At 43.1% G+C, this 70,100-nt stretch overlaps 3 protein-coding genes across 15 annotated transcripts in view; 2 read left to right on the top strand and 1 right to left on the bottom strand.

The window, feature by feature from the left end:
* Positions 1–4,535: 4,535 nt before the first annotated feature.
* Positions 4,536–7,877, bottom strand: neurod6a (neuronal differentiation 6a). Its single transcript, XM_046290778.1, has 2 exons — positions 7,724–7,877; positions 4,536–7,255 (listed from the first exon to the last, which is right to left on the bottom strand). Exon 2 carries the CDS (start codon positions 7,249–7,251, stop codon positions 6,187–6,189), a length of 1,065 nt encoding a protein of 354 aa, XP_046146734.1. The 5' UTR covers positions 7,252–7,255; positions 7,724–7,877; the 3' UTR covers positions 4,536–6,186.
* A 32,477-nt stretch (positions 7,878–40,354) lies between these two features.
* Positions 40,355–61,139, top strand: itprid1 (ITPR interacting domain containing 1). 13 transcript variants are annotated; one of them, XR_006830762.1, is made up of 17 exons: positions 40,355–40,499; positions 40,595–40,772; positions 44,499–44,544; positions 44,822–44,862; positions 47,020–47,073; positions 48,825–48,873; positions 49,915–49,992; positions 50,261–50,463; positions 50,892–51,400; positions 51,592–51,652; positions 55,122–55,234; positions 55,460–57,211; positions 58,080–58,207; positions 58,487–58,598; positions 58,883–59,185; positions 59,342–59,517; positions 59,691–61,139. XR_006830762.1 is itself a non-coding variant. In XM_046292471.1 (17 exons), the coding sequence occupies exons 2-16, from the start codon at positions 40,652–40,654 to the stop codon at positions 59,374–59,376; spliced, it is 3,501 nt and encodes a 1,166-aa protein (XP_046148427.1). In that variant the 5' UTR covers positions 40,355–40,499; positions 40,595–40,651; the 3' UTR covers positions 59,377–59,396; positions 59,691–61,139. The 13 variants fall into 13 exon arrangements, 12 of the variants coding, with proteins under 12 accessions (XP_046148427.1, XP_046148425.1, XP_046148421.1 ...); XM_046292471.1 differs by having other exon boundaries at positions 58,987–59,185; positions 59,342–59,396; XM_046292469.1 differs by having other exon boundaries at positions 58,987–59,206; positions 59,342–59,396.
* Positions 61,140–66,405: 5,266 nt separating this feature from the next.
* ppp1r17 (protein phosphatase 1 regulatory subunit 17) overlaps positions 66,406–70,100 on the top strand; it is a 5,543-nt gene continuing 1,848 nt past the window's right edge. The window contains exons 1-3 of the mRNA XM_046292461.1: positions 66,406–69,027; positions 69,417–69,571; positions 69,977–70,100. The exon at positions 69,977–70,100 is cut by the window's right edge and continues 53 nt beyond it. Coding sequence (XP_046148417.1) covers positions 69,493–69,571; positions 69,977–70,100 — 203 coding nt within the window. The 5' untranslated portion in view covers positions 66,406–69,027; positions 69,417–69,492. The remainder of the gene's footprint in view (positions 69,028–69,416; positions 69,572–69,976) is intronic.

The following is a 70,100-nucleotide window of genomic DNA, read 5'->3' as shown; positions in this document are numbered from 1 at the left end:
ACCATGCAGTGAGCTAACCTAACCGCTGGACCATGCAGTGAGCTAACCTAACCGCTGGACCATGCAGTGAGCTAACCTAACCGCTGGACCATGCAGTGAGCTAACCTAACCGCTGGACCATGCAGTGAGCTAACCTAACCGCTGGACCATGCAGTGAGCTAACCTAACCGCTGGACCATTTCAGTGAGCTAACCTAACCGCTGGACCATGCAGTGAGCTAACCTAACCGCTGGACCATGCAGTGAGCTAACCTAACCGCTGGACCATGCAGTGAGCTAACCTAACCGCTGGACCATGCAGTGAGCTAACCTAACCGCTGGACCATTTCAGTGAGCTAACCTAACCGCTGGACCATGCAGTGAGCTAACCTAACCGCTGGACCATGCAGTGAGCTAACCTAACCGCTGGACCATGCAGTGAGCTAACCTTACCGCTGGACCATGCAGTGAGCTAACCTAACCGCTGGACCATTTCAGTGAGCTAACCTAACCGCTGGACCATGCAGTGAGCTAACCTAACCGCTGGACCATGCAGTGAGTGACCATACTGTTCAGAAGTAGATGCATCTAGCAGCAGTCTACTCCTATATTGCACTAGATGTGTCTTTGTGTGCTAAATTAGCGCAGAATGAAACTGATGACATTCTTCAGGGACTTTAGTTCATTAGCATTTTTGTGCTTAGCATTAGCAGATAATATAAATGGCTTTAAGTGTCTGACAACCCCTTTCCAAATGACTGTTAATGTGGCCCTGATTAGCCTGTGTCTAGTGCAGACAAACTTCATGCAATTTGTCCAGATAGGAAGAGTTCTTACATATTTAATCTCTGGTTCTCTTGTTCTACTAATGGTCCTGTAGATGGATGAGGTCAATGGTTGGGCTATATTCTCTCATTCCACTAGACTGAACTGTAACTAGTTTCAACTGTAACTTTTTGGCAGTTGAAAGGGATGTTGCACACAAAAGTGACAGCCCCAGATACAGAAGTTCAGATAATATACTGAAGAAGTCTAAAGTTAGAATATTTGTTTTATACCAAAGGTGTTGTCGCTTTCTGTTTTCATACACCATGCCGAACATCCCAACATGTCATATAGATCATTCCATAACATTTCAGCCAATACAACAATTGTAGGTCTACCATACCGCATTATCGTATAATTCTGTTCCATTTTATGTGCAGACATTACTAGTTAGGCCTACCTCTCAGTAGTATTAGAACCTAAGAACCCCTGATTTAATTTCCCTGATGCCAAGACAAAATGTGAGAATGTGCCAAGTGTAGAAATAGGGGGGGTTCTTTTACGGACCAGGACCAGGAAGGGTGCCAAGCCGACACCAATCTAATATTTAAACGAGTTATTGGCTGCCGATGTGGTGCAACTTCTGTTAGGAGGATCACCTGCACCCACCACCTCTCCAAGGGCACACACACACACTCACAAACACACACACACACACACCACCTCTCGGAGGACCTGCTTTTCTGAAGGGCTTAGCTCCTTAAACCTTCTAATTAAAACAAGAAATCTCTTCGCCAAGACCCCCACTGCAACCCACCCAAAAAGATTATTAGGAATTTAATGGGGGACATTTTGCCTCGCACACCATCTGAGACCCTGGACTTGTGGCAAAATTGTGGGAACGGTGACAAAAAAAAGAGAGAGAGAGAGAGAGAGAGAGAGAGAGAGAGAGAGAGCATGAGAGAGAGCATGAGAGAGAGCATGAGAGAGAGAGAGAGAGAGAGAGAGAGAGAGAGAGAGAGAGAGAGAGAGAGAGAGAGAGAGAGAGAGAGAGAGAGAGAGAGAGAGAGAGAGAGAGAGAGAGAGAGAGAGAGAGAGAGAGAGAGAGAGAGAGAGAGAGAGAGAGAGCGTGAGAGAGAGCGTGAGAGAGAGCGTGAGAGAGAGCGTGAGAGAGAGAGTGAGAGAGAGAGAGAGAGCGTGAGAGAGAGTGAGTGAGAGAGAGAGTGAGAGAGTGAGTGAGTGAGTGAGAGAGTGAGAGAGAGAGAGAGTGAGAGAGAGAGAGAGAGAGAGAGAGAGAGAGAGAGAGAGAGAGAGATGGGGATAGAGTGAGAGTGTGTGAGGGGTGAGAGAAAGAGAGGGGGACATCTCTGAGCCAAGTAGGAGTAGAGGTGGAGAGTGGGCCACCGTCATGGAGCCCCACACAGATAAATCAACATCACAGGAGCACAACATGTTTCACTTGTAATTACAGGGACGGTATTATTAACAGGCTATTCATTCAGGAGGATGTTTCTCTATAGAGGTACTCAGGTGTCTGTTAACCCCCAACACACACACACACACACACACACACACACACACACACACACACACACACACACACACACACACACACACACACACACACACACACACACACACACACACACACACACACACACACACACACACACACACACACACACACACACACACACACACACACACACACACACACACACACACACACACACACACACACACACACACACACACACACACACACACACACACACACACACACACACACACAGAGAGAGCTGTCCGTACTAAGGGCATCGATGAAAGGCTGGTATCGGTTAGCTGGCTTTAGGTCAATAAACCACTCTTCTACAGATCCTAGGTCAGCCCTAAAATGTGATAAGTGAAAACTGTCCCAGTTACCATTGGCAAATAATGAAAGTGAAGTGGATGCGGATATGGTAGGCTTTTCTCAGCCACATTTTACAGTTCATTCTTATAACACCTTTTATATAGCATAACACACATCAATCTTGAAGTTGTTAATACAGTAACTAAGTGACAAAAAGGCTTGGATAGATGTAGTACACATTGAGGTTTTTCTGCTCCTTTGTGGGCCTCTGTCAGGAGACAGTTTTGTCTCCTGAAATAGGAACATATGCTGTCTGCTAGGCTCTTTCTCTCTTCATCATGTGAAATATCACCACTCTGGGTTATATGACACTTACATATGCAGCCCAAGAATTACAAGCTCATCAAAAGCACTTGTTAATTCACAGGTATCATTTTTGCACCAGTCTGTCAAAAGCTAGAGGTGTTCCTATTTCATTAGTACTAGATATTAGCAGGTAATGGCTGGTACTCTGTATTTCATTTGTACTAGATATTAGTAGGCAATGGCTAGTACTCTGTATTTCATTAGTACTAGATAATAGCAGGTAATGCCTCATATTCTGTATTTCGTTTTACAGCCTTTGTAGCTAGTCTATATTAGTTCTTAATTGTTCTTCTTTGGAAAATGTTTGTTAATAAACTTAATTATCTTCAAATATGCATTGGTTTTCAATTGAACGTTACAATATTTGACCCAGCGATAGGCCTACTACACATCTTGCCCCAGAGCAGAACTATCAGGGAATGCGCCATTCACAAGCAGGCTAAACTAAAATGTAGCGATCACGTTGTGACTGATTGGACATTGTTTTACTGTAGTTTTATAGATCTTTAAGGCAAGTGAATTCAATTAGCCTATCCATGATATCTGAGTGGATACGGAACATGTATTTTCAACAGAGCTCTTTGAAGGTAACCTGTCAAATCATGTTCTGTATTTGCATGGTCTCGTGTATTTGCATGGTCTCGTGTATTTGCATGGTCTCGTGTATTTGCATGGTCTCGTGTATTTGCATGGTCTCGTGTATTTGCATGGTCTCTTGTATTTGCATGGTCTCGTGTATATGCATGGTCTCGTGTATTTGCATGGTCTCGTGTATTTGCATGGTCTCGTGTATTTGCATGGTCTCGTGTATTTGCATGGTCTCGTGCATCCGCGGACTAATTTCTCAGGATGACAATGCACATTCGCCCGGGGATTAGCGCGACCTATAGCCTACGACGCTTCCCAGCGAGCTTCTGATCTGCAGTCTGTCGCTATCTGGCTGAAGTCCACGCAGTTATAGCGCCCAGTTTGGCGCCATTTATGGCACAGGCTTACAATGGACGCATGCCCACCTCTCCCTCTCTCCCTCTCTTTCCCTCTCTCTTTCTCCCTCTCTCCCTCTCTTTCCCTCTCTCTCTCGCTCTCTAACACACACATTTAGATGTTGTCTTTCTCTAACTGAGTTATTAATTAAGTAGAGATACATTTTCTGCCCCCAAGAAATACAAACTATTTTCGGGTGAATAAAATGTATCAATTTCTGTGTGATTTTTGGACATAGGCTATTTGAGGTTGCCATCCTATAATCGAAAGGTCAAATGGGTAGTGTGGACAGTATAATGAATTAATTCAATTACATTTGCAACTAAATATTGCTTCGTAATATCATGATTACATTGATATTGGTGTGACTAACAATAAATTCAGGTAGGTTCGTTTCATAAGCTCTGAAATATAATATTATTACAAAACCCATCAGTCATTCATCTTCAATAATGTCTTGGAACGTCACATTATCACTGAAAAACCTTATGCATTGATTTCTATATTCGGCAAACACGGAAAACAATGGAGGCTCTTTAATTCCATTTTATTCAACGTTATGTCGTTTATAAAACAATCCCATTACCAGATACAAATTTGAAAGAAGGTGAAAAAAACAGAAGCGCACTATACCCCCACGAATACTTCATTGAATAATACAATAATTACATAATTGGTGTGTGCCAAATATACATTTCAAATTAAGGCAGCCTGTTCATATAAACGAAATTATTACGTGAGAATTTTCCATAAAGAGATGTTAATAATTTGCCTAACATTATTGTTATAAAAGTATTCGATTTCTAAAGAGCTAAAATAAGCTTTATGCCAATAGGCCAATATTTTAAAGATGAGAATTCAGGAAATAAAGTAGACTAAAATTCTCTCCATAGTTGCATATGAATAGACAAAATATTAACATGTAAACAATAGTCCTCGGTAACAAATCGAATGTGCCCACTATATACAAAAATGTGCATTGATTTGTTGCAAGAAATAAGAAAGATAGCGTGTTCAGTTCCAATATCAGTAATGTGTGTAGGCCTACATTGATTTATTTGTCACAAGGCATAGGCTATAACTTGAACAACGAGATAGGCTATAACCTGAATAACGAGATTCATTCCAATGTAATTTTCAGATGAATTTTAAACATGTTATAAATACAAAAGGGTTAATGTTCCCCCTTTCAAACATCTATTCAGTGACACGTGTATTTCATATTTTATAAATAGGATAACTGTACATTCTTCGATTCATATTTCACTTGATAATTAACACAACGTTTGACACTGTAGAAAACACACAATATGTGAACATTTATTTACATATGTCTACCATCCATAGACAAATGATATCTAGATAAATAAATCCAGATTAAATAACTTACAAATAAATACAAGCCTGGCTTGGAACAATTTATGCAACACTTGAGGCAATGAAAACGTATAGGAATTGTCTGAAGCGTCTTCTAATAGCTCATTTGTTCCAGTTGACTGGTGCCCTACTGACCTGCACGTTTAGTGGGTCATAATAGAGTTGTCTCAGACTGCATGGAGTTCTTTATTGCATACTGTAGTTCCCTTCGCCTTTTATTGCTGTCTTATTTAAGACGTTGCATCACTAGGCCGAACTCCACCATGTCACATTACCCTTTGGATTAATACAATTAGGAATAGAGCATATTCAGCATAAGTATAGTTTGGTATACTACTTTAATGTGTAAGGGCATCAACAAATTATTTCCAAAAAGAATGTTCTTGCATAACAATTTGTGAATAAACATAGCCTATCCATGTGTGTCACTTATCCTACTTCTTGACTCTTACAGGAGATGTAGTGGGCCTATTAACTGAACGCTATTTGACAATCTCTCAGACCTCTGTTTGTTTCCGTTGTTTCCGTTGCCTGCATGGTGTGTTTTCTCTAAAATGATCCCACTACAAAACGTATTTACCCTCAGGACAATTAACATTCAATTACAATGAATAAGTGACTATACATCAGATGGCCCACACCACAACCAACCCCCTGGGCACAGACGTCAATTCAACTTCTAATCCACGTTGGTTCAACGTAATTTCGTTGAAATGACATGGACACAACGTTGATTCAACCAGTGTTTGCCCAGTGGGAAGTGCACAAAATGGGCCAAGTTGTCAATTATACATGTGTGGGTTCTGTATTTTAGCCTAATTAGGCTACTCCACTATAAGCTGGTCACATTTCACTTTTCTCTTATCAATTATGAAAGGGCGTGTTTAGTTCCTCCTGCATTGGGTAGAACTGGCTGCGGAGGTGGATGTCATAGGGGACATGGATATCCCGGATGTCAGAGGACCCCCGTGACATTGAGTTCTGACCGAGGGAGTTGCGACCCGCCACCGCTGCGCAGTACCGCATACCGTAATGACAGCTCTTTCCATAGTCCGCTGGCTCCTCGTGCTTTAGGGAGAATATCCCGTTAAAGTTGATTGGAGGGCTCAGAGCACCACTGTCGAATTGAGGGCTCGAACATTCTGGGGACGTGCTCTCGTAGAAGGACTCGTAGGCACTGCAGTAGGAGCTAAATGGTCTGAAAGGTTTGGCGCTGTCCATGGTGCTGCTGCCGTGGCCTGAAGACGCTACAGCCTCGGTGGAACTGTGATAAGGCGCAGGGTACATAGCGTCGAACGGGGACCTACCAGTGAAAGATGTCTCTCCGTTGTGGTCCGTGATGACATTTCTGGCATTGAGCTGGAGACAGCCCGCCACTAAGTTGGTGGTTGGCTGAGACAGTCCCTTGCAGAGCGCCTGGACAAATGCCAATAGGTCTGGTCTCTTGCCGGTGCTGAGGATCTCCGACAGCGCCCAGATGTAGTTCTTGGCCAGTCGGAGAGTCTCAATCTTGGACAGCTTCTGCGTCTTGGAGTAGCAGGGCACGACTTTGCGCAGGCAGTCCAGCGCGTCGTTCAGCCCGTGCATCCTGCTCCGCTCGCGCGCGTTGGCCTCCTGGCGCCGAATTTTCACCCTGTCCACGCGCCCCTTGGTCATCTTCTTTTTACGTGGGCCTCTCCTCCTTCCTGGTAAACCGTCCACGTCCTCGTCTTCTTGGCCTAGCTCCTCTCTCTCGTCCTCATCCCTTTCCGACTCTAACTCATCCTCCGTGGTTTTGATGTGGCTCTGGGAGATGGTATCGGCTGCTTTTAGGAAAGGTTCTTGTTTACTGACCTTGATCTCGCGCACGCAGTCTAGAGGGAAGTTGGCCCCAAACTGGGTCCCGGTCCCTGGCCTCATTGCTGGCTCATCAAACGGTAAGGTCAACATCGTTCTTCAGCGTGACAGAGGGAAGATACGGCAGATTAGTCCGATGTTATCCGTGATTTTATCATTAGACATTTATTAACATTCTTAGCATTATATTTTACCCATGGCCTTATCTGGACAAATTGACATCCAACCGAATTGAATATTATAGGCTAAAATCATTCAATTTTCTTGAAATATATCTATAAAGGTCTATGTCATATAGATGGTATGCATGTGTATGACTTTAGTAAACATCTTTACATGATTAGCCTATTACTGATAATAATCCAATGATAAGGACAGTAGCCTAGACACCATACCATTAATTCATTAATTAATTCATTCATTCAACTGAGCATCCTTTTAAACCCCAATTATAAACTATCATTTTGTTAGATACTTTGATTTCAATTCAATTTCCATCCCACAACATGACACCACTGCATTATTTTTTTCCCCACACTCAGTCTACATGCATGTTTTCCCTCACCTGGATCCTGTGTCAAACAGTGCACATCTTCTCAATAGCCTTCCAGGTAGCTTTACGCGCCAGCACCTTTTTGTTATCGCGATGGGAGATAGCACCAGAGTGGTCCTACTCTCCTTCTTCTCCTTGTCTTTTTTTCTCTCTCTCTGTCTGTCTGTCTCTCTCTCTCTCTCTTCCCCTCTCTCTCTCTCTCTCTCTCTCCCCCTCTCTCTCTCTCTCTTTGAGAAATGACACCGATGCCAACCGCCAGAGCTGGTACCCATGCCATCTGCTGATGACGTCACCTGGCAGCGTTGGCCACGTGGTGTGGTCTCGAGGGACTGTTGAATTTCTCCCTGATCATCTGGCATGCTTCTTGCTTCTGGGAAACATCGCAAAGCTTCCCTATAGCTGCTTTAGGAACGGGAGGAAACCAGTAGGGACCTCACACAAAGAACAGATAATACAACAGATGCATGTAAATTCCAAAGAATAGATGTATTCAATGTGAATATCCATGTTCTGTCTCTGGGCATGGTAATGTGTGGATTACAAATGATAAAAGCAAGGCAATTACGGGGGAAATTAAGGATGTAGTTTTAAGCAATTGTATTGAATTCAATGTTGATGACATGCTATGTTGAAGGTGCATAAAACATTACATGAAATGCATACAAGCCAGAAATACCCACTTCAGAAGTTGCTTAGGTTACACAAATGAGTGACAGCTAGAGTGACGTGATTGATAGCTCCTGTCTTTTGGGTCATGTTGTCAAGGGCGTTTGCCAATTGGCTGAGTTTGCACCGATCAGGAGATTCCCAAGGCCTCTCCTAAATGTAGACTTTTTGGGAGAGGAGTGTCATAAAAATAATAACCTGCGATTAGCTAGCATTAATATGCACTAACAGCGGTTATGGATGTGTTGAGTAATGCAGCTTCATAGCAATAGGCCCCCAGAGGCCAATCATACTAGTGTGCCTCATTCCATAGTTGCACACAACATCTTTCAATATGAACCGTTTATTGTTACCGTAGAGTAAACTCAATTTGTTATACGATAACTGAGAATGGAGGGTTGATTGAGATCAAAGGTTTTTTGAGTTTAGTTTAGTTTATTCATTTCGTCCGTTTAACAAAAACAAGCACACATAACACTTGAAGTAGCCATACATGAGTAAAATCGTCGAGGATAATCCACAGTAACGTCTTGAACTGATTTCCACTGTGGTCCTCGAGACAAGTGTTTACATTCACTAGTATTTACATTCTGGATTTAGGGGAAACATGAACATTTGAGTGGTGGCATGTGTGCATCTCTGGTTGGTGGTTAAATGTGGTTGACTAGATGTTTCATGCTTGATTGGTATATATCAGTCCATGCTCATGTATATGAGTTGACAATATGAATAGAATGTCTTTATTGAACCAGATGACCAAGCATTAACACTTTTGTTCCTTGTCTGGTGATTTGGGGTTAATCTGGGAGGTGGCTTGTATATCTGCTTGTATTCTTCTGTTAATTTGAAGGACATGACTCCCATGCATTCAAATACCAGTTAGGGGACTGGGCTGCCTCCATAGCTGCTTTAGTCCTATCAGATATGATGAACAAGCCACTCATTCGCTAATCTCTTGTGAAAGATGAAAACATTAAACTGATACGTCTGTTGGTGGTCTGTGGAAAATGAGGGTTATGAGGACAAATTTCACTGGTGCCAATCAACTCAGAGACAGCAAGGAAGCCACATGCTTCTACCTAATAACATTTTTATACTCGTTAAAGAGCATCGCAGATTCACTAGTATTTACATTCGGGATTTAGGGGAAAAAACTAACATTTGAGTGGGTGGCATCTCTGGTTGGTGGTTGACTAGATGTTTCATGCTTGATTGGTATGTATCAGCCCATGCTCATGTTTATGAGTCTGCACGCACACACACACGCACACACACACACACACACGCACACACACACACCTCCATCTCAGCCTGCCCACCTCGCCCCCCTCTATAGATGCCTCAGCTGGCGACAAGCTTTCCGGTCCAGTACACACACCAACATCTGATGAGTCAAACTTCCCATTTCAGACTAATCACTTGACTGCACTAATTGCAAATGCAAATATGCAAATTTATATTAATTAATTACTCTGTTAATTAGTTCTCTGGTCTTTTTGGGCCATAAATCATTGTGCAGGAGAAGGGAGAGAGACTAGACCCATCCCATTTCACATAAAACATTTAATACACACCCCAGCTCCGAAATAGTGCACGTGCTTACTTACATTTAAAAAATATATATATATATAAAAAGACGCTTGCTCACTACTGTTGTAAAGAAGAAGAATTAAATTAAGGGGTTGTGATTAAAAAACATTTTATAAAAAGGGAACATATCATCCTTTGTATTTATACCATGCTTGGTGTAGAATGTCATCCTGCGTTTTAATTATTACATATTTAAGACAGACAGGGTGCAAACAAAGAATGTCATTGAGGTCTCTAATAGCATCAAAGGTATTATTGGTGTCTCTCTTACTGACTGTCTGTTTTATGTTGATATCAATACTTTAAATATTTAAATGATCAATTGCAATCTAATACAAAAAGCTTGGATACCAAATGTAAAAGGCCCAGCCCTGGAAAAGGGAAGACTTTTCACACTTTCATTTCAGAGCTTTAGTTCGCTTAAAGAGTTTGTTTCTATATCCCCTGTGTGAAAATATTAATTTACTTCTGTCTCAGGTTGAAAACTTGGATAAAAAATAAACAGAAGTGTTGACATACAAAGGTACCCAGGTGTAAGACACATAGCCTGTTAATGGTATGTAAATATGGAGCTGTGAATAATTCATTAATGTTTTAGAAATCAGAATGCTAATTGGTTACCTTGGTGGGAAGCTCTGGTGCAATGGGAACTGTTTCAAAGAAATGTGTGTTTTACTCTATTTGACCAACATTTTTAACATTGTAACCTAATAGTTTGCTGATTATTTGTTGTTAATCTTAATAGTAAGGGGTGGAATTGGTGAAGTACTACGATCATAATCTAACATTCTACTTTAGGCTTTTATAGAATGAGCTAATTTCCTGTCTACTGAGGTATTTTCATAAATTCATACTCTATTTGACCCCATGTCATTTAGAGTGCAAACAACTTTTGATGCATATAACATTTATTTTTCTTCATAACCTTTCTGTGTTATGCCAGATATTAGGAGGGATTCAGAGGTTTGACTTCCAATAATTTATGAAAATGAAGTATTGTTCAGTTCCAGCAGGGTTGATGTGTCAAATTATTTTACATTTTGTTGTTGAATTCAGCCAACGATGTCACCAAGGGATTGAGACCGGGGAGGAGCAGAGGGTGAGTGGATGCCAGCTATGTTGATTTGAGTGTTGTTAATATCTTTGCCGTGCCAGAATTGGAGATCAGGCCAGGGTTTTCTTCGCTCCAGCCCTTTGGCTGTTAGTTCACCTGAATTCCTGCAGGATGCATGTTGTGTGAACATCCCTGAGCCACCCTACATCTTACCTCTGGTGGTTATTGCTGTGGGGAGACTGGTTGGCAGAGACTGAGTCTGGGGACCCGGGGAGGGGGAGGGGGGTTTGGCAAGGGATCTGGCTACCTCCATTGCCTCCTACAGTCTCCATACCACTTAACTCCCCTGTCTCCCCCCGTCTCCTCTTGCCTCCCCTGCCCCCCTCTATTTCCTCCTGTCTCCCCCTGCCTCCAGTACCTTCCCCTTTTATAACTCTATAATGAAATTCTACACTGTTTGCCATGGGGCAGGGATGTTTTTTTTGCTGTTTTATAGCTAATTTCCTGAAATTCTACAAATGTTGCTATCTAGAGCCTTCCAGACTTCCAGGGGGGCCCCAACCCTGGAGTTCGGGGGGCCCAGGACACATGCGCTGCGTGCCTGTTCGGTAATCCGGTCCTGCCTACATGCAGCCCCCTGCCACTCCCTGTCTCCCCCTGCCACCCTTCCCATCTCCATCTACCCCAGTTTACCTCCCCTTGTCACCCTACCCACCTCCCCCTGTCTCCCCTGCCTCCTCCAGGTCTCTCTTGACTAACCTGGTAAAATGAAGTTTAAATAAATAATCTCTCCACCTGCCTGAGGCAGCTCTCTAGCCAATTGTTCCCTGCAGGCGATGCCCAGTCCAGATTAGGGAACCTTGCCTCCTCAGGCTCTGGCTCTGGCTCTGGAGCTTGGAAGGTTTGTTCTTAGTTAAGCTGCTTGACTATTCATGAAGACAGGACAGCTTCTGAATATGAGTCTATCACTGGCACAGGTATACCAGTGGACTTTCTCACAACAAATAAACAACAATAGATGGATAGACTTGGTTCTTGGTGCCAAGATTAGATAGACTAATACTTTATTGATCCCTAAAGGAAAATCCATATTCATAAGTGGAGGTATAGACAGGTTTATATTATTGACGAACACAGCATCCTCAGAGGTGAGTCACATCACCTGCCATTATTATTCATAATATGAGGTGGGTGGTTGGTTGGTGGAAAGGGCATCACAATGAAGGTTGTTATTTTGTGGCGTGAAACTTGGACTTCTGCCCAGTTTCTCAGATGATGAAAATCACCTTCATGTGTCCCCGCTGGCAGGTGTAAACAAATGAACAAATTGCAACCTTTGAAATAGAAAGTGAATATAGTTTGAGCCTAGTGATTACCTCTCCAACGGAGGTGTTGGCTTCCTCTGTGTAAGACATGTGCCAGGATTCAGGAATGACACTTCCTATTTCACAAATCTGTCACTCACCGTGCAACACCTTTGACATTTGAAATGTAATTTCTATTCATTTAATGAGTGTTAAGTACATGTTCTGTCACTGACAATTAGATACAAGTTTGATTGGAGGAGAAGAAGCATTTCAATTGTACTCAAAGTAAGCATAGATATTACCAGATATGGACTATTTCAGCACATTTAGTTTAATAAATCAAATAGAACACTGACAGTACTTGTTATGCAGGTGAATGAGGACCCAAAAACGACTTTACAGAAACAGAGTTTATTCCAAGTCAAACCAGGAATACAGAAACCCTCTAGACAGTAGAGGGGAACAAACTGAAGATGCGACCACAGACTGCAGGTCGCTTCGGGAAGGCGCAGGCCGTAGCTGATCAAGACACCTGCTCACACGCAGCATCTGAAGAAGGCAAAAAACATGACAGGACGGAACGAGGACAAGAACAGCGAACATCAAACGAGGATCCGACAAGGACAGAAGCGGAAAACAGAGGGAGAAATAGGGACTCTAATCAGAGGGCAAAATAGGGGACAGGTGTGAAAAGAGTAAATGAGGTAGTTAGGAGAATGAGGAACAGCTGGGAGCAGGAACGGAACGATAGAGAGAGAGAGCGAGAGAGGGAGAGAGGGAGGGGGAGAGAGGGATAGAAAGAGGGAAAGAACCTAATAAGACCAGCAGAGGGAAACGAATAGAAGGGAAGCACAGAGACAAGACATGATAACCAATGACAAAACATGACAGTACCCCCCCACTCACCGAGCGCCTCCTGGCACACTCGAGGAGGAACCCTGGCGGCAACGGAGGAAATCATCAATCAACGAACGGTCCAGCACGTCCCGAGATGGAACCCAACTCCTCTCCTCAGGACCGTAACCCTCCCAATCCACTAAGTACTGGTGACCACGTCCCCGAGAACGCATGTCCATGATCTTCCGTACCTTGTAAATAGGTGCGCCCTCGACAAGGACGGACGGGGGGGGGGGAAGACGAACGGGGCGCGAAGAAAAGGCTTGACACAGGAGACAGACATGGAAGACAGGGTGGACGCGACGAAGATGTCGCGGAAGAAGCAGTCGCACAGCGACAGGATTGACGACCTGCGAGACACGGAACGGACCAATGAACCACGGAGTCAACTTGCGAGAAGCTGTCGTAAGGGGAAGGTTACGAGTGGAAAGCCACACTCTCTGACCGCGACAATACCTAGGACTCTTAATCCTACGTTTATTGGCGGCTCTCACAGTCTGCGCCCTGTAACGGCAAAGTGCAGACCTGACCCTCCTCCAGGTGCGCTCACAACGTTGGACAAAAGCCTGAGCGGAGGGAACGCTGGACTCGGCGAGCTGGGACGAGAACAGAGGAGGCTGGTACCCAAGACTACTCTGAAACGGAGATAGCCCGGTAGCAGACGAAGGAAGCGAGTTGTGAGCGTATTCTGCCCAGGGGAGCTGTTCTGCCCAAGACGCAGGGTTTCGAAAAGAAAGGCTGCATAATATGCGACCAATCGTCTGATTGGCCCTTTCTGCTTGACCGTTAGACTGGGGATGAAAACCGGAAGAGAGACTGACGGAAGCACCAATCAAACGACAGAACTCCCTCCAAAACTGTGACGTGAATTGCGGGCCTCTGTCTGAAACGGCGTCTAACGGGAGGCCATGAATTCTGAACACATTCTCAATGATGATTTGTGCCGTCTCCTTAGCGGAAGGAAGCTTAGCGAGGGGAATGAAATGTGCCGCCTTAGAGAACCTATCGACAACCGTAAGAATCACAGTCTTCCCCGCAGACGAAGGCAGACCGGTAATAAAGTCTAAGGCGATGTGAGACCATGGTCGAGAAGGAATGGGAAGCGGTCTGAGACGACCGGCAGGAGGAGAGTTACCTGACTTAGTCTGCGCGCAGTCCGAACAAGCAGCCACGAAACGGCGCGTGTCACGCTCCTGAGTAGGCCACCAAAACCGCTGGCGAATAGAAGCAAGCGTACCCCGAACGCCGGGGTGGCCCGCTAACTTGGCAGAGCGGGGTTTCTTTTTGTTAAGAAGAAGGACGGTACTCTGCGCCCTGCGTGGATTATCGAGGGCTGAATGACATAACGGGGTTATCTTTGTCATCAGCCGAGATTCTGCAGGGAGCCAGGTCTTTACTAAGTTGGACCTTGGACCTGCATGATCTCGCCAATGCGCAGCTGTTTTCAGGCATTAGTTAATGAGGGACATGCTGAACTGTCTATCTTGACGAAGTGCCCACTGAAGAACAGCCAGACGAGTAGAGACAGGAACGAAAAGAAGGTTACTAGGACAAGCGCGCGGCGACGCAGTGTGAGTGAGTGCTTGCTTTACCTGTCTCTCAATTCCCCAGACAGTCAACCCGACAACACGCCCTTCAGGGAGAATCCCCTCGGGGTCGGTAGAAGCCACAGAAGAACTAAAGATACGGGATAAGGCATCAGGCTTGGTGTTCTTATTACCCGTGCGATAAGAAATCATGAACTCGAAACGAGCGAAAAACAACGCCCAACGAGCTTGACGTGCATTAAGTCGTTTGGCAGAACGGATGTACTCAAGGTTCTTATGGTCAGTCCAAACGACAAAGGAACGGTTTCGCTGTTCCCCCTCCAACCACTGTCGCCATTCGCCTAGGGCTAAGCGGATGGTGAGCAGTTCGCGGTTACCCACATCATAGTTGCGTTCCGATGGCGACAGGCGATGAGAAAAATAAGCGCAAGGATGGACCTTATCGTCAGAATGGACGGGTCCTCTGGACAGTTCAAGGGAGTTCGTCTCGTCACCGTTGCCGATTTCCTGTGCCGCCAGAGATAGAATGGCTCCCACGCCCACCTCTGAAGCGTCAACCTCGACAATGAATTGTTTAGTGACGTCAGGAGTAACAAGGATAGGAGCGGATGTATTATCAAAACGCTTCTTGAGGAGATCAAAAGCTTCCTGGGCGGAACCGGACCACTTAAAGCACGTCTTGACAGAAGTAAGAGCTTCCTTTGTGAGAGGGGCAGCAACTTGACCGAAATTACGAATGAAACGCCGATAGAAATTAGCGAAACCTAGAAAGCGCTGCAACTCGACACGTGACCTTGGAACGGGCCAATCACTGACAGCCTGGACCTTAGCGGGATCCATCTGAATGCCTTCAGCGGAAATAACAGAACCGAGAAATGTGACAGAGGAGACATGAAAGGCGCACTTCTCAGCCTTCACGTAGAGACAATTCTCTAAAAGGCGCTGGAGTACACGTCGAACATGCTGAACATGAATCTCGAGTGACGGTGAAAAAATCAGGATATCGTCAAGGTAGACGAAAACAAAGATGTTCAGCATGTCTCTCAGTACATCATTAACTAATGCCTGAAAGACAGCTGGAGCATTAGCGAGACCGAACGGCAGAACCTGGTATTCAAAATGCCCTAACGGAGTGTTAAACGCCGTTTTCCACTCGTCCCCCTCTCTGATGCGCACGAGATGGTAAGCGTTACGAAGGTCCAACTTAGTAAAGAACCTGGCTCCCTGCAGAATTTCGAAGGCTGACGACATAAGGGGAAGCGGATAACGATTCTTAACCGTTATGTCATTCAGCCCTCGATAATCCACGCAGGGGCGCAGAGTACCGTCCTTCTTCTTAACAAAAAAACCACGCTCCGGCTTTTTGGTGGGGAGAGGAAGAAGGCACCACGGTACCGGCGTCGAGAGAAACAGACAAATAATCCTCGAGAGCCTTACGTTCGGGAGCCGACAGAGAGTATAGTCTACCCCGAGGGGGAGTGGTCCCCGGAAGGAGATCAATACAACAATCATACGACCGGTGAGGAGGAAGGGAGTTGGCTCTGGACCGACTGAAGACCGTGCGCAGATCATGATATTCCTCCGGCACTCCTGTCAAATCACCAGGTTCCTCCTGAGAAGAGGGGACAGAAGAAACAGGAGGGATAGCAGACATTAAACACTTCACATGACAAGAAACGTTCCAGGATAGGATAGAATTACTAGACCAATTAATAGAAGGATTATGACATACTAGCCAGGGATGACCCAAAACAACAGGTGTAAAAGGTGAACGAAAAATCAAAAAGGAAATGGTCTCACTGTGGTTACCAGATACTGTGAGGGTTAAAGGTAATGTCTCACATCTGATACTGGGGAGAAGACTACCATCTAAGGCGAACATGGGCGTGGGCTCCCCTAACTGTCTGAGAGGAATGTCATGTTTCCGAGCCCATGCTTCGTCCATAAAACAACCCTCAGCCCCAGAGTCTATCAAGGCACTGCAGGAAGCTGCCGAACCGGTCCAGCGTAGATGGACCGACAAAGTAGTACAGGATCTTGATGGAGAGACCTGAGTAGTAGCGCTCACCAGTAGCCCTCTGCTTACTGATGAGCTCTGGCCTTTAACTGGACATGAAATGACAAAATGTCCAGCAGAACCGCAATAGAGGCAAAGGTGGTTGGTGATTCTCCGTTCCCTTTCCTTAGTCGAGATGCGAATACCTCCCAGCTGCATGGGCTCAGTCACTGAACCGGTGGGAGGAGATGGTTGAGATGCGGAGAGGGGGAACACCGTTAACGCGAGCTCTCTTCCACGAGCTCGGTGACGAAGATCTACCCGTCATTCTATGCGGATGGCGAGTGCAATCAAAGAGTCCACGCTGGAAGGAACCTCCCGGGAGAGAATCTCATCTTTAATCTCAGCGTGGAGTCCCTCCAGAAAATGAGCGAGCAACGCCGGCTCGTTCCAGTCACTGGAGGCAGCAAGAGTGCGAAACTCTATAGAGTAATCCGTTATGGATCGATCACCTTGACATAGGGAAGCCAGGGCCCTGGAAGCCTCCTTCCCAAAAACTGAACGATCAAAAACCCGTATCATCTCCTCTTTAAAGTTCTGATAAACGTTAGTAAACTCCTCCCTTGCCTCCCAGATAGCTGTGCCCCACTCCCGAGCCCGACCAGTAAGGAGTGAAATGACGTAGGCGATCCGAGCTCTCTCTCTAGAGTATGTGTTGGGCTGGAGAGAGAACACAATATCACACTGGGTGAGAAAGGAGCGGCACTCAGTGGGCTGCCCAGAGTAACATGGTGGGTTATTAACCCTAGGTTCCGGAGACTCTGAAGACCAGGAAGTAGCTGGTGGCACGAGACGAAGACTCTGAAACTGTCCTGAGAGGTCGGAGACCTGAGCGGCCAGGGTCTCAACGGCATGACGAGCAGCTGACAATTCCTGCTCGTGTCTGCCGAGCATAGTTCCCTGGATCTCGACGGCAGTGTTGCGAGAATCCGTAGTCGCTGGGTCCATTCTTGGTCGGATCCTTCTGTTATGCAGGTGAATGAGGACCCAAAAACGACTTTACAGAAACAGAGTTTATTCCAAGTCAAACCAGGAATACAGAAACCCTCTAGACAGTAGAGGGGAACAAACTGAAGATGCGACCACAGACTGCAGGTCGCTTCGGGAAGGCGCAGGCCGTAGCTGATCAAGACACCTGCTCACACGCAGCATCTGAAGAAGGCAAAAACATGACAGGACGGAACGAGGACAAGAACAGCGAACATCAAACGAGGATCCGACAAGGACAGAAGCGGAAAACAGAGGGAGAAATAGGGACTCTAATCAGAGGGCAAAATAGGGGACAGGTGTGAAAAGAGTAAATGAGGTAGTTAGGAGAATGAGGAACAGCTGGGAGCAGGAACGGAACGATAGAGAGAGAGAGCGAGAGAGGGAGAGAGGGAGGGGGAGAGAGGGATAGAAAGAGGGAAAGAACCTAATAAGACCAGCAGAGGGAAACGAATAGAAGGGAAGCACAGAGACAAGACATGATAACCAATGACAAAACATGACAGTACTAGGTTACTTGTACAGTTTCGGGTGGTATCAGGCCAAGTCCAATATTTAGTGGATACTATAGTTAAAATACAGTAATATGACCTACATGTTATTGTTGCATTTCAGTAATGTTAGAGGAAGGTTATGGCTTAGTTAGTGGGGCCCCAGCTGGTTGTGGGAATGTCATTTTTATAACGTGCCATCAAACCTCTGTTCCAAAGCCAATCTAATTGTCTAAACTGGAATGGAACGGCACCCTATTGTACAGTGAGGCACTAAGGCAAATATTGTTTTGGACGCTTTCCTGGAAATCCTTTACAAAAAAATCACATCAAGATCACATTAATACATGAATGGATGGATGGACATGATAGTTGATGGATATGGATGGAAATGCATAGGCACATGCATACGAACCACTTCTGCCATTTCTATAACCCGAACAGAAACCATCTCGGTGACATCTGCATGTGTTCTTCAATGGAAGTGTATAATATCGCTGAACACTTCAACACTAATAGAACTCTCACATTCTAATAGGGGTTGCTAATGACCCGTGTGAAAACAGAGGAGCTTCGGCAGAGAAGAGAGAGATCAGATGCAAATGACACAGCTTGCTACGACGCCGATGGCCGTCGAGACGTTGCACTGAACGCACACATACTGTTCACTCACGTTGCTCTTCCTGTAAAGAAGGATTGGTGTGCCATGGGAAAAGGAGAAATGGAGTTGGGTTGTAAAATGTACACATACATATACGCGCAGAGATATGTACGTAGCTATGTATAGTATGTCATGAACACAAGCAAACAGTGAAACATGCTCAAACACATAACTCATAATAACACCAACACACCTTTCAACGTTACAGAAAGTTAATGCACATGTCAAATAAAAGCACAAATACCATCTGGTTGGTTTGTACTAATGAGTTGCTTGATTTAACTCATTTCACCTCTGTTGAATGGTACCAGTGCTGGGAGACTTGATGCTTGGAGTGGGGTTGGTTAGAGAGGCGTGCTGGTCTAGTTGGGTCTCTGGACCCTCAGGACATGGTTAAATGTCCTTGGTTTCAACAGACAGCTGTCCCTACTTAGACTCTAATTTCATATTCTCCTCCCTCCCCTCCTCTCCCTCCAGTCTGGTGGATAAGATGCATTCATAGACTGGAAACAAGGGCCTGGCACCACGTCCACTCCCCCGCCTGGTTGACTAAACTAATCTACCCAGCCACAGTGCTGCCACCGAGGGAACTCGGACCACTACTTGACTCTGTGATCTGGGATGGTTGTGGAGATTAATTTCCTGAGCCATTAAAGGATGGGCCGTGTGTTAGAGACTGGGGAAGAGAAATATGTACAGTGCATTCGTAAAATATTCAGACCCCTTGACTTTTTCCACATTTTGTTACATTACAACCTTATTCTAAAATGGAATCAATGTTTTTTTTTCCAACCACCAACCCAATCTACACACAATATCCCATAATGACAAAGCAAAACCAGATTTCTATATATTTTTTTTACAAATGTATTACAAATAAAATGAAAATGTAACATTTACATGAGTATTCAGACTGTTTGCTTAGTACTTTGTTGAAGCACCTTAGTCAGCGATTACAACCTTGATTCTTCTTGGGTATGATGCTATACGTTTGGCACACCTGTATTTGGGGAGTTTCTCCCATTCTTCTCTGCAGATCCTCTCAAGCACTGTCAGGTTGGATGGAGAGTGTTGCTGCAGAGAGCTTTCCAGAGATGTTGATTGTGTTCAAGTCCGGGCTCTGGCTGGGCCACTCAGTGACATTCAGAGACTTGTCCCAAAGACACTCCTGCATTGTCTTGGCTGTGTGCTTAGGATCGTTGTCCTGTTGGAAGGTGAACCTTCGCCCCCAGACTGAGGTCCTGAGCTCTCTGGAGCAGGTTTTCATCAAGGTTATCTTTGTACTTTGCTCCGTTCATCTTTCCCTCGATCCTGACTAGTCTCCCAGTCTCTGAAAAACATCCCCACAGCATGATGCTGCCACCACCATGCTTCACCATAGGGATGGTACCAGGTTTCCTCCAGACGTGACGTTTGGCAATCAGACAAAAGAGTTCAATCTTGGTTTCATCAGACCAGAGAATCTTGTTTCTCGTGGTCTGAGAGTCTTAAGGTGCCTTTCGGCAAACAAGTGGGCTGTCATGTGACTTTTACTGAGGAGTGGCTTCCGTCTGGCCACTCTACCAAAAAGCCCTGATTGGTAGAGTGTTGCAGAGATGGTTGTCCTTCTGGAAGGTTCTCCCATCTCCACAGAGGAACTCTGGAGCTCTGTCAGATTGTCCACCGGGTTCTTGGTCACCTCCCTGACAATTGCCCTTCTCCCCCAATTGCTCAGTTTGGCCGACAGGTCAGCTCTAGGAAGAGTCTTGGTGGTTCCAAACTTGGGGACCTTCAATGCTGCAGACATTTTTTGGTACCTTTCCCCAGTTCTGTGCCTCGACACAATCCTGTCTCACAGCTCTAATTTCTTCAACCTTATGGCTTGGATTTTGCTCTGACATGCACTGTCAACTATGGGACCTTATATAGACAGGTGTGTGCCTTTTCAAATCATGTCCAATCAAGTGAATTTGCCACAAGTTGACTACAATCAAGTTGTAGAAACATGTCAAGGATGATCAATGGAAACATGATGAACCTGAGCTCAATTTTGAATATCATAGCAAAGGGTCTGAATAATTATGTAAATAAGGTATTTTTTGTGTGTAGATTGGTGCGGGAAATAGTTTATTTCTCCCATTTTAGAATAAGGCTGTAACTAAACAAAATATGGAAAAAGTAAAGTGTTCTGAACACTTTCTGAATGCACTATTTATCTCAGTGATGGTCTGTGCTGTTAAAGATGAGGGAGGACGATACATTTTTTTATGAGCATGGCCTTATTTCTATTACAGGATATTGGATGACTGTCATTGATATTCCATTCACCCAGCTCAATGTAACATTGATAGATTTAGGCTACTACAGGCTACCGTCTTGCACACACTTGCCTGCATCTAGCTGATCTAGGGTGTAATCATTAGTCCAGCAGTTGCAAACGAGAGTTTCTATTGGACAAATTCAGGTGAGTTTATACCCATTTCGCTCCGTTTGCCTCCATTTAAGAAGATGTTTTTCAACAGAATTGACGGAACTAACACAACCCTGCTCATACACAAACACATGTTCATTTTCATAGCAGCCACATACAAACAGCATGATCACTTTTCTCTGTGTAAATCCTTCGCACATCTACCAGCTCTCCTCCTCTCTCACCTTTTCCCTTCGCTTGTGGTCTTCAGTGCACAACACATCAGCTGTCTATGACCAGCCCAAAAAAACTTTCTAAGCCAAACCTTCATATCATAACCACTAACCGCTACACACAGCCTACATTATTGTAACTATATTATTGTAACCATACAGTGTACAGTCATTAAGCAGTTTAGCAGTTACACCGGTGGGCCCCTCTGGCAATAAATTAATAAAACCAAAAGCTTACCTTGACTTGGAAGAGATACCCACAGCCTGCTAGCTAACATAACATCCCTCTCTGTTTGAGTCGGGTGTTTGAGTAGGCTAAACTAGCAAGCTAGCTAAGTAAATGAAAGTAAAAAAATACTACAAAATATAGATCGCTCTCCCTCTCTCTCTTGCTTCTTCCTTTTTGAAGAAATGTATTTGTTTAAGAACTGTTCAACTATTGTCTTTCTCTCTCTTTGAGTCAACTAATCACCACGTTTTATACACTGCAGTGATAGCTAGCTGTAGCTTATGCTTTCAATACGAGATTCATTCTCTGATCCTTTGATTCTGTGGACAAATTGTCCTCCGGAAGTTGCCATAATTAATGTGTAAGTCTATGGAAGGGGGTGAGAACCATGAGCCTCCGAGGTTTTGTATTGAAATCAATGTATCCAGAGGAGGAAGGAAACTAACTGTGCTGCAAAACAGTGTGTTTTAATCAATATTTAGTGAGATTTGAATATATATTTGAATATATTTAATAATACTATTTTAATTTTTATGAAATTCACTGAGGAGGATGGTCCTCCCCTTCCTCCTCTGAGGAGCCTCCACTGGTATAACTACACTACGCATCTGAAAAGCAACAGCATAGTTTTAAAAGTTACAGGTTCATCTACTTATCTACACATTGTCTCAAAATAAAAACACCATGAATTAAAGCTGTATAATTTCAGAGTATCCCTTCATCGTTATCACAGATGCTTCCTGGTGGCAAAATGCTAATATAGTCTCCATTAATCGCCTAATAAATGCTGCTCACTTTGTGAGTAAATACATGATGTAACACTAAGCAGCCAGTGAACTGCATGGGTTTGTTATTGTCGTGCCCATTGGAACGTTATCTCTCTCTCTCTCTTCTCTCTGTTCACAGCCGATCTGATATCTGATAGGCCCATCTGGTCATCCTGCTCTGGGGCTGCTGCTGCGTTAGTCATGGCCTGGCCTGGCCGTGTCCACTTCTGCCCACTGCCCACCCTCCAGCCTGTCTCTCTGGGGTCTGTCCAGTGGGCAGTGTTCATGCCACCCACAGACAGGCTGCTGTGCCCACTGCCCGGCCTTTTCCAGTTGAGCTAGGCCTGAGCGGCCGGACGGATGGTGGGATGCACTGTGTGGCTGTTAAGGAACACCGTGAACCGCCATGGAATATGGAATAACAGCAAGAAGTTGAACAACAATAAGTCACATATGGCCCTTCACTATTAAAAGCTCTGGATAAGAGCGTCTGCTAAATGACTTAAATGTAAATGTAAAAGCATTCAGTGCCATAAGGCTAATGAATATGGATGGAAGAATGGTGTTGAAGGAGATGAACTACCCTATGAGCTATAGAACGCTGTTTGGGTCTTTGCATGCAAAAAAAGATACAAGTCAAATACACTATTAGATTTGCACAAGCAAGCCAGGTGTCACCACTACGATCAATAGCACTGTCAAAGATGTACAAAAAAAACAAGTCCGCAAACAAGCACACACACCGTCTGTGTGAACATTTTAAATAAGAGCAAGATCAAACGAGCAGGATAAAAACTTGTGCAAATATCTATGTTATTAGATATAATAATATGTTATTAGAAACTTTGGGGTAGCTAGCTAGCTTTAGCTTGGTACCGTCCTAGCTAGCACCAATGCAACCAGCCTGAAAACAATGACCAGCAGAAACTGCAGTCATTTTTAATATTCTCAGAAATTATTTAGGGATCCATGTGAGTAAGTATTAGCTAGGTAGCTACTTGTTGTACTCCTATTAAACTCGAACTTCAGTTCTTGAAAATATCTAGCTAGCCTGCTACGTAACCCTGTTGCTCAAAGTAACATTATAAGCATCCAGCTAGCTTCATCTGGCGAGTGAGTCTTGACTGGACCGGGTTATGTGTTGTGAAGCTAGCCAAAATAAGGATTAACCACCATAGTGGAATTAGCGTTTGGCCTTCAAAATAAGTCCCCCTTTGAAAGTGATGCAAATGGTTACAATTGGTGGAATAATGCCATATTTAGACTAGATAATGGTCATCTCTACGGGATGGTCATCCCCCCGCAAGACAGTTGAGATAACTTGCGCTAATGTGATTAGCATGAGGCAGTAAGTAACAAGAAAATTTCCCAGGACAGAAAGCCTAAATTCTTGTTAATCTAACTGCACTGTCCAATTTACAGTAGCTATTACAGTGAAATAATACCATGATATTGTTTGAGGAGAGTGCACAGTTATGAACTTGAAAATGTATTAATAAACCAATTAGGCCATTTGGGCAGACTTGATAAAATATTTTGAACAGAAATGCAATGGTTCATTGGATCAGTCTAAACCGTTGCACATACACTACTGCCATCTAGTGGCCAAAATATAAATTGTGCCTAAACTGGATTAATACATTGTGGCCTTTCTCTAGCATTTCAAAGATGATGGAACCAAAAAAAAAAAAAAAACCACATTTATTCTTGTATTATCTTGTACCAGATCTAATGTGTTATATTCTCCTACATTCATTTTGCATTTCCACAAACGTTAAAGTGTTTCAGTCAGCCTATTGTGTATATATTGACATTCATATTGCACTGTACACCCTTACTTAAGGATTTGTGATCAATGAAATATGGCATCAGTCTACTCAGTACCCAAGTGCTTTTTTACCAAAGTCCTCCTCGGAGTTATCAGACTCCAAAACACCACGTTGTATTGTGTTCAAATCAAATGTTATTTTATTTGTCACAAGTGCTGTATACAACCTTACCGTGAAATGCTTACTTTCAAGCCAACAATACAGATTTAAGAAATACAGTTAAGAACATTTTTAATGAATAAAATAAAGTAAAAAATAAATAAGTAACACAATAAAATAACGATAGTGAGGCTATATACAGAGGGTGCAGGTACCAAGTCAATGTGCAAGGGTACAGGTTAGTCGAGGTAATTTGTACATGTAGGTAGGGGTAAAGTGACTGTGCATAGATAATAAACAGTGAGTAGCAGCAGTGCAAAAACAAAGGGGGGGGGGGTCAATGCAAATTGTCCAGGTGGCCATTTGATTAATTGTTCAGCTTATGGCTTGTGGATGGCAGGAAACTTGCCCCTGTGATGTACTGGGCCGTACTCACTACCCTCTGTAGCGCCTTACGGTCAGATGCCGAGCAGTTGCCATACCAGGCGGTGATGCAGCTGGTCAGGATGCTCTCGATGGTGCAGCTGTAGAACTTTTGGAGGATGAATACACATAAACTCAGCAAAAAAGAAATGTCCTCTCACTGGCAACTGTGTTTATTTTCAGCAAACTTAACATGTGTAAATATTTGTATGAACATAACAAGATTCAACAACTGAGACATAAACTGAACAAGTTCCACAGACATGTGACTAACAGAAATGGAATAATGTGTCCCTCAAAATCAAAAATAACAGTCAGTATCTGGTGTTGCCACCAGCTGCATTAAGTACTATAGTGTTTCTCCTCCTCATGGACTGCACCAGATTTGCGAGTTCTTGCTGTGAGGTGTTATCTCACTCTTCCACCAAGACACCTGCAAGTTCCTGGACATTTCTGGGGGGAATGGCCCTAGCCCTCACCCTCCGATCCAACAGGTCTTAGACATGCTCAATGGGATTGAGATCCGGGCTCTTCCCTGGCCATTGCAGAACACTGACATTCCTGTCTTGCAGGAAATCACACACAGATCAAGCAGTGTGGCTGGTGGCATTGTCATGCTGGAGGGTCATGTCAGGATGAGCCTGCAGGAAGGGTACCACATGAAGGAGGCGGATGTCTTCCCTGTAACGCACAGCGTTGAGATTGCCTGCAATGACAACAAGCTCAGTCCGATGATGCTGTGACACACCGTCTCAGACCATGACGGACCCTCCAGAGTGCAGGCCTCGGTGTAAAGCTCATTCCTTCGATGATAAACGCGAATCCGACCGCCACCCCTGGTGAGACAAAACCATGACTCGTCAATGAAGAGCACTTTTTGCCAGTCCTGTCTGGTCCAGCGCTGGTGGTTTTGTGCCTAAAGGCGACATTGTTGCCGGTGATGTCTGCTGAGGACCTGCCTTACAACAGGCCTACAAGCCCTCAGTCCAACCTCTCTCAGCCTATTGCGGGCAGTCTGAGCACTGATGGAGGGATTGTGCTTTCCTGGTGTAACTTGGGCATTTGTTGTTGCCATCCTGTACCTGTTCCGCAGGTGTGATGTTCGGATGTACCGATCCTGTGCAGGATTTGTTACACCTGGTCTGCCACTGCGAGGATGATCAGCTGTCCATCCTGTCTCCCTGTAGCACTGTCTTAGGCATCTCACTGAACGGGCATTGCAATTTATTGCTTTGGCCACTGTAGTCTTCATGCCTCCTTGCAGCATGCCTAAGTCATGTTCACGCAAATGAGCAGGGACCCTGTGCATCTTTCATTTGGTGTTTTTCAGAGTCAATAGAAAGGCCTCTTTAGTGTCCAAAGTTTTCATAACTGTGACCTTAATTGCCTACCGTTTGTAAGCTGTTGGTGTCTTAACGACCGTTCCACAGGTGCATGTTCAGTAATTGTTTATGGTTCATTGAACAAGCATGGGAAACAGTGTTTAAACCCTTTACAATGAAGATCTGTGAAGTTATTTTAATTTTTACTAATTATCTTTGAATGACCGGGTCCTGCAAAAAAGGGGCGTTTCTTTTTTTGCTGAGTTTAGTAGGTTGATTGGTACAATACATGTGGCTCATTTCACAGTGGTTTCATAGTACCGCAATGAGAGCTAATGTTCTGTGGGTGTCACTGAGTAGACTGACACCCCATGTCATTGATCCATAATCCATAGGTAAGGCTGTAGACTTAGATAAGTATGCCCCCAATGCAATTCTAAATTCTAATACATCCACATTGTTATTAACAGATTTTTGTTCAATTAACCAATTATTGTCTTTTGTTGAATTTATACAACATTCCAATCTCGTTTAGAATGAGCTATTCAATCACGGCACTATTTGTGTTAATTTGCAACACTTTCAATGAGAGACTTTTATTTTGAATGTGAACTGCAAATTCCTTTATTGTAACTAATCCTTATTGTATCTAGCTTCACATAGGTGGGTCTGACTATCATTAATCAAATAACTGTTTTATAAATTAGGGGTATTTTAGATTATGACACCTAGCTATATTGTTAGCTAGCTAACTATAGCTACTGAAACAGATTATGTCGTTTTGCTATGTTTTAGGGGAATTTTGTTGTTGTTGCATCCATCAGCTAGATAGTAAAAAAAAAATGACTGGCACTGTCCCAGAGCTTGAAGAAGTGTGTATGCGCTCAAGTGCGGCAGCGGCGTGATAGTGTAATCAATTAAGTAATAATGCCCGAGAAGCCGGTGTTTGGAGGATATATCGAGGGCCGTCAAACCTTGCCAATATGTCCTTCAAACACCGGCTTCTCGGGCATTATAACTTTTATACAACAGGGTTACCAACATATTCAAATACTGATTGACATATTTTCATTAAAAACGTTATTTTTATAAATGTATTCATACTTTCATCCTTCTACAATATATAGTCCCTACACAAATCTAGGGTTGCTACCCAAGCAGGCTAGTTGTTCTTTAATCGGTTCGGTTGCTAGAGAAGTGGTCCATTCCTTCAGTCTTTTTGTTCTGTATCTATGGACGGACCCAGTCGTTAGTTCTAAATGTTCCATTGCCAGCTCCAGTTCCATTGTTGGCTAGCTTGCTAGCTAGCCAACTACAGCTAGCTTAGTCACATAAAAAAGTGCAGCCAGGGGCCTCCCAAGTGGTGCAGAGGTCCATAGCAATGAGATAATGAGGCATGATTTCACCTGGCATAGAAAATGTGCTCACTAACCAACAACACAGGTAACACAATTATTTCAAATTGAAGCTGGAAAGACTGCAAACTAGCTAGCTGCACTTAATTTAGTTTGACCTTTTTTCAATTGACATTTCTTTGTATATATCCATAAAATTATGCCATCTGATTCAGTATTTTGACTGGCTGAGAAACGTTGTCTGCCTGTCTGCTGTCTGTCTTGTCCCGACTCCCTACTCTTTCATTACTATGGGACAGCTGTTGATGGAATTTGAACATTGAAACAACGTTGCAAAAGTTGGAGAGACAGACAGGTGTATACAAATCTCCACTGTTGAAAATGAAATGTTAGTCAACAAGAAATGTGAGATAATGTCTAGATGCTCTTTATAGTGAGATCAAGTGTATAAATTGCCTGGCTGGGCTGATGAGACAGTGGATTGCGCAGTCAGATGGAACCGAGTAAATAGGTGTTTTAACATCATAGATTTAGCTGGTAGTAACTTCTGGAATAGACACTGGATGGAATGCGGTTTTAACCAATCAGTATTCAGGATTTGACTCACCCCTTGTATAATGTGTATTATATACAACGTGTGGGTCTAATCCTAAATGCGGATTGGTTAAAACAGCATTCCAGCCGGTGTCTATTCCACAAGTTACCACCAATTTATAAACTTGATCTCCACAAAAAAAGTATGACAAAAACATTTATTTTTACTGCTCTAATTACATTGGTAACCAGTTTCCAATAACAATAAGGCACCTAGGGGTTTTGTGATAACAGTCATATTCAAGTCCTGATTGGTCAACAAGCTTATTTGACGCATTAAATAGCGTTATTTGACGTGTATCTTTTTTGACACGCAAAGACCCAAAATGGCATTCCACAATGAGCCGTTGAGACAAGTAACTGGTTTGTATTCGGTTGTTATTACAGGATACCGACTGCAGGTCTCATAAAGCGTCTCAGAGTGGGGATGTTGATCAAGGATCAGGTTTCACATGTCCATATTGTTATGATCTAAAAAGCTAAACTGATCCTACTCTGAGACGCTTTATGAATACAGGCCCAGGTCTCAGAATTGAGCATTGATGTTTAAAAAGTCAAAGAAAGAAAAGGCCAACTTGGCCTGTAAAAGATACATATTATTTCTCAGCTGTATTATGTCTTCATACAAATAGTTAACTGAACATCCTACACCTATCCTAAGCAAATCCCTCGTTCTTATAGGCTTACTGCTGATGTAGATTAACAGCTACAGTAGTATGTCTAAAAGGATGTGTTTTTAAGCCCCAACTAACCGCGCCAGATGTTGTGTGATTAGACTGGCAGGTTGCTAGCTGCTTAGATATTCATTGTGGAGAATGTATACCATTAAACGTAAACCTAATAGAATCCCGCTTAATTAGGCTATAGGTAATATATGCTGTTTTTATCTGCACATATAGGCCCATATCAGGGTAACAGCATGCCAGGTATCTGATTGGTCGATAGGTGTTAGTTATTCACAATTAATGTAGGTGTTAATTAATCTAGTTGCTTTTAAGAAACTGTACCATCACCGTTACAAATAGACTTGATACAAATAGGGGATTTTATATACATTCGCACGTCCTCTGCATTACGCCTTTTAGGGTTAGCATCTCAGCACTGGGGATATTTCAATGAGATTAGTCTGTCAGTGACACCTAACGGTGTAAAGGGAATGGTGCAACCATATTAATAGAATCATTCTAGTTCTGTGGGTGCAACTTTGCTCAGTGTGGCGTGGTGTATACAGTTCCTGATAACTGTACGCAATAGTGGTGCGCGGGTCAGCTGTATGTTCACCCGCACCCACCCGCAATCGCTAATAACCCATTCGGAACCGCCCAGCTATATGTGATAAAGTGAAAATCGCCCAAGCTAAATCCATAATTATAGAAAATGCGCTATAGGCTACAGTCAAAGTCAGCAGAAGGATTTTTTGTTGTTGCCTGATTTAAATATGTCTCTGCTTAGAATTTCCGACATTTTGGTAGGCTATTTGTTAGTCAATTGTCTATAATTAGATACATGTAGCTTCTCTTTTGACAATATATGTTGCCCTGCAAAACTAAACAAACCCTTGCTCAACAGAATAATGTAATAGATCGATATAATTCATTATTCAATCTAGTTGACATCGGTAAAGTTCGCTCTGTCATCTTTCGGGAGCAAAGAAGTTTAGGGAATAGGGAGAAAATAAGATAACGCGAAAATAAAAAAGGTGTGAAAATCACCCAACTGTTTCTGATAAGTGTTCAGTTCGGCTTCGATGCATATTTTATGTTGTTGAAATAGACCTAATATTGGGTTTTATGATGTTTTTATGATAAAAACAGCACATATACAAATGGTATCTAGCTAGCATTCCATTCTCTCAAGATGCAAAAATAAATAAATCATATTTCTCCACTCCTGTTCCCATGTCCAAATTTTGCCTACATTTGGTGTATAATTTTACTGCAGGAAATGCTTAATTCTGCATGAGCTATTATTAAGGCTATAGCCCTATTCCCACCGGACTAGTATTACTAGAGAACCTTCTCTCTTTTTTTCAATAATTCGACAGTTATTACGGAAGCCTGGAGTTTGTTTTCTAGACTTGAAGATATTTCATCAAGTCCAGGCGATAACAAACTACACTGATAACTAGAGTTTGGTTCCCAATAATTCAAATCCATACCAAAACAACTTTGCTATAATGTCGCCATAATATTTTAATTGAGGAAGTGTGTTGATAATAATTAGGATATGTCAGCGATCTGCAGTAGAAGACGTCCTAAATGCCCCCCAGCCTTCAGCTAACTTGCCGATGTTATCCGTTTTTAGGATATGGATGAGAAAGTGAACTTGTTCCAAATGTTTACTACGGTTGTATGCTGCTTTGCGATCTATTAACAAGGGTTGCATTAAATAGGCGCGATGTTTTAATGATGCGTTTGGCGATGTTCAATTAATTCACACAAAACGTATTAAACAAAAGCATTTACTGTGAAAGTTTATACGTGTACTGTAGGCCCTTCATATATACAATTCAAGTCGGAAGTTTGCACACACTTAGGTTGGAGTCATTAAAACTCGTTTTTCAACCACCGCAAATTTCCTGTTAACAAACTATAGTTTTGGAAAGTCGGTTAGGACATCTACTTTGTGCATGACACAAGTAATTTTTCCAGCGATTGTTTACAGATAGATTATTTAATTTATAATTCACACAAGTAATTTTTCCAACAATTGTTTACAGACATATTATTTCACTTATAATTCACTGTATCACAATTCCAGTGGGTCAGAAGTTTACATGCAGAACATTGACAATGCCTTTAAACAGATTGGAAAATTCCAGAAAATGATGTCATGGTTTTAGAAGCTTCTGGTAGGCTAATTGACATCATTTGAGTCAATTGGAGGTGTACCTATGGATGTACTTCAAGGCCTACCTTCAAACTCAGTGCCTCTTTGCTTGATATCAAGGGACAATCAAAAGAAATCAGCCAAGACCTCAGAAAAAAAATCATAGACTTCCACAAGTCTGGTTGATCCTTGGGAGCAAATTCCAAATGCCTGAAGGTACCACGTTCATCTGTACAAACAATAGTATACAAATATAAACACCATGGGGCCATGCAGCCATCATAACGCTCAGGAAGGAGACACGTTATGTCTCCTAGAGATGAACGTACTTTGGTGCGAAAAGTACAAATCAATCCCAGAACAACAGCAAAGGACCTTGTGAAGATACTGGAGGAAACAGGTACAACTGTAAGTCCTATATCGACATAACCTGAAAGGCCGCTCAACAAGGAAGAAGCCACTGCTCCAAAACTACCATAAAAAAGCCAGACTACGGTTTGCAACTGCACATGGGGACAAATATCATACTTTTTGGAGAAATGTCCTCTGGTCTGATGAAACAAAAATAGAACTATTTGGCCATAATGACCATCATTATGTTTGGAGGAAAAAGGGGGAGGCTTGCAAGCCAAAACGCTCGACCTCATCTTTACTAGATGCTGTTCTTCCACTAACCTCATTGCAACTCCCCTCCAAGTCTCCGACCACTACCTTGTATCCTTTTCCCTCTCGCTCTCATCCAACACTTCCCACACTGCCCCTACTCGGATGGTATCGCGCCGTCCCAACCTTCGCTCTCTCTCCCCGCTACTCTCTCCTCTTCCATCCTATCATCTCTTCCCTCTGCTCAAACCTTCTCCAACCTATCTCCTGATTCTGCCTCCTCAACCCTCCTCTCCTCCCTTTCTGCATCCTTTGACTCTCTATGTCCCCTATCTTCCAGGCCGGCTCGGTCCTCCCTCCCGCTCCGTGGCTTGAAGCTCACAGAACAGGGCTCCGGAAGGCCGAGCGGAAATGGAGGAAAACTCGCCTCCCTGTGGACCTGGCATCCTTTCACTCCCTCCTCTCTACATTTTCCTCCTCTGTCTCTGCTGCTAAAGCCACTTTCTACCACTCTAAATTCCAAGCATCTGCCTCTAACCCTAGGAAGCTCTTTGCCACATTCTCCTCCCTCCTGAATCCTCCTCCCCCTCCCCCCTCCTCCTCTCTGCAGATGACTTCGATCAACCATTTTGAAAAGAAGATCGACGACATCCGATCCTCGTTTGCTAAGTCAAACAACACCGCTGGTTCTGCTCACACTGCCCTACCCTGTGCTCTGACCTCTTTCTCCCTCTCTCTCCAGATGAAATCTCGCGTCTTGTGACGGCCGGCCGCCCAACAACCTGCCCGCTCGACCCTATCCCCTCCTCTCTTCTCCAGACCATTTCCGGAGACCTTCTCCCTTACCTCACCTCGCTCATCAACTTATACGTCCCTTCCGTCTTCAAAGAGCGAGAGTTGCACCCTTCTGAAAAAACCTACACTCGATCCCTCCGATGTCAACAACTACAGACCAGTATCCCTTCTTTCTTTTCTCTCCAAACTCTTGAACGTGCCGTCCTTGGTCATCCCGCTATCTCTCTCAGAATGACCTTCTTGATCCAAATCAGTCAGGTTTCAAGACTAGTCATTCAACTGAGACTGCTCTTCTCTGTATCAGGAGGCGCTCCGCACCGCTAAAGCTAACTCTCTCTCCTCTGCTCTCATCCTTCTAGACCTATCGGCTGCCTTCGATACAGTGAACCATCAGATCCTCCTCTCCACCCTCTCCGAGTTGGGCATCTCCGGCGCGGCCCACGCTTGGATTGCGTCCTACCTGACAGGTCGCTCCTACCAGGTGGCGTGGCGAGAATCTGTCTCCTCACCACGCGCTCTCACCACTGGTGTCCCCCAGGGCTCTGTTCTAGGCCCTCTCCTATTCTCGCTATACACCAAGTCACTTGGCTCTGTCATAACCTCACATGGTCTCTCCTATCATTGCTATGCAGACGACACACAATTAATCTTCTCCTTTCCCCCTTCTGATGACCAGGTGGCGAATCGCATCTCTGCATGTCTGGCAGACATATCAGTGTGGATGACAGATCACCACCTCAAGCTGAACTTCGGCAAACGGAGCTGCTCTTCCTCCCGGGAAGGACTGCCCGCTCCATGATCTCGCCATCACGGTTGACAACTCCATTGTGTCCTCCTCCCAGAGCGCTAAGAACCTTGGCGTGATCCTGGACAACAAACTGTCGTTCTCAACTAACATCAAGGCGGTGGCCCGTTCCTGTAGGTTCATGCTCTACAACATCCGCAGAACGACCCTGCCTCACACAGGAAGCGGCGCAGGTCCTAATCCAGGCACTTGTCATCTCCCGTCTGGATTACTGCAACTGCGCTGTTGGCTGGGCTCCCTGCCTGTGCCATTAAACCCCTACAACTCATCCAGAACGCCTTTTGTCTAGTGTTCAACCTTCCCAAGTTCTCTCACGTCACCCCGCTCCTCCGCTCTCTCCACTGGAGCTGAATCCGCTACAAGAAAATGAGGGGAACGGCACCTCAGTACCTCCAGGCTCTGATCAGGCCCTACACCCAAATAAGGGCACTGCGTTCATCCACCTCTGGCCTGCTCGCCTCCCTACCACTGAGGAAGTACAGTTCCCGCTCAGCTCAGTCAAAACTGTTCGCTGCTCTGGCTCCCCAATGGTGGAACAAACTCCCTCACGACGCCAGGACAGCGGAGTCAATCACCACCTTCCGGAGACAACCTTTCTTTAAGGAATACCTAGGATAGGATAAAGTAATCCTTCTCACCCCCTCCCCCCTTAAAATATTTAGATGCACTATTGTAAAGTGGTTGTTCCACTGGATGTCATAAGGTGAATGCACCAATTTGTAAGTCGCTCTGGATAAGAGCGTCTGCTAAATGACTTAAATGTAAATGTTAAATGTAAATGTAAGCACGGGGGTGGCAGCATCATGTTGTGGGGGTGCTTTGCTGCAGGAGGGACTGGTGCACTTTACAAAATAGATGGCATCATGAGAAGGACAATTATGTGGATATATCAGTTGCAAATGTGTCTTCCAAATGGACAATAACCCCAAACATACTCCCAAAGTTGTTGCAAAATGGCTTAATGGACAACAAAGTCATGGTATTGGAGTGGCCATCACAAAGCCCTGACCTCAATCCTATAGAACATTTGTGGCCAAAGCTGAAAAAGCATGTGCGAGCAAGGAGACCACCAAACCTGATTCAGTTACACCAGCTCTGTCAGGAGGAATAGGCCAAAATTCCACCAACTTATTGTGGGAAGCTACCTGAAAAGTTTGACCCGAGTTAAACAATTTAAAGGCAATGCTACCAAATACTAATTGAGTGTATGTAAATTTCTGAATGTGATGAAAGAAATAAAAGCTGAAATGAATCATTCTCTATACTATTATTCTGACATTTCACATTCTTATTATAAAGTGGTGATCCTAACTGACCCAAGACAGGGAATTTTTACTAGGATTAAATGTCAGGAATTGTGAAAAACTGTGTTTACATGTATTTGGCTCAGGTGTATGTAAACTTCCGACTTCAACTGTAGGCAATGTGCATCACTTCTTTTAATTAATTGAATCAGTTATTGTTTTGTTGCTCTAACCGGCAAGCTATACCTGTCAAACTCAGACATTTCTCTCAAAACACAGGGATGTTGATTCACGCGGGACTAGTATTAGCAGAGGACTTTGGAGTTTGCCAAAAAAAGGTTTCTTATTCTGGTTAGTCAATGTACATTTAACCCGTCTAAATAATTGGCTACAGTTTCCTTGACATGCCATAGGCCTATTTGAAGTCCCGTCTTGACTTGGTTTTGTATAACGCCTCACAATCATCACACATAACATAGCAAGCACTTCTATCATCCTCTTTCACCACTTCACCAAATCTTTCCCAAACATTACTTTTCTGGCCCTCTCTTCTCTTTGTTTTCAACTCTCCTTTCACAGGCGGCTGCAGGTTATGAGTTAACCCGCACATCACTAGCATGCACACGCATGCACGCACACACACACACACACACACACACACACACACACACACACACACACATACACACACACACACACACACACACACACACACACACACACACACACACACACACACACATACACACACACACTAACAAGAAACACACACAGAACATTGTGTTGATTTTTCAGTGTAACCATCATTAGTGTTGATTCAGATGTTGAATGAACTCCAAGTGTTAAATTAACACTTGTTAGTGTAAACCCCAGTGTTGTTTTTAATAACCAGTGTTAACCCAAAACACACCCATCATTATCATATTTCCCAGCATGCTCCATTGCAGGTTGATTTTTAAAATTGTTTTTGCATGTACATTGATTGATTGATTAATCTTATGCTACTCAAATATAAATAACATACATTTATCTCAACTAATCCAGTCTGATACTTGGAACTTATTGCACCCCAGTAGCGGTGCAATAAGATACAAATAGAAAATCACTGTGAAAGCCAAGCCAGCAAAAAAAATCCATATTGCAACCTGTTGTAATATTTGCGTTGCTTGCGCTATAACCCATTCGTTCATACGCCCCGTGACATACAATAAGGCAATGACAACAAAAAGTCAACACACAGTGGTGGAATAAATTCAACTACACATACTGTAGGTTTGTTTAATCACAAAACCGGAGAGCAACATCTGTCCGGTGAAATCCACAAAGCAAATATTGCATGTAACAAACAGTTATATGACCTGCAGCATGGTCAAGCAAGTTCATGTTTTCAACAGTTTACTAAACAACGACTGATTTAGAACCACAGAGTTACCGCAAGTCAGCACAAAGACAACAGGAGCACTGCATCCGCTATCCAGAACCATTTCAACTTAAACATTTATTAAACATCATCAAATCAACAAGGTCCGGAGCTGCTTAGTGTATACACTGAAAACAAAATTGTCCAATCAATGTTGCTAAGAATAAAATCAGTCCATGGTACTGATTTCTTTCTTTCTGTTTGTGTATGTGTGCAAGTATATATATATATATATATTTAACTCAACCTACTTGTAGGCTAGTTGAATGTCAATGCCATCCTCCTCTCGTTCATGTTGGCAAAACGGTCTATGGCTCTGTCATACAGTACACTTTAAGATTTGGTTTTCATAGCCCACATAGCTAAAATGCTTGCTAGCTTTCTCTCATGAACCAGTTAAGTTTGCTAGCTAGTTAACGTGAGTCTACTAGGCAACATATTGAACTTAAATCATCTCAGGCCAGTGACACAATATAATCATTTAGGGTTAGATCAGAATCGGTGTCATAATCATTGCCTGTACCACAGGAGGGGAGAATGGCTCATGATACTGGTCTGAGCGGAGCACATGGAATGGCATCAAACACATGGAAACCATGTGTTTGATGAATTTGATACCATTCCTCTTATTCCACTCCAGTCACTACCACGTTCTCCTCAATTCAGGTGCCACCAACTTCCTGTGGCCTGTGAAGGGAATTAAGTCAAACCCCAAGTCCAAATCCACATTTGGCCGATTTAGCAAGCTAGCTACTGCAGGAAATCAACACAAGCAGACCTGTTTTTCTGACAGTGATGACGTTTTGCTTAGGATGTGATTTGATTGGTGTGAAGCTAAATCCAACCTGGTCTCCTTTGGGGGGCGTTTTGCTACGCCAGGACAACCCACAGTTGAGCTCAGCTCAATGCTGATTGGCTAATTATTTTTTTAAACATTATCAAGGGAGGCCAAATGATTACAGGCATCAATGAAATGCTACGGTAGCAACATGTCATACTCTTTTGTTCCAGACAGCATCAGAAACATGGGCTTCACATACTGAGACAGAGGGGCTGTTTCCCTCGTTCGGATGACTTCTCCGGTGAGATTCAGCCACTTGCAAATTGACAGAATATGATGAAAACACAGAGAGATTAAATAAATATATTTTTAGTATATTTTTTAATTTTAACATTTTTTTATTGGTCAAATATTTAGTGAAGCCTGGATTCCCTTTGGCATCCATGAACACACACCACTGTTGCATCCATTACTGAAATGGTTGGTCCAGCTTACATGGTTTGAACTTTAAGTAGTTTCATATCTTAATCTTCCCAACCTGGCAGTCATTCTGAATGCAGGATGCAGGTGAATAAATATTCCAAATGATGGATATCCCCACTCTGGCTGCATTCCAATAGGAATTACACATTGCTTTGCAAGACCTCATAATGTGACTTACAAGTCTGACAACCTTGACTTTCAGGCCACTGTATTAGGGTTAAACTAGGCCCTCAAAATAAGGCATTATTTAATACTTGTTGTATTTTGTTAAATAATTTAATTTGAATGATAACATTTTCACTTAGGATCTCACTTTGTGTAGGCCACAGGACTGAAAATGGATGAATGCAACAGCCTGTCACGACAATGTCTCTGTTTCTAACAAATACAGTCATGAGTGGTATCTCTAAAATTCACTGGAAAGGCAAGGCACTCTGGGAAATATGCAAATAAGGCAGGGAGTTCTATTATGCTGGTCCGGGTTGTACAGGGCAATGGCCCATCACGTCATCGGGGGAAAGCGGAGTGGGAGGAGAGGCCTCAAATCAAACAGTAATCTTCACCGCTCTGTTATGTTGTCAAGAAGGCAGCATGATGCATCATCCAGAAATATACAGTGTATTTATTTTACATAAAGTAAATATTTGAATATTCAAATTAGTTTTCATTGGGAAGGCAGATAAAGCATTTTTTATTTATTTAAAGCAATCACTTTTACATGTGAAAACACATAATCCTACTCATCATTCCCAGTGCTTAATTATGTTCCAAAACAAATACGATCACTTTTAAATCTGGTTCAAACTCCTCCCACCGGGGTAAGGTGGGCAGATAAAGCATTTTTTATTTATTTAAAGCAATCACTTTTACATGTGAAAACACATAATCCTACTCATCATTCCCAGTGCTTAATTATGTTCCAAAACAAATACGATCACTTTTAAATCTGGTTCAAACTCCTCCCACCGGGGTAAGGTGGGCTAGATAAACAAACCCCCTCAGTGTGTTAATTCAACACTGACAAGTGTTGACCTGTACAGACACTGGACCAGCGTTAAATTTAACACTATCTAGGTTTCTGTCCAATTGGCAATATTCTAATATTCAATATTCATGCCAATATTCTAATATTCAATATTCATGCCAATATTCTAATATTCAATATTCATGCCAATATTCTAAAATCTACATAAAAACAAAACGTGCATTTTCCCACCAGAGATGTTTCCATCAAATTGACTTGTTGCAGATTTACAAGCGAGTGTGCCCACTCCGATATTGGCATGTGCTCTCTAGTCAACAGCGCCCAGATACAGTATATGTATCCAGTTACTGTGTCTGGTTGCTGTTGGCTATCTGGTTGCTGTCTGGTTGCTGTTGGCTATCCAGTTACTGTTTCTGGTTGCTGTTGGCTGGACACTGTATAGTGTCCAGAATACTGAGCCAGTTACAGTAAGATAAACCACCAAATGGTATTTGAATCATGCGATAAAAAGGAAATCATTGAAATTGTCATATAAATTGATAACATACATATTTTCTTTCTTCTAAAAAAAACATTCTTTTTATTTGTCAAACTGCAGCCAAGCATCGATGATCATGTCACCAGAATAAGACCTTCGATATGTATTGGAAAGGAGCATCAAGCTCATCACCTTGCACTTTCACCACACTGTGACGTTTATCATAATTGTTTAATCTGTAGCCTAATAAACTGCATTCTTTCCTGACCAATCGTAGTGGGAGGACCACACAACATGTCATGGCATGACTCCAAGTTATTATATCAACATTTGCGCATAAATGCGTTTCCACCTACATTTCTTGGATAATTCATTTTACCGACACAAAAAGATCACACCTTGTCTAGTATATTTTCTTTTATCAACATTTGGAACGTTTACAGAAAAATGTTATGTTTCTATCAGGCATGTCATGAAAGTTTTTATCCGACATGTACTTTAATCGCTTATAAAGGTTGGATGGAAACCTGGTTAGTGTCAGTGTTGATTTAACCCTGGATAATATGCTGTGCACACACACTGAATCCAACACACTGGAACCAACAAGGGGTTCACTTTGGTGTTTTATTCTAGGCCTTACTTTTTCCTTGTCGGGCCAGTATGCAGCAAATATCAATTTCCTCTTTAATGATTTTCAGTGTCACGTAGGTCCTAAGATGTGCCTTGTCAGAAAATGTACCGAGGATTAAATCGAGTTCCTATTTGCATGTGACTTTTATTTGAGAAACCAAATTGAACTGTAGCTTGTAATGTATAGCATACAATTATGCAAAGTACAAACTGCGGACAACAGGGACTGTTGTCATCAGTGCACTGAGTTTGAATGCAGTGAGGGCCACGGATACATCATGTAAGTCTTTTCATTCAAAGACGAGTCCTTTCATTCCAATGAACCATGATGTGCAGTTTTGTTCTGCACCGTTTGACTATTTCCTGATTGGTCATCTATTTGGACTGTCACGGTTTGAATGAAATTGAGCTATCATTTTTATAGGTACTATAAACTTCATGAAGACCTAGGGTATATTTAGTATTCTGTTAACCATAGTAGGGACTTAGCCAACACTGTGTCAGCCAATTTATTTTTCCAGAGTTTTTGCTAGATGTGTCTTGGTTGAAGGATGTGAGTCCAGCCTACGTTATGAATGTCAGCGGTGTTTTGGACATTGTTGGATTTCAAATATAATCTCCTCTTAGTAACTAAAATGTTCAAAAAGTGTATTGAAACATGATAATCCACATGGAGTATAAATTACTTTAAGTGGAAGTGACTGGCATTATAAAAGCCCCAAATCCTCCTGGAATATGTCTTGAAATGAGTCTGTTTCATGTATCAAGTATTTGCCAATGCAGTTTACAGTTCACAGTGTCCAGAATACTGACCCAGTTACAGTAAGACAAACCACCATATGGTATTTGAACCATGCAATAAAAAGGAAATCATTGAAATTGTCATATAAATTGATAACATACATATAATATGATTTTCTTTCTTCTATAGAAGTGACTGAGGCTTTTGACTATCACCTATAGCTTACGCCAGAAAATAGACCATCCAGTCGGACTGATTGACTTCTACTTCCTGCTGGGAATAGAAGGGGGAGGTTGAACTTGAGATAGAGTTCCTGAAAAAGCACATCCCTTTGGCAGGAGCTGCTCGTAACCGATAAACACTGGGACAGGAAACGGTGAAAGCATTTAAATAAGCCAGCAGGAAACAATATTTCTGTGTGTGTCAGAGAAGCAGGGGTGAGCTGTGATGTGTTCGCTGTTGAAGTTTTGACATCATTTGCATCTCTTCCATGACTGGTATGTTTACTAGTGTAGATAGTGTAGCCTGGATGCCTGGGTGCAACCCGATCCTGTGGTGTTTGCTTGAGCCTCATGTTGCAGTGGATTTTCAGGTTGACTGACGGACGGACGGTGTTGTGTGGTTCTGATCTTAAGAGAGAGACACCAGGATGGCAGCTGAAGGGGCCACAGAGAAGAGAGCCAACTTGGTGGCATCTAAAGTCATGTGGAGTAACAGGGATGACATACCTATGTCAGCACCAGAACGGTCACATGGCAGTGGCAGAGCTGGTAAGACCACTTTCCTATAGTCTATTGTTCTGTGGATTGCAGATTTTCAATTTGAGGAATGTGACACTGTAAAGAAAACTGTGCGATATTAGAGACTGTAGATTACATTTTTGGAACTGTCTAGAATCTCTATATCTATGTATTTGACTCAGACCTCGGCAGAAAATACCAGCTTTTTAAATACTAAATGTCGTCGAATATATTTTATATAGAGTTTCAACTAAAATGCAACTATTTTCTTTGATATTCAAATAAATGTCAAAAAAAAATATATATATATATTTGAAGGTAAACAAAAAAAAGTATTTATTTGATGGCTGACAAATATTTCAAGAAGAACCAAAAAGTACAATAGTTAGTTGAATTAGTCGAAATATATGATCATAACCACATGTTTTGGAGGGCTCTTAGATAGGAATCTTAATATAGCCTACAGCCTATAGCCTAGAATTAAATTCATGAGGGAGATGGAATCACCTCAACATTAGAGTAGACCACTTTTGCAGCTTCAAAATGACAAACAAATATATTTTCATAATGAGTGAGACATAAGGTAATTCAATAACACTTGCCATAAAATTCTTATAAAAGTATAGTATCTTTGCGATCAGGGCCTGCCACACTGCAGCCTAGGATTGTCCAGGAATGGTTCCACAAACATGACAGTGAATTCAGCTTCCTGCAGTGGCCTGCCCAGTCACCACATCTCAATCCAATTGAGCCTGTGTGGGATGAAATGGAATGAGCTATTCTGAGTAGAGATCCACTACCAGCCAACTTGATACAACAGTGGGAAACATTGAAGTCAACATGGGCTAGCACCCCTGTGGAACGCTTTCGACACCTTGTCCATGCCCAGACAAATTGAGGCTGTTTTGAGGGCAAAATATTTGGAAGGTGTACCTAATGTTTTGTACAACCAGTGAAGACAAAGAACCTTGAGGGTTCTATCCCTACCCCAGAGTTTAATGGGAATTTTTGAAAACAACCACTAACAAGAGCTAACCCAGTCACATCAAACTCTGAAATGACAGCTAACATTCACTTTTAATTTGTTTAGGCTATTTCGCATTGATATTTATATCCATATGAATGAAGTTGCTGTATGATTTCACCTGGTCAGAACAATGGCTAGCTGACATCCGACACAGCTCTCTCTGGTGGGGGAAGATCTAATTCATATTTTATTAACATTGTTGTTGAGGTCTGAGTGGCAAACAGCAAGGTTCATACAAACCCGTACTGTTGCAAACATAATGCTATCTGGAAGAAAGAGGAGATTCTGTGTTTAATAAAAGCATCCACTCTTAGATAAAAAGGGGTTCTATATAGAACAGGGGTCTCCAACCTTTTCTAGCACGGGAGCTACTTACAAAAAATGAACTTGGCAAGCTACACATTTTTTTCTAGCTTTCAAAGAGGTACATTCTTCTCTTCTCCTCACCCTTGCAACTCTTCCCTGCTGTCCTTAATGTACAAGAGAAAGTAGTGCACTATGTTTTCTGTCAATATACCTGGTAAAATAATGGTTCATAAACAACTCTGAGGGCCCTATAAAATCAGAAATTTCCCCCCAAATAATGTGTTATATTTTCCCAAATTATGTTTTCAGTTACATTTATCCTGGATTTAGGTTTTTCAATCTTAAAATTGCAATTGTTCATAGAGAAACAACGAAATTGGATGTTCTAAGTCCATGTCAATGCTTAAATCACATAATACATTTTTTTTTAGGTCTGGAAGAAGGTCTGGAACAAATTTGGATTTTGAGAGTAATTCCCCTTTAATTGCGCATCTGGCCCTTTAATTGTGCATCTAGCAAGTGAGGAATGTGCATCTATTGTGCCGGTCTAGTGATGGTTCTGTAATGCTGCTGCTCGTTTCATGGCAAAGTATGCAAATAACAAATAATAGATACAAATGATATACTTACTCATGATATACTTCTGCCAGGGAAGCCTACTTTGCAGTTAACATTTGGGGAAAGTATTTCTGTCGACCCACAAGACCGCTTATCATATAAACTGGCTACACACAGAGTGATAGACAAATGAACGAACCACACAGATGGGCAATATTGCTGGAAATGAACTGGCAGACTTGGCTATTTAAGCCAATAGTGGCTAACCAGTGGTGGGATATTGTCAATGTTGAGTTGATAGAGCCCAACGGTGGAGATGTCATAATACCCATAAAACCTGGAGGTCAAACAGGGAAATGGTTCCAATCGTTTTTCCACCATTCATTTTTCCCATAGGGGATTTTTAGAAACACTTAAAATAAGGGCTGTGTTTCTCGAAGGTTTACCCTCGCGGGACGTTTTGATAACTATGTAAATCTCTCTCGGACAAGGTGACTTTCATCAATATATTGAGCTCTATTTACTCTCAGATTCAAAAAGGCTAATTAGCATCAACTTGGCTATAATGCAAAACTACAAATCCCTGCAAGCCATCTCGAACTGACACATTTGCTAACAGGTATTGTGTCAAATTAAAACTTCCGCAAGAGAGTTCACAGAATTGTCCATTTAAACAAATGTAGCCAATTTATTTATTACTACATTTAGCTAAAATTAAATAGTTCAACCAGAGATTCTTACCTTTGCCGTCTATTTGGCGGTCTTGTCCAGATCATCATCATGGTATTTGTAGTTCTTTATGATAGCCATTTTTTTTGGAGGGGGGGGGGTTATATTGATAAAAGTCACCTTGTCCTAGAGAGATTTACACAGTCATTTAAACGTCAGGCCAGGGTAAGACTACATGAAACACAGCCCTTATTTTAAGTGTTTCTAAATAACCCCATGGGACCACCATTGGGCCCTTGAGCAAGTCCCTTCAAATAATAAAAACAATTAAAAAAAATACACAACATGCTCTCCATCCAAGACACATTGTTGTTTGCTGTAACTATTGGACTGTATTGTACTGGAAAGTCAGTCACTGTTGACATAGGCCATCATTTAAGTAAAGAGATGCCTCCCTGGACACCAAGTTTCAAGTTTTTAATGTCTCATGCACAAGTACAGTGAAATTCCTTTCTTGCAAGCATTTATCCCAGCAATGTGGCAAACAATATCAATATAGTGCTATAAAGTAAAGTAGAACAAACAATATCAATATAGTGTTATAAAGTAAAGTAGAACAAACAATATCACTATAGTGCTATAAATTAAAGTAGAACAAAAAGACAAGACATAGAAATAAGAAAAACAAGACAAAGTAAGCTATATACCAGTGCACAATTCTAAAAAAGTATAATGGTATTCTTTTGTCCATTGTTTAACTGTGTATTAAATGATATTCATAGCTAAAAATATGACTATTTTATTAATAGTAGTTGCTACATGGCCACAGGAAAATGTTTAGGGATGGGGGTGCTGCATATTTTTTGTCGACCCCCTAATTTATCAGCACCCCTACTTCACGAGGCTATGAATAGCCATAATTCATAAAAGGAACCATGCAGGGTTCTATATGGAACCATTTTGGTTCAGTGAAGAAGAACCTCTAGGATTCTGATCAAAGAACCCTATAAAAGCGTTCCGTTCAGAACATTTAGTGGTTCCATATATGAAGCAAGCGACAGAACCCTTTTTGGTTCGATAAGGAACCTTTTTTTTCTAAGAGTCTACTTATCCCAGGTATGATTTCACATCCTATAAAAAACTGAAGAATGTTTCTTGGATGTGTCTTGATGTGTGTTTCCATGCCTTTTGTACAGGAATCTGTAGACAGAACAATGTCCAGCAGTGGCTTAGAAGTCATGAGTGAGTATTAGAAAGTCTACTTACATGTGACAGATGTTTTGCTTTGTTGATGGAAAATATCTAGAATTCATTCCCACCAATATCTACATAGTGGACTTTGAATTAATAGACTTGTATTTATAATAGAGTTTATTGAACAGAGTTCATTTGCAGATAACTGATTGGCATTTCATAGATCACTCCTTGCCTGTTTATTTTCCACATCTTTGTGTGCTGTTTGGGTTGGTGTGAGCCTCCTGACTACCCCTCCTAAATAGTGCTTGACGTTTACTTGCAGGGCGGATGCAAAACCAGACCATACCAGGGAAGCTGCAGCAGGTACGGCACATAGACATTTACTTTGATTTACTGAAGTTTAATACCAAGAAGGTTCATCTAAAAATGTTTGAGTCATTTCTCATGAGTCATTTGTTGTTAGTGCTGGTACAGTGGTACATTTACATTTACATTTAAGTCATTTAGCAGACGCTCTTATCAATCTGAAGTGTAGTTGCTCGTTGTGGTTATTTTGCTGACACTTCAAGTTAACACATTGAAGTACATTCAATATTAGCCATAGACCAGTGGTTACTGAAAGATGTTTGGATTTAAGTCAAGTTTAAACTTGAGCATGACATGCTACCAGTTGAGCTAGATTGAAACTGTTGGAAAATGTGAGTGTAAGAAATGTTACACGACAATACACAAGTCATTACAAAACCAATCAACTCATCCTGTAATGTAAAGGTTACAAATCAAGCCTTAGTATAACAGAGATGATATATGGAAATGTGTTTGTATACGTAACTTGGAATTGTCATATTCACCATACATGGGTGTTATCTCTGGGTAATGAAGAGGCTGTGTAGCTAGAAAGGCAGAGACTTGGCAAGGCAGATAGATTCAAACCACATGCAAACTAGGCCCGTGAAAACCATGGGACCGACAACTTGTTATAACCATAACGACACAAGGCGAGACTCAGATGCAGACACGGGAGGCAGGTGGTTTGAGTGCTGATATTTATTATAGTCCAAGGGGTCAGCAAAAGGCAGGTCAAGAGTTCATAACCAGGTCAGAGTCCAAAACAGTACAGGGCTGCAAGCAGAATGGTCAGGCAGATGGTCACAGAGTCAGAACACGAAAACCAGAGACTTGGCAACCCACTGGTTGACTTGGCAAACAAGATGAACTGGCACAGACAGACAGAAAACACAGGTATAAATACACAGGGGATAAGTGGGAAGATGGGCGACACCTGGAGGGGGTGGAGACAAGCACAAGGACAGGTGAAACAGATCAGGGTGTGACAATAACTCTGTGCTGTAACCAACCAGCCCCTAAACATCCATTAAATGTCCTTTACTGTTGGTCATCACTGGTTTATTATGTCACACAAAACAAGACTGCTGTTGTTGATTCCTTTATCACTTTCTTCTTCTGAGGTCATTTGTATCTGTTAGAAGCTGAGTACAGAAATGCCAAGTCTGCCTCTTTTGTCAGACTTGGTATTTCAAGAATCAGACGGTGATGTTTGTTATCTCGTTCTGTGTTTGTGCTCTGTCTAATCTCTACTTCACAGTAAGGGTGTCCCCCAAATGGCACCCAATTTCCTAAGGGCCCTAGTCGAAAGTAAACTGAACAAAAGTCTAAATGCAACATGTAACAATTTCAACGATTTTACTGAGTTACAGTTCATATAAGGAAACCAGTCAATTGAAATAAATTCATTAGGCCCTAATCTATGGATTTCACATGACCGGTCAGGGGCGCAGCCATAGGCCCACCGACTTGGAAGCCAGGCCCACCCAATGGGGAGCCAGGCCCAGCCACTCAGAATGTTTTTTTCCCCCCACAAAAGGGCTTTATTACAGACAGAAATACTCCTCAGTTTCCGGGTGGCTGGTCTCAGACGATCCCACAGGTGAAGAAGCCAGATGTGGAGGTTCTGGGCTGGTGCGGTTACACGTGGTCTGCGGTTGTGAGGCCAGTTGGACATACTGCCAAATTCTCTAAAATTTCGTTGGAGGAGGCTTATGGTAGAGAAATGAACATTCAATTATCTGGTGGACATTCCTGTAGTCAGCAGGACAATTGCACGCTACCTCAAAACTTTAGACATCTGTGGCATTGTGTTGTGTGACAAAACTGCACATTTTAGAGTGGCCTTTTATTGTCCCCAGCACGAGGTGCACCTGTGTAACGACCATGCTGTTTAATCAGCTTCTTGATATGCCACACCTGTCAGGTGGATGGATTTTCTTGGCAAAGGAGAAATGCTCACTAACAGGGATGCAAACAAATTTGTGCCCAACATTTTAGAAGAACAAGCTTTTTGTGCAATGGAACATTTCTGGGATCTTTTATTTCAGCTCATGGAACCAACAATTTACATGTTTCTTTTATATTTTTGTTCAATGTAATATATATAGTATAGTAAAAACACTTTGGTGTTTTCTCTGAATCTCTTCTGTTTTTATGTTTAAAATATTGCAGGGCTTTTAAAGAGGAACGCCAGCAGTGAGGATGACTTAGCGTTGGGCGTCGAAGGTAAATAGATCTTTCATCTTGTAGTCGTTGTTTTTAGGGTGACATGAACACCAGGTAGAGCCGAGGACCGAGCAGTAAGTTAAAAACAGGTTATGTGGTTTTAAACCATCACAATGATTTATCCACTGTGTGCTCAGAGGAACATTTTCGCTGTCTGAGAGTGGGTACACAATGAGAAAAATGTTGCTGAGGGCTAGTGTATTTAGGCGAGGGGGTAAAATATTGGCAGAGGAGAGGTGGTGTCTGTACTTCTTGCTAATCTCAGGGCTGAGCATCCAGCAGTAGACAGAGGGAGGGACAGTTAAGACCAGGATGAAATCATCAGGGAGACAGGGAGAAGACCATACCAGACCTGGGTTCAAGTAGTGGTTGAAAACCTTCAAAATACTTTGAGCGTTTGCTCTAGCCTGCCTGGAATGCCTTGTGTTCTGGGTTTGGGACTGTTCTTTTGGTTCATTAAGACAGGCAAGTGCAATCAAGCACGGATAAAGTATTTGAAATGATTAACTAGTATTTGAGCCCAGGTCTGGACTATACACACCTCCCAGGCAGTTCACCCTAAACATGGCTTAGGAAAATCACGCTGCTTAGCTTTGGCAAACACCACAGCAAATCTATACAAACACAGCTAGGGTCTGATGCTCACCAGTCCTCACTGACACTTACTGGGGGCTGTGTGTGTGAGTGCCCGTATCCATGTACAGTATCCTTACTTCCACAGTATCCTTACTTCCACAGTATCCTTACTTCCACAGTGAGACAGTAAAGGAAGAGAAGAAAGTGGAGAAGCAGAAGGAGACAGGATGTCTTAGAAGGGACAGCCAAGGACATTTGGCATGAACCACTGTATTCTCCTCAGAGACAGAGAGCACAGGAAGAACCTGTCCTTACAGAGAGGACAGGGGGTCAATTCCAGAAACTGACCCAAGGTGAGATTGGTCAAGGCTGTCCACTATCTCCTCCCAGGACCGGCTACTGAAGATATTAGAGGGATTGGCTACTTAGAAAGGCCAGTCAACCAAAAGGGACTGCTGCCCCAAACCCTAAGGAGAGATTGACCACCCCACAGACTACTCTATCTCCTCCAAGGAACTGCCAGTGTACTCAACAGAAAGGTAAGTCAACTGAAAAGAATGCTACCCCAAACTCCGACGTTAGATGGGAATATACAGTTCAGTACCCCTTGGCCTTGAAAAGCACCACCTTATCTGTGGATCAGGAGACCTGGTTACGTAACACCAAATGACATGGCACTTTAGGGAGTCAGCTCGGAACAGAACCCAATGGAATGGCATGCATCATCACCAACTTTCCAAACACTCATTTTAGAACTCCTCTTCAGATGGAAGAACTTTGCGGAACGAGACCTGATAGAAAATAAGAGTTGGATGTTGGAATCTTGGAGACGTTCTTGGACAAAAAAAGGTTCCGTGTAATGAAATAAAATAAAGCTTCGGCCGGCAGCACAGACCACTTTGTCCCTGTCACCATGCCAGGGTAAAATGGAGTCCCAACCTTGAATAGAGGTGGAGAGGACAGCCAAGAGAAAACACTGACTGAAAGAACACTAATGCCTAATATAGCTACTAAACAGAGCCATCCCAGAGACAGGATGTGCTGAATTAGCAGTTGCGACTAGCAGAGACACAGTGGATAACTAGCTCGTTGTCATTCATTGCAAGATATTCCAAATATTCAGCCTTGTTTGCTTTCAGGTCTAGATGATTTGTTATTTTTTTTCTCTTCCTCAGCATCTTTATATGGTAAACAGGGAGTGGGGACCGTCCAGGAATTTCTGAGGTAAGGAACTTTCCCTCTCTACTGTCCTGTCGGCTGGTCGCTGTCAAACTTTTGGCGTTTTGAAATGAATTGCAACCGAGGGTCTATACATGGCGAGATTACACATCCATGTATAAATAATTTGCGTCTCTCACATTTGATGTGATGTTATCCAATATATAACTTGCATATCTGATTACTATGGATAACTTAACATGCATAAATAAGTTAAAATATTTTATTGACCCCATAAAAATACTAACATTTCTCTCAAAGTGAGGTTAGATTGATGTGATCCAAAATGAATTATGTTTAAACTCTGAACACCCTCACCCAGGGCTAATTTTCAGTCACTTGTCATTAACTGACTGGTAGTGAAGGGAGCTGACTTGATTGACAGATGTTGTCATAAGTTATGGATAATGTTCACATGATACATGCCCACCTGCCAGTGACTCCTATTTACCATGCAAATATAAGAAACTCACCTGACCTTCACAGAAGCAGATGGGATTCATCCCGAATGACACCCTATTCCCTATACAGTGCACTGCTTTTGACCAGGGCCCATAGGGCACTATGTCGGGAATAGGGTGCCATTTGGGACGCAGACATGGATGAAGGGATGGTTTGCATGAAACAAGAGTGATGACATAGACATAGATATGACACGACGAGGAGGAGAATAATATGAGATTATTGTTGCGTAGTGTACAGTAGAGACAACTCTAAACAGGGTTTAGATGAAGGAATTTGTGTGTGGAGATGACAGTGCGAGCAGTGTGATTAGGAGACCAGTGTTAATACAGATTATTGTTCCATTCTGTAATGGTGCATTGTAGTATTATGCAGAAAAGCGTTCTATCATGTCTTTGTCTGTAGAAGGATGAGTGGCTAGCTTGTATGGAGACACAAGAATCGGAGACTTTTTGCAGCGGTGTTCTATCATGTCTTCACCTTTGGAAGAATAAATGGCTAAAGGAACACATACCTAAGATATGAGTCTAGATTCAGAGACGGTTGTCCTTCTATGATCATGTCTGTGTCTCCGTCATGGTCCAGGAGTTCCAGGTCCAGCCCAGTTCTCACCAGGTGGAACAGCTTGACCTCCGCCTTCTCAGCACAGTCTGCTCCACTCAGGTTAGTCATGTCGCCAACTCCAGGCGCTCTTTTGTTATCCAGTATTTATCCTAAATGAAGCAGTGAGGATCTGAGTCTGGATTGCAATTGCAACATACGATGCGATAACTGCCGTGAGGTGATGTACGTTTACAGAAAGTGTGCATCCCTCCGTGCGTGCATGCTTGTGTGTGTGTGTGCGTGCGTTTGCATGCCTGCCTGCGTGTGTGTTTGTGTCTGTCTGCAAGCACGTGAATTTATGAGTGTGTGCATTTGTGTGTTATCCCAGTGTAATGGATGTGCTGAATCTGTGGAGTGATGACCCAGAGGAGGTCCTACTAGATCTGGGCTTCGGCTGTGACGAGCCTGACATCTCTGGACGGATCCCAGCCCGCTTCATCAACAACCAGTCCAGCGCCCGGGGAATCAACATCCAGGTGTTCCTGGACGCCCAGAAGAACCGCATGGACATAGAGAACCCCGATGTCAGCAGTAAGTGATGTTACACTGTAAATGTACTACTCAGACATTCTGTCATATGCTCTTAAAACACTGAAAACATACTGTAGTTACCTTGACATGCCGTCATTCTCTTTATACACTTGACAAATACTGTACTATAGTTATGTAATGTGCTGTTATATGATGTTTAAGCTAGCCACATGTTCTACCTCCAGGAACCTTGGCAACTACTGGCATGAACATGGCCATGGGATTCTTTTTGTGCTTTATGTGTTGAAACTGTTGTATTTCCAGTGTCCTCTCTCTCTGGTGAGAACACCGTGCATTTATTTCACCTGACGGAGACGGTCCTATAAGAATGATAACATGGTTAGCTGGTTTGCCAACTTTGCATCTGTCAACCACAGATAAATTTTTACAATCTCCTTCTCTCACCTCACTCACTCATTCACTCACAGATAGGTTCAGGCAGTTGGAGGTGCTGCAGCAGGTTACCACTGCGTTCTCATCCCTGGTCGGTGGTGCATCTACAGACTCCCTCTCCGAGAGCGGAGTTCCAGCTTTAGCTTCAGCCGAGGCCAGGGAGAAGCGGAAGAGGATGGGCATGCTGCTCCGCCGGGTCTCCAGAAAAACCCTCAGCCAGACCCAAATCCAGACCCAGGACTCCCAGGACACAAACCCAACTCCCCACAGTCCCGTAGCCCACTTACAGCAGCCCCTGGCCGGCCCCCCTGACAGGCGGACCCATCTGAAACGAGCCAGACAGGGCCTGGCTGAGAGTATATGTCTGACCCCACTGGTAGAGGAGCAAGGCCTAGCCTCGGAAGCACCAGAGCCCCACTCGGTTCCCCAGGAGGGTGCGCTCAGGCTGGAGGTGGGGAAGGAGTATCCACCCCTGATCTCCAGTGGTATTCCAACCAGAAAGAAAAGTCCTGGGGAGGCCAGGGAGTCCTTTGAGATGGAGGAGGTAAATGTCAAAGTGTCACTTCAAGTTAAAAAATACTGGTGGTTTAACGTTTGTGGAAAGGGGTATAATATACTGAAATGTCTTGAATTACCTCTTGCATTATATTGCTTCATCTTCCAGATTAAACGGTGTAACTGTAGATGTACTACATATGTATATTGAGCTATATTATTTGTTTTCTTTCATGTCAGATCCAGAGCTTTGATGAGGGCAGTATTTCTGGGAGCTACATGGGAGCATCTGACACCACAGGTATGGGCACCACTGTTTTAACACTCACATTTCTTCAGTCCATTTCCCTGGTTTCTATAGTTCTTCTCAGTGGTTTATGCGAGGATTACAATGAAGAGCTTAGACAGTAGCTTGTCTTTCATTAGTGTATATTTCAAAGAGCGCTAATGACATGGAAAGTATTCCCCTTGCCTTGCTGTTAAGTGTTAAAAAGTAACCTACTAAAACAGTCCTCTAGCTTTGTAAACACAAATCTCTCTCTCGACCAGATAAAAGCTCTCTTTATCCAATGTCTAGGTTTATTTTTAAACTCCATTGGCCCTGACTCTGATGCCAGTTTTCTCTACCTTCAGTATGGAACAATCTCCTATGGTGAAGAAATGCAAATATACTGTAGCAATTAGACTGCCATCATTTTCATAAGGGGTTTTAAAACACGATGCCAGCCAGCAGTGGCGGTTGGTGCCGTTTAACGTCAGGGAGATGTCATTTTTTTGGAGCATGGTCTTATTTCTATTACAGGATATTGGATGACTGTCATTCATATTCCATTTACCCAGCTCAATGTAACATCGATAGGTTTAGGCTACTACCTGGTACTCCAGGCTGTATCACATCCGGCTGTGATTGGGAGTCCCATCGGGCGGCGCCGTCATTTTAAATAAGAATTTGTTCTTAACTGACTTGCCTAGTTAAATAAAGGTTAAATTAAATACTCAAATGTTCCCTATACCCATCATGAGGTTGCAACAACCTAGCCTACAAATGAACGTTTATAATGTGCACCGGTTGAGAGACAAATCGGAGTAATGAAGGTGGATACATTCAATATGGCCTTGCACACTTTTGTCTGCAAATATCTAAACTGGAGTGTAGTCATTAGTCAAAACAGTTGTAAAACTTAGTTTCTATTGGACAAATTCAGGTAGACCCCCCCCCACCAACTCCTGCCGTTTTAAGAAATGTTTTGCAACAGAATCGGAGGAAGGAATTCACCCCTGTTCACCCGAGCACACAGTTCACTTTCATAGCAGCCACATACAGCATCATCATCACTTTGCTCATTGCATTATTCCTTCTCGCATCTCCCAGCTCCTCTCCACTCACATTTTTCCCTTCAGTACACAACAGCTGTCTGACCAGGCACAAAAACCTCTCCAAGCCAAACCTTCATACCACAACCTACATTGTCACCATACTAACGTTATAGTCAACAGACTAGAACCAACAATCCAATTAATGTGTACAATCATGCAGTACAGCAAGTAGTTTAGCAGTTACACCGGTGACCCCCTGGTGGTAATACATTTATAAAAGTGAAAGCTTACCTTGACTTGGAAGAGTTTCAGTGTTGGATAGCCTTAGCCAGCTAGCTAACATAAACAGCATTCCTCTGAGTCAGGTTGTTGAGTAAGCTAAATTAGCTGCATTAGCTAAGTATGTGGAAGGAAAACAAAGAAGAGGAAAATATAGCATGAAATATACAGTGCCTTGCAAAAGTATTCATCCCCGTTGGTGTTTTTCCTCTTTTGTTGCATTACAACCTGTAATTTTAAATGGATGTTTATTTGGATTTCATGTAATGGACATACAAAATAGTCCAAATTGGTGAAGTGAAAGAAAAAAAAAACAGGGAAGTAGTACGTGCATATGTTTTGACCCCCATTGCTATAAAGCCCCTAAATGAGATTTGTTGCAACCAATTACCTGCATAAGTCTCATAACTAGTTAGATTGCACACAGGTGGACTAAGTGTCACGTGATCTGTCACATGATCTCAGTATATAAACACTTGTTCTGAAATGCCCCAGAGTATGCAATACCACTAAGCAAGCAGCACCATGAAGACCAATGAGCTCTCCAAACAGGTCGGGGACAAAGTTGTGGAGAAGTACAGATCAGGGTTGGGTTATAAAAAATATATATCAGAAACTTTGAACATCCCACGGAGCATCATTAAATCCATTATTAAACAATTTGTTGTGGCACCACAACAAACCTGCCAAGAGAGGGCCACCCACAAACTCACAGACCAGGCAAGGAGGGCGTTAATCAGAGGCAACCAAAAGATCAAAGATAACCCTGAAGGAGCTGTAAAGCTTCACAGCAGAGATTGGAGTATCTGTCCAAAGGACCACTTTTAAGCCGTACACTCCACAGAGCTGGGCTTTGCGGAAGAGTGGTAAGAAGAAATCCATTCCTTAAGGGAAAAAAAACAAGTGAACACATTGGGTGTTTGCTAAAAGGCATGTGGGAGACTCTTCAACCATATAGAAGTTACACTGGTCAGATGAGACTAAAATGTAGCTTTTTGGCCATCAAAGGAAAATGCTGTGTCTGACACAAACCCAACACCTCACATCACCCCGAGAACACCATCCCCACAGTGAATCATGGTGGTGGCAGCATCATGCTGAGGGGATGTTTTTCATCGGCAGGAACTGGAATGATGGATTGCACTAAATACAGGGACATTTTGAGGGAAACCCTATTTGTCTTCCAGAGATTTGAGATGGACGGAGGTTCACCTTTCAGCAGGACAATTACCCTAAGCATACTGCTAAAGCAACACTCTAGTGGTTTTAGGGGAAGCATTTATTTTTGCCTTGAAGAATAGGAAAAAAATCCCAGTGGCTAGATGTGCCAAGCTTATACAGACATAACCCAAGAGACTTTCAGCTGTAATTGCTGCAAAAGGTGGCTCTACAAAGTATTGACTTTGATACAAACCCCCCAAAACATTTATTTTAATTCCAGGTTGTAAGTCTGCAAAATAGAAAAAGGGCTAAGGTGGGTGAATACTTTCGCAAGCCACTGTAGCTCTCTCTCTCTCTGTGCTGCTTCTCCTTAATTTTTGAAGAGTTTAGCTATGGTCTTTCTCTCTCAGAGTCACCTACTCACCACACTTAGCTGTAGCTTATGCTTTCAGTACTAGACTCACTATCTGATCCTTTGATTGAATGGACAAGGTGTTAGTTCATACTACAAGAACTGTCATAGGCTGGAGGACGTCCTCCGGAAGTCGCTAGAATTACTGTGGAAGTATTTGGAAGGGTGTGAGAACCATGAGCCTCCTAAGTTTTGTATTGAAGTCAATGTGCCCAGAGGAGGATGAAAAATAGCTGTCCTCCGGCTACACCAGTGTGCTGTTGAGGATACTGTAGACCTGTTTATTGCAAAACCGTATGTTTTAATCAGTTATTTGGTGACGTGAATATATTTAGTATAGTTTTATCTAAAAAGGATAACTTTAAAAAATGTTTTTCTGAAATTCAGTGAGTAGCTAACTGAATAAGCAAATTGTCATACCTTTTAGTTGATTCACCAGGCAAAGGTGAAGTTCTGTTTATTGCCCCGAGTCATAGTTCTCCTTTATACTTCAGATGATGAGTCTGATTGAAGGATATGATTAAAGTGATGTAATTTTCCATGAACTCTCTTTCTGTCCCTCTCTCCCCTCCCTCTACTCTCTTCCCCCTTCTCTCTGTAGCAGTGTGTGTGATGAGGACTAACAGCTGCCAGTCTGACAGCAGTGGTTTCCTGGAAGAGCCCTTCATCCCGTCCATTACCCAGCATCCCTCACCTGGACCCGAGCTCATGAAGGTTACACGGAGAACATTCTAGAAGTGCAACAATCTAGGCGTGTTACTTTTAGTTAGTTCTACTGACTTACTTAAACTTACTTTAAGTTATTGCTACTAACTTATATACTTCACCAGCCCAAAATATTAAAATATATTATTGAATTGATATTCTGTCTATTTCATGGTGCACAATTTAAGAGGTCATTCATTAATTTAAACTGACAGTGTTTGGTTGTTGTTTAAGGCTTTGTCGGGAATATCTGGAGGCAGCACTGACAGCCAGATCACTGTAAAAGGAGCTTCACCCCCCTCGTCCCCCCCATCCACTTCCCTGGACCCTTCCCCTCCTTCCCTCTCCACGTGCCACCCAAGACCCGAGTCTCCTCTATACAGACCAGAGACAACAAGCCCTACAGAGGAGACACCCAGACACCAGGATTCCCCCACACTCCACTCCCTCCTCTCTGATGTCTTGGAGATGACTAACTCTGCGTTTGGAGCCAGGCCAAGCCTAATGGAAAACACTGTCACTGAGGAAGATGGATTCTCTTCGGCCTGCTGTGCACCTTGTCATAAGCCAGACTCTCCGTTACGGCACGTTATTATTATCATGAAAACAGATAGAGAAACAGAACACTTTACTCTGGAATCAGAGGAAGCTGTTCCAATAGGAGGAGAGGAAAAGGCCATAGCGGAACAAAGTGGTAATGTTCAGACAGGAACAGAGGCTGTTGGTGATCAGGACACCGATTGTTATGGGTCACATGAAGGCTCTCTGATGGACTCGGTGGCTCTGGTGCAGATGAAGAAAGAGATGGAGATGAAGATGGAAGTAGAGATTAGTTCTGGTTTGGAAGGTCCAGTGTTGGGTCCTATAGCTGTTCCTGAGGTGGTGGATCAAGGCTCTGAGACTGGATCTGTTTGTCAGGACCGGTCCTCTGAAGATCTTCTATTAGGATCTGACCCTAACCTCTCAGCAGCGCTAAGCCCTGCCTCCCCTCTCCCCCCAGCAGAACCTCTCTCTGCCTCCTGTCTCCCCCCAGCAGAGCCTCTCTCTGCCTCCTCTCCCCCCCCAGTGCACTGGGAAACAGGTGGCTCTGAGATTTCAGAGGGATCCTCAAGCTTGGTTGTCCATGAGCCTGCCCCCCCATTAAATCAACCAACAGACCTACCTCCAGGCCCAGCTTTAACCTCACCTTCGGAGCAAGTGTCACTTCCATCCCCAGCCTCTTCCCCACCACCATCTCCGTCCCCAGCCTCATGCCCACACCAACCTCTAGCCTCAGCTTTTCTGGCAGCATCCAGCTCATCTCCAACACAATCCCATTCCCCAATCCCAAACCATTCTCTATCAGCCCTAACCACAACACCAATCCAATCCTCAATTCCAAACTCACCATCAGCCCATTCCTTAACCGTAGCGCCATCTCAAGCCCCAACCCCACTCGTCCCCCACAGTGGTGCTTTCAGGTCAGGCCGATCTGTGTCTGTCCAGATGCCCTCCTCCCTGCCCTCTGTCTCCCACTCTGCCCTCCGGAGAGGTGCTGTCCCCCACACCCCCTCCCCGCTCGGCCCTTCCTTCGAGCCCCTCCCCCTGACTGACCTGACGCTCCGGCAGAGGCGGAACTCCTTCTCCAGGAAGGCGTGGTCAGACGCTGATGTCTCCCACTTTGCAGAACACAGAAACACTGCGGTTGCCATGGGAAAGGCAGACATGACACCTGAGACTATATCTCTCCCGTCCCCCTGCCCCTCCCCCTCCATGTCATCGTCCAATCGGTGGCTGTCTCGCGACGGTTCACGAAGATCCGGAAGTTTCCAGATGAAGTCCACCTCCTTGGACACTGGGCTGTGGCACGAGGAAGTGGGGGATGAGGATAGACGGTGGGAACGAGCCCTGTTCTCTGGGCTTTCCTGCTGCTGCTCCTGTGATAACCGCTGTCGCTGCTGTTCTCAGAACAATCGCCACAAACCGTCCTCCGTTTCAGCTTTCCCTGTAAGTAACACACACAATTCAGTTACGCGCTCTTGTCAAACCCTAAATTGATTCACACAGGATGATATCTGAAAAAAAAAGACTAAATGATAATGCAGCCTCACTCATCAAAACGTCTGCAACAAGTGCCCTTTTCTATGGCTACATCCGATCATTAAAATAGTTATTTAATTCCTTATCTGTATATTTATAGAATATTAGATAAGGAGGCATTGAGGCACATCACATGTGTTTTTCCTGTTGACACGATGAACAAATCCTCTTTGCATGTTAGAATCTTTATTGGCCCTTCTAAAGATGGTGGTTTGGTTTCATATGCAGCAGTGGTCATTTGCATGTGAATGCCTGTTTTGCGTGATGAGCAGCAGTAGAGGAGGAAGTTCACCACTCTCTCTCGCTCTGGCTCTTTAGTGGCCTCAAGCACAGCTCACTTCTAATAAAAGAACACTATATGAAAGGTCCTATTCACCAAGAATGGTCAATAGGATTGGGGTTGCTACTTGAGTCTTTAGTAGACCCCTTTCTGTCTCTCACGTAATGCCGGTTTTATGAGGGTGAACACCATTGTGCTCTGATGGAAATGATGTGTTGAGTAGGCTACCGTAATCTATCTTTGTGAACAGCTGAATTTGATACTTCTGAGAACAGAACATCTACACTATGGCCTTCATATTTGTATTGAGCCCATTTGGTTGTTCTGATTGGCTTAATAGTCAACCTCTTCGAGCTAACCACTGCCACTGCAATTTCGCTAATAGGCAAAAACAGACCTTTCCTCCCTTGTGCGCTGATTCACTGTACAGTATTCCTGATGTTGTGTTGTCTCTATCCTCTCTCATGATATTTTTCTGTATAATCCTCTGTGCAGTATTCACTGGATGAACTGGAGGGGATGATGCACTGTATGAGGAAGTTCCGCTGCGTCCTGACAGACATCGAGGAACAGCTGTCAGAAGACCAGGCCTCGGTGTACAGCTCACTCTCTGACACTGACAGGTAGATAATACCCCCTCTAGCGGACGCTTTAGGCTACTTCACCTCACCCATATCATCTCATTTAGAGTGAGCATTGAGCAGGCTTGGGTATAACGAGGACAGTTTGAGACGGATGTTTTGAGTGTTATGTTTATGCTGCAGGGTTGGAGTCAGTTCCATGTCATGACTTAATTGAAATGTGACTGAACTCAACCCTGTTTTGTCGGCTAATGATTTCGATTTGACATACTATGGTGTCACCTTTTTGTGTCCTCTGTCCCTACCCCTGTCCTGTCTCAGAGAAGAAGTGCGAGACGTCTTGGAGCTGAGGAAAGCTGTGAAACAGGAAGCTGTAGAGTTGGAACTGCAGCTCACTGACCTGGTTCATCGCTATGACGACAGCTTCAAAATGGTAGGTTACAGACACGCCCCTGACCGTGGATTATATTGATGAGAAATGAAAACATTGGCTACGTTTTTCTACTTTGCCTCAGAACTATAACTCCATTTACACTTTCCTTCTATTACAGCAGTTAGTAAAAATGTGTTATTGTGTACTACATTTGATTGAAACTAGAGATCGGGATCAATATCCAAAGGAATAAGCATTTCAAAGCCATGGACGACAGCATAAATGGGCATAAAAACCAATATCTGAGAACTGATAGTGAATTGTGATGTTGTTCGGTTCCATAGAAGATGCACAGACTACTCGATGAACAATCTCACCTCTACACCCAGCTAAGGCTCCTGCCCCTGATCCCCACAACCACATCCACCCCTGGTTCTGCCTCCTCCAGGAGCATGGCCACTCAGTGCTGCCTGCTGCCCTGGCTCCCTTTGACGGACATGTCCAGGCCACGCCCCTCATCGCAGGCCACCTGGGATTTGGAGTCCAGATCAGCTCTGCCAGATTCCAGTTCTATGGGCCAGAGGCTAAAACATGGTTCTACAGGCACCAAGCCAGACAAACTGGACATTGTGGGTTTCATCCAGAGAGTAAGGGACCTTTGACCCCTGGTACATACACAACCACATATCAAAATGTAGTTTCAGGTTTACTGGATGAAAATCCAAAAATGTTTTGACTGCGTATTGCTTTACATTTTTTGTCTTGATAATGACATGTTGTCACATCTCTTTACTGTTTTTCAGCTGAAGGAGTCCCTACGCCACTCTGTCAATACTGACTCACTGGAGTAAAAGAGAGGTGGGGTAGCCCTGACTGACAGATCTAGGCCAGGATTCAATCCTAAGCGTTTCATAGGGCAGCGTACAATACAGGCGACCAAAAGGCCCTTTCCTTGACGTTCGCAGAGAGGGCTTTCATGGTAAACGCTGTGCATATCGGCTCAGACGTAAATGACCTTTGAAAAGTCTTATAATCGTGCTCTGCTCTGTAACAAGCCTTTGCGCGAATCCCAGACCTATACCCTCTAAAGTTGACTGAACAAAACACTGCCTGTGTCCTCACCCACCCGTGGATTGTTTTTCTGTCTTACAGATGCAGCTTCTGCTGTAGCTTACTGAAGATGAGCTGCTGTCTAAGTGTGTCTAATCAACCTGGACTCGGGTAGATGTAACATGATAAATCTAAATCTGTCTCCCTCCATTTAGTATGATATGTTAGGTGTGGTAAGGTATGTATTTCTTTGTGGATGTCCATCATCCATTATGTTATGAATAACAATTCATATGATATGTTACGATTTGCTTTTTGTACAATATGTCACAAATTCCAGTTTGATGTGGCTAACCCTAACATTAGTTAAGTAGCTTACGTTAACTAGGCAAAGGGTTAGCTAACATGCTAAGTAGTTGCAAAAAGTAGTATGTTTCAAAATAGCTAATTAGCCTAAATGCTCGAGTTGTCCGTGATGAGATCTGAAGACGCAACCTTAGAGATGCTAGAAGTTTGCATTATATGCCCACCTATCCACCCCGACCCACCACCCTCCCTTTGTTTTTGCCTCATGTAAACCTTACCAAACATACCATATCATATTAATTTGAGTGTCCTGGATTTACGTTGCCTATGTCTAGTCTATGAAACCAGGCTGGTGTAATCAATGGATTCCATTACTACCAAAGTAGTCCAGTGTCCACATGATGAATAAAGAGCATGAATGCATGAAATCATGTGTGCTATATCTATAACGTGCCAATGCATAACATACTGTACAAAGAGTTTGTGTGTATTGTCATTCCCTACGTATCAACAACAGCATTCGTCTCAACTAAGGATGTGTTCTCATTCCTTACTGTGACATGAAGTCTCCTACTGTTACCTACCTGCATCAATGCTCTGGGTAAGACAGATCCCCATCCACATGAGATCCATGCAGTATGTGTATGCTATAGAGAGGAGCTCCTCTCTGTGTCACCTCCCCCCACCCGCTCTGGGTTATGTCCTTATTAGCACAAGAGGTGGTCTAGCTCACGTCTCCTGTCTCTTCAGACCCCAATTAGCAGCTGTGTAGTACCAGCCTGTGAGCCTGATGCATTTCATAACCCCCTCCACTGGTGCTCCCAACTTAAATGTAAGAGAACCACATGCCATTTAGGAACACAAGAAAATAAGTATGTTTTATTGCGATACAGCCTACTGTATATAGAGCCCCACAGTGGAAGTGTCATACCCATAAACCTAACGGTCAAACAGGGAGTCACCTTGTCCTAGAGAGATTTAGATGGTTATCAAAATGCCACGCCAGGGTAAGCCTACACAACACAGCTCTTATTTTAAGTGTTTGTAAAATCCCCTACAGGAAAAAGGAATGGTGGAAAAACGATTACAACCATTTCCTTGTTTGACTGCTAGATTTTATGGGTATTATGACTCAATACTGTGGTACTCTATTGGGCCTAAGAATTCTTGTTACTTTTGAAGCAAATGTTGTGCCCTAGAAAGTAATATGTACATTAGTTTATAATAAAATGTTGATTAAAGTCATTTGTGGAATATTGTAAAAGCACTATTTTCTATTGAGATGGATTCCATAGAAAATTGCACATTTTCTCTTTAAAAAGGTCAGGTTTGTGATAGCATTTGTCATTCAACATGGTGCTTTCAAGACAACTGGGAGGAAAAACTAAGTCTAATCATGACGTCAGAGCTCTAGAAAGTAAGTATGGTAGCTGCAGCCCAATAGAACCCCATAGTGGTGTCAAAATACCCATAAAACATAGTGGTCAAACAGGTAAATGGTTTCAATCATTTTTCCACCGTTCATTATTTAATGTTAATTTCTCTACCATTTGCCGCCAATGTCGTTTTAGAGAATTTGGCAGTATGTCCAAAGGGCCTCACAACCACAGTCCACATGTATCCATGCCAGCTCAGGACTTCCACATCTGGCTTCTTCAACTGCGGGATCGTCTGAGACCAGCCACCTAGACAGCTGATGAAATTGTGGGTTTGCTCAACCAAAGAATTTCTGCACAAACTGTCAGAAACCATCTCAGGGAAGCTCATCTGTGTGCTCGTCATCCTCACCAGGGTCTTGACTTGACTGCAGTTTGGCGTCATAAACGACTTCAGTGGGCAAATGCTCACTTTCGATGGCCAATGGCACGCTGGAGAAGTGTGTTCTTCACGGATGAATGTCGGTGTCAACTGTACCAGGCAGATGGCAGACAGTGTGTATGGCGATGTGAGCGGTTTTCTGACGTCAACGCTGTGAACAGAGTGCCCCATGGTGGCGGTGTGGTTATGGTATGGGCAGGCATAGGGTACGGACAATGAACACAATTGCATTTTATTGATGGCAATTTGAATGCACAGAGATAGTGACGAGATCCAGAGGCCAATTCTTGCGCCATCCATCCGCCGCCATCACATGTTTCAGCATGATAATGCACAGCCTCATGTCGCAAGAATGCTGTTCATTGACTACAGCTCAGCATTCAACACCATAGTACCCTCTAAGCTCATCATCAAGCTGGAGGCCATGGGTCTCAACCCCATCCTGTGCAATTGGGTCCTGGACTTTCTGACGGACCGCCCCCAGGTGGTGAAGGTAGGAACCAACCCTTTGCTGACCCTCAAGGGTGCATGCTCAGCCACCTCCTGTACTCCCTGTTCACCCACTACTGCTTGGCCATGCACGCCTCCAACTCAATCATCAAGTTTGCAGAACAACAACGAAACAGCCTACAGGGAGAAGGTGAGGGCACTGAGTGTGGTGTCAGGAAAACAACTACTCACTCAATGTCAGAAAAACAAAGGATAGGGGAGCACCCCCCTATCCATTATCGAAGGGACAGCAGTAGAGACGGAAAGTTTTAAGTTCCTTGGCGTACACATCACAGACAAACTGAAATGGTCCACTCACACAGACAGTGTTGTGAAGAAACCTCAAGAGGCTGAAGAAATTGGGCTTGTCACCAAAAACCATGACAAACTTTTACAGCTACACAATCAAAGCATCCTGTCGGGCTGTATCACGCCTTCAACCGCAAGGCTCTCCAGAGGGTGGTGCAGCCTACACAACGCATCACCGGGGGCAAACTTTCTGCCCTCCATGACAGCTACAGCACCTAATGTCACAGGAAGGCCAAAAATATCATCATCGACATCAACCACCCGAGCCACTGCCTGTTCACACCGCTACCATCCAGAAGACGAGGTCAGTACAGGTGCATCAAAGCTGGGACCGAGAGACTGAAAAACAGCTTCTATCTCAAGGCCATCAGACTGTTAAACAGCCATCACTGACTCAGTCTATTTCCTACATTAAACCCAATCACTGGCCACTTTAATGAATGGATCACTAGTCACTTTATACAATGTACTCTAAATAATTCCACTTTAATAATGTTTACATATCTTACATTACTCATCACGTGTATCTACTGTATTTTATACCATCTATCGCCTATGCCGCTTGGCCATATACTTATATGTAAAAATTCTCATTCACCCCTTTAGATTTGTGTGTATTAGGTAGTTGATGGGGAATTGTTAGATTACTTGTTAGATATTACTGCACTGTCGGAACTAGAAGCACAAGCATTTCGCTACACTCACATTAACATCTGCTAACCATGTGTATGTGACAAATAAAATTAGATTTGTACACACTTCCTGGAAGCTGAAATACGACTCAAACTCACCCTCTGGCTTTAACAGAAGTCTAAACTCTAGTGGTACTGTACCTCAATGTATATTAGTTGCGTGGTAAGAAACGGAAGGAGAAAAAAAAGGCGCTTTCGACAAACCCACTCATTTTCGCACTTGCACTTCTTTCCATTCGATGCACCCACACTCCGGTAACCATATTGGTGTATATGGTGTTAATTCAGATTCAAAAGTCGAACAGCCGCGATATGGCGCCCGCGACCAAAATAAAACATAATTGTGGGAGGAAACAATTGAGTCGAGAACTGTGGTCGAGTGAGCAGAGGAAGAGTGCAGGCTAGCATGGTGCGAGCAAATTAAACTTGAGAGCTTGCGAGTGTGACTGAGCGAGCAGAACTGCATTTCTGCATGCAGTAAATATTTTTTGAGAGATTTTTGGTCACCTGAAGAAATACTTAGTACATGTTAAGACTCAGAAATGACTGCGCTCACAAATACGCCACGTTCCCACATGGATGTCTTTTGGCCCTCTCACACCATGTCCATGTTGCTCAAGCAACTGCTTACTATACTTTTATAACAAAGGGGAATTCTAGACAATGAACATAGCATGTAGCAGTCTACTGAATCTTTTTGGGACCAATCGGGGCTTGACTGCTCTCTAACATAATGTTTGACCATACAGTGAAAGGTGAACGATGGCTGACAAAAAGAGATGAGTTCGATTAGTTTTTCAGTAGAGAAACTATGCCTATCCCACACATTCAGTATTGAATCATCTTTTAACTAATAGACAGCAGCTTTGGCTTCAGTTAAAACACATGGCTAAACGTTAGCTAGTTAGCCAACATTAGCTAGTTAGGTTCCTTGATAGACCAAATAACTACCTATTTCAATATTGAAATCATAGTTGATTAGCTAGCTAGTTGGAGAGCTAGTTTCTCTCTTGAAAAACTATCGACATACCTCTATTTTGTCAGCCATCATTCACCTTTCACCGTCCCCTCATCTCTATGTTCCAAAATTTGGTTAGAAACCAGTCAAGCCCTGATTTGTCCAAAAACATGGCAAGTTGTGTTTCAGTAGACTGCTACAGGCTATATTCATTGGCTAGAATTACCCCATTATGGAATCATTATTGTAATCAGTTGCAATAATCAGTTAAATGGATTTTGGAGAGCAACTGGAAAATTGGTGTCAGAGGTACGGTCCAGAGGAGCGTTGTTGGGTTCCAGTGGACAACTTTCTAGATCCCAACATCATCCGAGATATTTCCTGTCGTTGTCCGGACCGGCCTGCTCCTCGCCCTTGTGGACTTCTCCCTGGCCTGTATTGTCCTGTGGCTGGAGCCGCACACCGGTGGGAAAGGGGGTTGGGGGGAGAAGTCACGTCTAATCCCACTCCGGCGCTTGACTGCGCCAGTTTAATAACCACCGGTACTGGCAACCCATCAAGACGCACACCTGGCAACCCTCATTACGCACACGTGGACTTCATCACTACCCTTAATTACTTCCCCTTTATCTAGCACTCCGTAGAGTCAGGCAGTATTGGTTCCGTTTTCATGTACAGACGCTTCTCTCGTTTTGTAACTCTCCATGTCCGTTATTATTAAACTCACCATATGCACCTGCTTCCTGACTCCCAGGGTCTATGGTACACACGTGTTCCCGGAGGTCTTGCGATGTTGCGTCTCAGGGTTTAAAAACTCTATTATAGGGTTTAGAGAGAAACACAGAAAATAAGGTTCTGAGGTACACCAATCTTAGGAGATCTTATGTTTTGTTCCATGAGAGAATATCAGTCAGTTAGCCTGACCTTTATGAATTATGACGCCTTCATGTGCTTTTTTTATTATTACATTAATGGTTAAAAATTCACAAAGTGGCTTTAGCTAATGACGATTATCTGATTGAACAAACCGTATAAAATCTCCTAAGCTCGTGTTAATAACCACAGACCGTATTTTTGGCATTTATCCAAAAACCCTACAAAAATGCCATTTCATTTCTACATAGGCTTTGTTCAACGAACAATGGTAGAGTTGGTGCCTACAAAAAGATGCAATTACTCTGTCTCTATAGGATGATATTTTTTTAATTTCACCTTGCTGGGCTAGACAAAATCTATTTTTGCTGTAGTAATGGTGCAAGAATAACGTTAACAAATCTGTGTGCCCCATTAATTTTATCTGAGGGATTTTTTTTCATAGTTGCACAGTGCTTGATACTAGAGGAGAAAATGCCATGTGACAAGAACACATCAACAACCCAGTCTCCCATCAGACTTCAAAGGGCCCCGCCTGATTGAAACATGAGTGGTTTATTTGTGATAAGCAGACAACACAGGTTATGTAATTAATTTATTACAAATAGAATAGGTTTCTATGCTCTCAGCAACTTGGTAATGTAGTCAATGGTATCCCCTATAGAAGGATTATGTAGGGTCATGTTGCACAACCTACCATTTACATTTGTTTTTCATAACTGGGCAACTATGTCAGATAAATGTCCATTGCTTTTTTAGATTTAGTTACAAATAAGCAGAAGTTCAATCAACCAATGATATTTTACAGATAAATAATTAAGACTTTCAGCATGCTTATAGGGAAGGGCACTCAACATGCTCAGCACTGACACAAATTACTGATGATTGGCTGAAAGACATTGATTATTAGAAGATTTTAGGAGCTGTTTTGTTAAATTTCATTGTAGCTATTGATATCATTGATTACTGAAAAAACGGTGTTATGGATTTACATCTTTATCATGGATTGAGAGTTCCCTATCTAATTGAACACAGTGTATTTTTTATGGAAGCCACTCTAAAGCAAATTCAGTTGAGTGTGGTGTACCACAAGGCAGCTGACTTGGGCCATTATTGTTTTCTGTGTTTACTAATGACCTTCCACTGACCTTAACCTCTCTGGTAGATGCAACCGCTGTCAGATATCAAAAGGCTTTACGGAGAAAGCACACTTTGCGATTATGTTAGGTCTGCACCTAGCCACAGAAACCCATACAGCCATTTTCCAGCCAAGGAGAGTGTCACAATCATCAGAAATAGCATTAAAATTAATCACTTACCTTTGATGATCTTCATCTGGTGGCACTCCCAGGTCTCCATGTTAGACAATAAATGTTTGTTTTGTTCAATAATGTCCCTCTTTATGACCAAATACCTCCTTTTTGTCCAAAAGCTTCGTCAATAGGAAAGGAGAAACAAGAAAGGCGCGTTCCCGATCAGGCACATGGCTGATGATTGAACTGGCCACTGATTGAAAGTGCTGTATCTCCCTCATTTTTCAGAGTCAAAGCCTGAAACAATGCCTAAAGACTGGCCACATGTAGAGGAAGCCATAGAGACCGTGAACTGGGCCCTAAGTCTTTGTACGGTGGATAGGCTTTCAATGGAAAAACAGCATTTCAAAATAATAGTACTTCCTGGTTGGATTTTCCTCTGATTTTTGCCTGCCATATCAGTTCTGTGATACTCACAGACTACCAATTATATAATCTACTAATTATATGCATATCCTATCTTCTGGGCCTGAGTAGAAAGCAGTTTTAATTTGGGCACGCTTTTCATCCAAAATTCAGAATGCTGCCCCCTACCCTAGTGAAGTGAAGTTAAGCTTGTGAGTCTATGTGCGCTGACAACTCGACTGTATACATGTCAGCTACAACAGTAATATAAATCACTGACACCCAATCACTTAACATAGAGATCCAGACAGTTTTAGAATGGGTAACTATCAGTGGGCTGGTGTTATCTAAAAACTAAAAGCATTGTTTTTGGGACAAATCACTCACACAACCCTAAACCTCATTTAGATGTATTACTGCATGTGGAAAATCAGCAAGTTGAGGGGACTAAACTGCTGGGTGTAACCCTAGATAGCAAGCTGTCATGGTCAAAAAATATAGACTCATTGGTGGCTAAAATGGGAAAAGGTCTGTCCATGATAAGGCATTTCTCTGCTTTCTTGATCTAAATCCTACAAGCCCTAGTTTTGTCGCACCTGGACTACTGCCCAGTTGTGTGGCAAAGGACATGTGAATGTAACAATTGGTCCAGAAGAGAGCAGCACATATTGCACTTTAGATGTCAGTAGTATTCATGTAAATCTCTCCTGGCTCAAAGTTGAGGAGAGATTGACTGCATCACTATTGGTCGTTGTGTGAGGTGTTGATGTGTTAAAGGTACTGAACTGTCTGTTCAAGCAGTTGGCACACAGTTCAGATCTGTACCACACAAGACATGCAGCCAGATGTCTCTTTAAAGTTCCCAGGTCCAGAACAGAGGCTGGGAAACACACAGTATTAAATAGAGCCATGAATAGATGGAATTCTCTGTCACCCCAGGTAACTCAAATGAGCAATAAAACAAGATTCAAAAACCAGATAACATAACACCTTAAGGCACGACGGGGACTGTGAAGAGACAGACATTTATATATATACTGAACCAAAAAATATTAACGCAGTAGTTCTGGTCCCATGTTGGTCCCATGCAAACCTTTCCATACACACACAAAACAAACATTTGTGCACACATTTGTTAACATCCCTGTTAGTGGGCATTTCTCCTTTGCCAAGATAACCCATCCACTTGCTAGATGTGCATAAATTGCATGTATTTATTTTGTGTGAATTTTGTATTTAGCATTGAATTATCTAGTTTTATGTATTTTATTTGTTGTGTTTTGGCAGCGGCTAATTGGGGATCCAAATAAAACACTAAATACAAACATTGTAGCACTGTTGCAGATATTTAGTTGAAACCTGGGTGAAATTGAGAACTATTATGTACATTTAATCAAAAAAGCCACCAAGCTATTGTAAAATAAAGTTGACTAAAACAATCAAATTGAATAGTTTAGCGCTGTGAAATTAGACACGGGATATTAGTCATATCACATGTAGTATTGTGCTCAGGGGAAATATCACTGATCTCATATCGAAAGATAATATCATGGGATGACAGAGGAGATAGAGCGGATATCAATAACCAAAAGCAGGGGTTGGTTGAACGGGTAGCGTAAGCTTACTCCATGACATCTGGGATTTTCCTTTAACCGATCTGCTCTCCATTGGGGTGGCAGGTAGCCTAGTGGTTAGAGCGTTGAGCCAGTAACCGAAAGGTTGGTGGATTGAATTCCTGAGCTGACAAGGTAAAAATGAGTCGTTCTGCCCCTGAACAAGGCAGTTAACTGTTCCTAGGCTGTCATTGTAAATCAGAATTTGTTCTTCACTGACTTGCCTGGTTAAATAAAACATCTGCTCTTCATTTAACTTATCTGCCCTTCCACCTATCCATGTCACCCTTTTTTATTCTCCTAATCTTCCCTTTCCTCCAATTTTGTCTCATTCTTTCCTCCGCCACTGTCCCGTCTCCTATTCCTCTCTCTGTTTCTTCTGCTCTCCGTCTTCTTCCCCTCATCCTTCCACCTTCCACCTTCCTCCTCCCTCGCTCTCCTCCCTCTCTCGCCCCCCCCCCCCTCACGGGCCCTGCTGCTGTCATTGAACCTGTTGAAGTTTGCTAATTAAGATCCCATTCAAATTCATCATACCATTTGGACAGCGGTCCAGCAGACACAGGATAAGAGGGCTCCCGTCACCGTGACAACGGGCGCTAATGGAGACGGTGGACTGGGCGGATGGGTGGTGATGATGCTCCTCCTCCGAGCTACTTAACCCCATGGCTTTGATCTGGCCCGGCACTCACTCCTTCTGTCCTGTCTGCTCACTGCACAGCTGAGGTGAGATATACACTCTACATCTCTATCTGTCTCTCTCTACAGCTCCTGTCTGTCTCTGTCTATTCTGTGTTTATTACTCTCTCCTCCGAATGGCATTACCATTGCTTTGTAGCGCTTGTGAAAAGTTTTAGTGAGTCTCTTATTACAGATGTGTTTATGCAATTGTGATTTATATTCATGTTTCTAATTGGCAAGGAGATTTTCGCCAGTTTACCAATTTATCCACTTGCAACAGTCAGTTGAACTAGGTCAAAACATAGCATTAACAGAAAGGGGTTTTATCAGTCAAAATAAACATTCAAAGCTAGACAATCTCAGACTACAGTTTCCCTGATGTGTTGAAGTCCCTTATTGACATGAGCATAAATAATGGATCTATGTGTGTCCAGACTGAGACTGGGCTGTGTTATCTGATCTGGGTCCAGACTGGGAGAAAGAGGATAAGAGAGAGAAGAGGAGGAGAAGATGTCTACAGGCTGTGGCTGTGTGAGGTCGCCCCCGGAGACAGCGGAACACAGACTGACGGGTGGACAGGAGCACCACTGTGAGTATCTGAGAGACAGAGGGGAGGGGGAGGGAAACAGAAAGAGAAAGGAGAGAAAAGGAGAGAGAGAGAGCAGATCTCCACTGGGACCAACCAACACAGTGACAGATGGTAAGACAGCAGCCAGGTCTGCTTACTGTCACACAATGCCTCTGTGTATTCGTGATGGGGATTACGTATGTGTAGATTCACACACACGCACGCACACACTATGAAATACCACCACTTTACACAACCACATACTGCATTATATCTGTATGGAATCGAATACGCAATACTATTCTTTGAAACCACAAGTTTCCGTGCCATTTCTGTGACTAACTCATCAATAGCAACAAAACAACACATATCTCATAGTTACTGTATAAATATAAATAACATGTATGTTATATTTCTGTGTAACAGATCAGATGGTGGAGCCTGTGAGGACCCTGCTAGAGGAGGGGGCAGGGATGACCAGAGCTGTGCGGGGGAAACACTGTCCTGAGGCAGTGCACCCCGAGGAGCAGCCAGATGAGCAGGAACTGAA

Source organism: Oncorhynchus gorbuscha, linkage group LG12, assembly GCF_021184085.1.
Source record: "Oncorhynchus gorbuscha isolate QuinsamMale2020 ecotype Even-year linkage group LG12, OgorEven_v1.0, whole genome shotgun sequence".
NCBI lineage: Eukaryota > Metazoa > Chordata > Actinopteri > Salmoniformes > Salmonidae > Oncorhynchus > Oncorhynchus gorbuscha.
This window is presented reverse-complemented; position numbering and strand designations above follow the sequence as displayed.

Coding starts and splice junctions, on each gene's coding strand:
- neurod6a (XM_046290778.1), bottom strand. CDS start 7,251: ATGTTGACCTTACCGTTTGATGAGCCAGCAATGAGGCCAGGGACCGGG.
- itprid1 (XM_046292465.1), top strand. CDS start 40,652: ATGGCAGCTGAAGGGGCCACAGAGAAGAGAGCCAACTTGGTGGCATCT. Junction 44,545..44,821: donor CAGTGGCTTAGAAGTCATGA/GTGAGTATTAGA, acceptor GTTTACTTGCAG/GGCGGATGCAAAACCAGACC. Junction 50,464..50,891: donor AGAGAACCCCGATGTCAGCA/GTAAGTGATGTT, acceptor ATTCACTCACAG/ATAGGTTCAGGCAGTTGGAG.